Source organism: Phaseolus vulgaris, chromosome 4 (assembly GCF_051622355.1).
Source record: "Phaseolus vulgaris cultivar YP4 chromosome 4, ASM5162235v1, whole genome shotgun sequence".
NCBI classification, from domain to species: Eukaryota; Viridiplantae; Streptophyta; class Magnoliopsida; order Fabales; family Fabaceae; genus Phaseolus; species Phaseolus vulgaris.
Window position 1 is genome coordinate 31382330 of NC_143501.1, and position 72089 is coordinate 31454418.

Here is a 72089-nt window from a genome sequence, read left to right on the forward strand (position 1 = left end):
AAGTTTTTTTTTAGTTTTTAAAATGGTCTCTAATTTAGTTATTATAACAACTAAATATTTTTTGTTTCTAAAATTAGTTTTTATTTTATGATTATTTCTAGTGGAAATTGTACTGAAAATTTATTTGAATAAAGAGGAGAGTATTAATGTTATGGATAGGTTTTAAAATAAATTTAACATAAATTTACTGTGATTAACTAACTTGATCACTTTCCTTGAGATTGATGAATTAGGTAATTAATGTGAATCTTACAAATAATGTAAGTCCTTCGCATATCCTTTTCTCTCTTTCAAGCTTTTCCTCTAAGCTTTCATCCATACTTTATTCTTTTCATAGTTTCATTGTATCTTGCATTAGCTAAGAAATCAAATATCATTAATATTTAATTAAATTTTTAAATAGAATAAGTTTCTATTTGTTTTAAATATTTTTTTTTTATGATTTTATCATCAATCTTGGTAGGAACAATTGAGAAAATTCATAATCTCAACTTGATTAATCATATACTAAAATTTTGTTATGTTTGGATATCTTAGCTCTAAATATCTAGATTTTAACTAGTTTTATTGTTTGGATTTGAAAATTTGCTTTGAAGATAGACATTACATGTATGAGGAATTATTTATGTATATATCCTTAGGATAGATTACCTAGATGTGAAGGTAACTTGGTCACTAGATTTTGATTTCTATGTAAGAATTGTAGTTGGCTGAAAACTGTTTGAATATTTGAACTTGAATGTTGTTGAATTTTGTTTAATAAACTGACTTTTGAATATGGTTTAGATAAATAGAGTTAATTTCTATAACTTTCCTTATGTGTTAGTTTAAAAGTTTGATGTGAATATGAATATACATACTTTGAGTATGAAAGACCAAAGTTGAATTGAAATGGATGAAAGATGATATTTGAACAAATCATGGTTTGGATTGATAATTTTGAATTGTTTAAAAGTTGCATTATTAGAATGTTTTTGAGAAAAGATCTCTGAAATTGGTTTAATTATGATGTTGAGACTCTTTTTTATATATTTTCACTCAAACAATTTTCGCTCAAGCAAAAGTAGAACAAAAATTCAAGTCCAGTTTTTGTCCATATTTTTGGTCAAGCGAAAACAACACTACAACTCATCCTAGTTTTTACTCAAATTTCGCTCAAACGAAGAAGTTTTCACTCAATCGAGTGGATTTTTTCTCAGGTTAAAAATATCTTCTAATATCTTTAATTGTGTTTTGATAAATGAAAAATGAATATTGGTTTTTATATTTTGGTTTGTGGTTTTGTTTAAAGGAGTTATATTTATGGTGATGCTTAATGAGATTGATTGAATTTGTACGAATTTGGAGTTATACATCTAGGAAGATGTGTACATTATTGTTAATTTTATGTAGCAAGTATTGACACATATGTTGTTACACTCCCCTTGTTTCACTCGTGATTTAAGTCATATAGACTAAGATATCAATGAGTGAGAAGCTGAAGGAGAAATTCTTACACGTCATGATTGTTGGGTCTATTAGTATCTAAGTTCAAGAGGGGGTGAATTGAGCTTTTAAAAAAATTTCACAAACAAAAACTATTTTCCATTAATTATAATAAAAATAACAAATTGATTTTGAAAAGAACAAATTTATTTTCTGATTACTTCTTCAAATCCATAACCTTAATCTAATTAGCTTGAGATTAAAAGATAGTTTTTCCAGAACAGTGTAGGTTCTTTTACTGCAGCAAGATTTACACCCATAAAATTAAACCTTGAATCTTTAACAAGTGATCTTGAAGAAAATATGAATATTGAAAAGAGTTAGTTTAAAGATTTATTACTCTCTTTAAACAGCCAACACACAAATTCAGATATTTGCAAACAACTAAGAACTTATTATGGATCTTTGAAGAATAGTATGAAAAAACCCAGAAAGAACATATTTAATTTTGATTCAACAGATTTATTTTCTGGCAGATTATCAAATTATACAGAAAACGAGTGTAGAGATTGAGAAGAAAGATGGATACACAGTTTATATTGGTTCACTCATCAAGAGCTACATCTAGTCTCACCTCACACCAAGGTGGAATCCACTAATCAATACAAAACCAATTACAAGACCTTGTGGTTCTTGAACCCTTCAAGAACAAGGCATACACAATGCTAAAAAACTCTATTTCAGCAGCAAGAACACTCCAAGAAACCCTATCAAGAAGTGTCTATACAACCACCTTTACACAAGAATAAATAAGGAAAGAAAGCACCTAAAATAACAACACTTTCCTGCAGTTCAGCAATGACAAAACCTCAACCCTTGACCAAGGCACACAATGAACAAACACACTTGAATTTCTTTAAGAGAACCATTCAAAGCTTTTGTCTCTCAATGAAAACTCTTTGCTCTGTGTTCAAAAACACGATCACTCAGTTATTATTCATGTGAGATGTGTCTCTCTTTATATAGAAAACAATTTATAACAATTTTTCAAAAAGCAGTTGAAAGTTGTTATAAAAAAAGCAAGTTGAAGTTAAAATAAACGGTTTGTTTTTCTGAAAAACAAAGGATGACTTTAAAACCATTTCCAACGCATCTTGACGGTAATAATGGGCTGCAACAAATTGTTTGGTGCCCTAACATAATTTTGAAAAACATTAGCCAGTTCAGAAATAAATCTATTGTTTTACAAATCAACAGATTTATTTTTGTGCAATAACCTGATTTTGAGAAAACTTAAGGTAGTTGATAAAAGAGTTTTGAAAAACCTTTTGTGCTTGATCTTACCACCTTGGTTAAGGATATGAAGTAGGTCATGAAGCAAAAGGCCACCTTAAACTCACCCTAACCTACTATGACCACTAATAACATCACCACTAACTTCAAAGCAAATAATACAATTTTCTACATGACACACACTAAGACTTGTTGAGAAGAACCTTCATCCATCTTCAACAATGATATGCGTAGATGTACTACTTCGATTGTAATGAACTTACCATGATCCATTATTCTTGGATTTGTTTGTGAATCTAAGTCTTAATACAAGTCTTTCGGAAGGCGATAATCGATGTGTGGTTTATGTGATTTTTGTATCTTAGTGTGTGATTGAAATTGGATTATTTATTAATTAAAATATATTTTTTTCTTTTAAATAAATTTTATTATATTAGAAATTTGTTTTAATAACTTACACTTGTATGTGTTATCTATGTTTTGACCTATTTTTTATATATATATATACCAATTTAAAAAAAATAAAATAAAATATTTATTGTCTTCTACATGCTACTTTGCACCTAACATATATATATGAGAGATAGAGATAGATAGAGAGAGAGAGAGTATATTTAAGTTGTATTTTAAAATAATTATACTTTGTATAAAGTTTTGGATGAGTTTTATAGGGGATCATTTTTCTTTTTGTTACAAATAAGACGCGAGAAAGCACCTATTAATGTTTCGTTGAAATTGAAAATAAAAAAAATATTAAACAATTTTAATTGTGATTAGCTTGGTTTTTAAGTCAACATGGCCTAAAGGGTGGGCCAGGAGCTTGGCCCAAGCGCTAGTAAGACAACTCGAAAAAGATAGTTAAAATAGAAGGAATATTCTGTTTGTTTATAACACATATGTTAATTAAATGCAAATAAAAGTTGTTGAGAATAATGTTGTTAACACCCGAGAATAATGGTGCACATGTAGACAAAATATTTTCAAGTTGTTAGCACCCGAAGATAAGAGGTGCACGTGAACAAGTGGTTTTTCTGTTATGATTATATGCTTGTTATTGAGATTATGTTCTCATTAGTGGAAGTTGGTCAAAGGAAATCTATAAAAGGGGCTTGATACCCCTGGTAAAGGTATGTTGTTTCTGAATACTTGAGACTGAAACTGATTATTATTTTGTATGCTTTCACTGACTTGATCGTTGGAGCGTGATGAACAGGTAGAGGCCCCTTTGTCCCAGCAGAACGTTGTTCCAGTGCACCAAAAGGAGACAGACTAGAAGCAGAGCTCTCCATTCAGTCCAACCGAGGTCAACCGGTGAGAACATTTGGCGCCCACTGTGGGGCTCGATAAAACTTGATCCCATCCGCATTCGTGATTGAGCCTTTTAACGTGATGAGAAACACAAGGCAAGGCCCGTAGGGATTTAAAGGAAGCAATGCCCCCGTCTTACAGCAACTCATGGATGCCATGAAAGCCCCTCCAAGAGGCGAACGAGGAGCAGAGACGAGAGCAAGAGTGGATCCAAGAAGAATCCAAGGCCGAGCAGGAAAGGCTACTAGTGGAAGCACAAACTGAGCAAGAGCTTTTGCAAGATTGTCTGATGGCAGAAATTGAGGCCTCCCGGATAGCCATGGAGGAGCACGTGCAAACCAATGAGGAGTTACACAAAACCAATTAGGAATTATGCAAGAGTCTGAACCAACGTTCCCGACGTTCCACCAGGGAACGATCTCTAAACTTGCCAGCGAGAGATAATCCCAACCCATTCTTGCAGGAAATCATGGATGAGCCCGTGTCAGCTCATTACATCACACCTAAAATTGCCTTTTTCACATGAATAGAGGATCCTAAAAATCATCTTACAGCATTTATGTAGTATTGACAGTTCTCGATCAACAAGGTCAAAACCCCGAGGTTGTACGACCTTTTCAACATGAAGCAAAGGGAGGGAAAGTCGTTGAAAATTTATCAAAACAGGTTATGCACGATTGCGGTAAGAGTTCAAACCCATGATGAATATATGATGATCATTGCTTTTGAGTAGGAGATCGCGACGGGATTGTTTATTGATTTGTTAATTAGGAATCTAGCAGAGACCTTTTCTGAGGTACGTGAGCGAGTTTTCGCCCACATTGAAGCATAAGAGGTCGTGCTTAGGAAGAACGACAACTCACACACAAGGAAACCTAGGCCTAAGGAGAGGAACCGAGTTTGGCCCCTGCAGGTCAATGAAACCTCTTCCAAGAAGAGAACAGACTTGAGGTATGTACAATACGTAGTCAGGAATGATGAGCCCAAGATGAAGGCCAGGGAAGAGTCAATAGCTCGGCCCAAGTTCTGAGTATCCTATAAAGAACTCTTGAGTATGCCAAGGGTAGTAGACAAGCTAAACCATTCCCAAAAGACAGATCAGAACTTGAGATCGTGGAGAGATGCCTTGTGCAAGTTCCACAAAGCATTTGGGCACAATTTTAAACGATGCATAACCTTGGGTTACCATCTCACTAGCCTGGTGAAGGAAGGGTTCCTGAAGAAGTATCTTGAGGCAAACCAGGAAGAGCCAAAGGGAGAGATTGTTGTCAGGGACCATGCACATGAGACACTAGTCCATGGAGAGTTGAACACCATCTCGGAAGAATTTTCCGAAGCAGGAAGCTCTGCTTCCAAACGTAAATGATACGCACGAGCGATGATGTCCTTGGATATGAGGATACCTGATCACTCTCTGGAGCCCACTCTTTGCTTCATGAGTTCCGACCTGGAAGACATGGTTCCCCACGAGGATGATTCGATGGTGATATATGTCGTCACTGTTGGAAGGAAGGTGCACAGAGTCTTGATCGATCAAGTGAGCTCGGCTGACGTAATGTTTTGGGGAACGTTCACCAATTTGCAGTTGTCTCCCGACCAGTTGAGACCATACAATGGATGTTTGGTCGGCTTTGCGAGAGATTAGGTAGAAGTACGAGGGTACGTTAAGCTAAGGACGACCTTCTCTAACAACATCACGACCAGGACGATCACCATCAGGTACATCGTTGTTAACGTGTCCTCTTCTTACAATTTGCTTTTGGGGTGACCTTCCCTGAATAGGTTGGGTGCGATAGCCTCAACGACCCATATGAAGATGAAGTTGCCTTCTCCTGAGGGAGGAGTGATTACCAAAAAGTCCGATCAGAAGACGATACGAAAATGCTACAAGAGTAGCCTGAAGAATAGAAGAGGGACTTATGCAATCACTATTCAGGCAGGAGAGCCAGGATGGATTGCGGAGGTGGAAGCCATCAATGAAAGGCGACCTGGACTTGCTGGAGAGGTTCGGGAAAGGGAGGTAAAAGAGAAGAAGTTTAAGCTCGACACCTCGTTAGAAAAAGAGCTTAAAGATAAGATAACTGATGTGATATTGGAGAACAAGGGTGCTTTCACATGGTAATCCGCAGAGATGCTCGGAATAGACCCTGACTTTCTATGTCATCGACATACCATGGATGAAAGGGTCAAGCCCGTCGCCCAGAGAAGAAGAAAGTTCAATGAGGATAAATGCCTCATCATCCGAGAAGAGACTCGTAAGCTATTGGTTGTTGTCCACAAAAGGGAGATTAAATATCCTAAGTGTCTGGTGTACCTTGTGTTGGTGAAGAAGGCCAACGAGAAGTGGAGAATGTGTGTCGACTTCACTGATCTAAACAAGGCATGTCCTTTATGGTCGATTCGTATGCATCGGAAGGACAAAAGCAAGACAACCTTTATGGTTGATTCACCAGCTACTGCTACAAGGTCATTCCCTTTGGCCTTAAGAATGTTGGCGCCACCTATCAAAGGTTGATGGACTGGATCCTCGCCCCAATGCTCGGGCAAAACATACAGGCGTATGTAGACGACATGGTCGTCACGTCAGAAAAGAAGGAGCAGGGAAATTTGAAGAGCTATTGATAACAAAAGCAAAGTACAATTTGAAGGTTAATCCAGATAAGTGTGTGTTTGGGGAAGAAGCAGGGAAATTCCTTGGTTTCTTGCTAACTGAAAGGGGCATAGAGGTGAACCCCGACAAATGCGCTGCAATCATAGGAATGAGGAGCCTAGCCAATGTGAAAGAGGTCTAGAAGTTAACTGGGCGCATGGCCACCCTGTCTCGTTACCTGTCAGCCAGTGGCGATAAGGGGTATCCTTATTTCCAATGCCTAAGAAGAACAAGCATTTTGTATGGAGCAATAAATGCGAGGAAGCCTTCACCAAGTTGAAATAGTGTTTTTCCAGTTCCCTTGTTCTTGGTAAGCCAGTCCCAGGTACCCCTATTCATCTTTATTTTGTGATTACATATTAGAAGATCATCTTGTTCATTTTGCAAGATCAAGAAGCTAGTATACTTTGTAAGGTACTACAGGGACCGGAAACTCGGTACCAGTCTATCGAGAAAGCCAACTTAACCGTGGTGTTTACAGCTTGGCGACTTTGCCACTACTTTCAAAGATTCACTGTGATCGTGATGACCGATCTACCCATTTTTTTATGTCTTTCAAAAACTCGATATAGTAGGTCGGATGGTCCGTTGGGCTGTGGAGTTATCCTAGTTTGACATAGAGTATGAACCTCAAGGGCCGATTAAGGGTCAGGTGTATGCTGATTTCATGGTAGAACTTTCGTTTGAGAACCCTCAGTGATGTGAGATGATTTTAGGATTGTTCATTTGATCAGTGACACTTTACTTAGATTTATATTTTAGAACAATTATAGGTGAGAAGCCTAAAGAAAATTCCCACTGGACATTAACTTAACAAGTGTTAAGTAGATGTGAATGTTCATTTCCATAAGGCCAAAGGAAAAACACAATTAAAGGTGAATATGAATGACAAACTAGGTGCATAATTTAATCAAACACAAGGAGTGCAAGAACATGAACCGAATTGAAATTAAAAAGAGCAAAAACAAGAACAAGACATATTTTAGAATTGAAAATAGGAATGGAAAAAGATGAATGAAAGGAAACTTAGGAGATGGTGGAATTGTGAATGAGCATGCCACTTGGATGGTGAATTGAATCCAAGATAAGTGTAGATGCCGCCACTTGAAAGCTCACAACACTCACAAGATAAGACCAAGGTTTAGAGAGACAATGCTCACAAACTCTAACACAATTTGATTATTCATTCAACATATGAATACATGAGGTAGACCTCCCTATTTATAGATTTAGGAGACTTGGAAAAGAAGAAAAGAGGGTAGAATGGGAAAAGGGAAAAAAGTGGGCAGCCATAGGGTTTGACTAAGTCAATCCCGTATTCTAGGCTTATCCTTCTAGAAACTAGGTCAAAATGCCTCCAAATGGACCAGGAACAAGCTAGAATGCTACCCACACATCCTACTATGCTAAATACACTTTATTCTACCTTATTTCTACTATTTGGACCCCTCATTTGAGCCCAATTTATTTACAACATTTTCTAAATATTTAAGAAGACTAATAGGAAGAACTTCAAGTGTGTTGGACCTTGTCCATTCCTCGTATTGATGAGGTTTTCCTTTACTTATTGAGATGACCCTTCATAGTTGGAATTCTTGGTCATCTTCTTTTGGACTTGTTTTTTGGAGTCTTTGTGGGTTTACATCATGCTCCCCAGGTGCTTAAGAATTCGTCCACAAATTTAGTAACCCTGCATAGAACACAGTAAGTTTGTTCACATGAGTTGGATATGTTAGGGGTGAAGCAAACTTATGGTTATTAATTTTAGGGAGATGACATGTGGGAATTCTAGTTACAATACATGTTTAAAAAGAATTTTAGGGATGAAATGTTTTGTGAAAAAGCCTCTTAGAAGGTGAGAATCTTTAGGAGGGTTTGGAATAGCATCCCTAAACTTCTTAAGCAAAAATATTAAGTATTTAGAAATTTTAGGAAATGAAAAAGATAAGGAAGGAAAACACCTTGGAGGGGAAGGAATGAGACCCATGGTATCTTGTCCTTCTTTTTCTCTTTCATTTTTTATTTTGTTGTTTATGTTAAGTTGGTCTTGTTTAATCACTTGTAACATTATGGTTCTTTTATTTTGGAAATTGGCAGCTATATGCCCAAAACTTAAACATTTAAAACATTTTGTTTTTGAAGTTTTGGTGGGTGACTTAGGGGTAGAGGGTGAAAGGTTGTTTTTAGAAACTTTTGTTTTAGAAGTGGTTAGGTTTGAAAAATTGGAAAGAGAAGTTTTTGTAAAAGGTTTCTGTGTGTCCTTCCAAGAAGAGTTGGAGAAACCATCATCATGAGTATGTTTGAAAGTTGTTGTTTTCAAAAGGTGTGATTCCACCTTGATGGCTAGGTGAACCACTTTCTTTAAAGAAGAATACTCATGTAATTCTAAAAAATCTTTAATTTCTCTTCTCAAACCACTTACAAACTTAGCTATCTTGGATTCTTCATTATCATGCATATTAATTCTAGCCAAGATTGTTTCTAAATCTTTAAAGTATTCATCTACCGTCCTATGTCCTTGATGAAGCCTTTGGAACTTCAACACGTGTTCCTTCCTATAAGGAGGAGGAACAAACCTCGCGCGCATACATGCTTTTAAATCATACCAAGAGACCACAATCGGCTTCTTGTTTAACCCAATGTCCATTACAAGTTTGTGCCACCATTGGTTGGCATAGTCTAAGAAAACTAAGGAAGCTAACCTAACCTTTTAGTCCTCGGTGACCTTATACACATGAAAAAGATGTTGAACCTTAGCTTCCCAATCTAAATACAAAGAAGGGTCATTGGACCCATTAAAATTAGGTAAATTTACAAAATTAAAAGAATGTTGTTGGTGTTGATGGTGCCTTTTTGCGAAATTGTGCAAACTCCATTCGTTCTCATCTTGTTGATTTTGCCTTGCTTGAGCTTCTTCTAGTCTTTGCAATCTTTTGGAAAATTGGCTAAGTTTTTCCTCTTTGTGGACAAGTTGTTTCTTGACCTCCACAAGTTCTCCTAAAATGTGAGCTTTGTGAAAAGATTGCAATTTGGAAGATGCATCACTTGCAAAAGGAGCCATGAGAACAAGCAAACAAGCAAACAAGAAACACAAGTAACAAACAATTAAAGAAAAGAAGTTAGAAAACAAGATAAAGCTTGTGGCAAAAATGAAGTAAAAACACTCAACCACTCAAAGAAAAAGTTTCTTCCCTTAACCGAAGTCTTTCTTGTAGTATGAACAACTCTTAAGTGAAATAGGACAAAGCCTCCACATTTGGTCAAGATAATTCACCACAAAACTTGAGGAAAGAAGAAAAGACAAACAAGAAAAGCTTAAAACAGGAAAAAGGCTAAATCAAATTTGAAGGAAAAGAATGTGACAAAACTTTGAAAAGATGACAAACAAGAAAAGCACAAAAGAAGACTTTAAGAAACTCACTAGACTTTTAACTATGAAACTTGGTAAATAAAAAAGTGCTAAAGCAAAAGGATAAAAAATTTCACAATATTATTGAACACTTGAAATCATATGTTTGGAACTTTAAATCAACCTCTACTAAAACAAGTTTCTAATTAATTTTTAAACTTCACAATTAAAAGCAAGTAAGAAGAATCAAAATAAGGACACCTAGAACACTATTGAACATATGACTCAAAGTAACAAGTAAGATCAATAAAAGGCATCACAAAAATATATTCAAAAACGAAAAATGCTAAGAATATAAGAAAGGCTTAAAAAAAATTTTGTAAGAAATTAAGGTGCTGGAAAATTAATAGCAAGAAAATAATGACAAGAAAGTAAAGGTACTTGAATTTAAAAACAAGAAAGTAAAGGAACTTGAAATTAAAGACAAGAATTAAAGGTGTCAGAATGTAAATTGCTTGAATGTAAAGTGCCAAATCAACACAAAAAGACAAACACAACCATAGCTCTTGATACCACATGATGTGAGTTGATTTTAGGATTGTTCATTTGATTAATGAAACTTTATTTAGATTTAGATTTTAGAACAATTATAGGTGATAAGTCTAAGGTTCCCACTGAACATTAACTTAACAAGTGTTAAGTAGATGTGAAGGTTCATTTCCATAAGACCAAAGGAAAAACACAATTAAAGGTGAATATGAATGACAAACTAGGTGCATAATTTAATCAAACACAAGAAGTGCTAGAACATGAAAATTAAAAAGAGCAAAAACAATAAGAAGGCATTTTTGAAATTGAAAATAGGAATGGAAAAATATGAGTGAAAGGAAACTTAGGAGATGGGGGAATTGTGAATGAGCATGCCACTTGGATGGTGAATTGAATCCAAGATAAGTGTAGACGCCGCCACTTGAAAGCTCACAACACTCACAAGATAAAACCAAGGTATAGAGAGACAATGCTCACAAACTCTAACACAATTTGTGTATAGTAACTTTACTCTTCATTCTGTTGAAGATGGATGAAGCCTTTTCTCTACCTAGTTTTAGTGTGTGTTTGATGTAGAAAATAGCTAGTTTGTTTTGAAGTTTGTAATAGGTTTAGATGATCTTGTATGTAGGCTTGTAATTGTGTAAGGTTGCCTTTTGCTACATGATCTATCCTAGATGCCTAACCAAGCCTAGAACAAGCACATGATGTGGTCAAATGGTTTTTGAAAAGCTTTTAAAAGTGCTCTTAAAAGATTTAAATCAGTACAAAAATAAATCTGTTTTATGGAGAAAGAATCGATTTATTTCTTCTCTGTTAAAAGGCTTTTCTAAAATTCTGTTACATCACAGGTAAAGCTTAGTTTGTTATTTCAGTTAAGCTGAGTTGGCCTGTTTGTTATCTTTTAATCTGTTTCTCTGTGAAAGAACAGGTTTCTTCTTTGGTTAGCTGAAAGGTTTTTTGCAAGTTAGTTAGGGCACCAAAGGTACAACTCAGACAGTTATTTCAGTTAGCTGAGTTGGCAGTTTTCACAAAATAAATCTGTTAAGTTCAAAACTGAATCTGTTGTTTTCATAACAGCTTTTCAACTGTTTTTTGAAAAGAAGTTAGAAACTGTTTTCTATAAAAAGAAAAGCCTCTCTCACATGAAAGGGTGCTGAGCAATTATGTTTTTGACAGAGATCAAACACTTTCTATGTGAGAAGAAGGATTGAAAAGGATTTTTGAAAGGTTTTCCAAAGGGATCTTCAAGTGTGCTTGTTCTTGGAAACCTTTGATCTTGGTGAAGGTGCTGGTGCAGTTCTGCAGCAAATTGAACTACTGGTTTTGAGTTCTTGCATCTTCTTTTCAGGTGTAATCTTTCCTTTTATTCTGGTTTGGAAAGGTGTAAGTGTTAGTCACTCCTTGATAGGGTTTCTTGGAGTGCAATGTGTGCTGAAATAGGATTTTTCAGCATTGGTTGTATTGTTCTTGTAGTGTTCAAGAACTGTTGTGATTGTAAGTGATTGGTACTGTTTTTAGTGGATTCCACCTTGGGGTAAGGTGAAACTGGACGTAGCTCTGTATGAGTGAACCAGTATAAAAACTTGTGTGCTGTTTCTTCTCATCCCTGCACTCATTTATGGTTTTACTTAATTCTGTCAAGAACTAAATCTGTTCTTTTGAAATTGAATCTGTTAATTCTGGGTTTAAGTAAAAACTGTTCTTCCTGATTTGTTAAATCTCTCTAATCACAAACAAGGCAGTTGTATATGATTTTGTAAGTGATCTGTGAACAAACAGTCTATTCATTAAAATTTGAGAAAGAGTCAGTCTCCTTGAAACCTTGTGTTGAGTGAATTTGTTTGATTTCTAAACATAGCTGTATCCTTCATACTCATAATATCCAGCTAATTTGATTATGTTATAACCCTCTGTTGATCACAATTTTAATTTGAACAAATTCAAATTGTGCTAGACTGCTATGAAGAATCAATCTGTTTCATGTAAAAACAATATGTTCTTTTTGCCTCTGATATACTGGAAATTGTGTGTTCTTGCGAAAATTTTGTAAGCTCAATTCACCCCTCCCCTCTTGAACTTAGACACTAATAGACCCAACAATTGGTATCAAGAGCTAGGGCTTGTATTTTGCTCAAGTGTGTGCATGATGTCTGAGTTTAAAATGCCTTTTGCTGAAGGTGCGTCTATTAATAGACCTCCTATGTTTGGTGGTGTTTACTATGCTTTCTGGAAAATCAGGATGAAGATCTTTATGGAGTCTATTGACATGGGAATCTGGGATGCAGTGGTCAGTGGACCTTTTATACCTATGCAGGTTGTGAAAAATGAAACAATAAAGAAGCCTTGGTCTGAATGGTGAGAAACCGAGAAGAAGAAGGCCCAATATGACTCCTTAGCCAAGAATATCATCACCTATGCACTGAACATGGATGAGTTCTTTAGAGTCTCTCAATGTAACTCAGCTAAAGAGATGTGGGATGTACTAGAGGTGACTCATGAAGGGACTGATGATGTGAAACGGGCAAGGAAGCACTCACTAATTCAGGAGTACGAGCTGTTCAGAATGCAATCAGAAGAAAGTATTGCAGATGTGCAGAAACGATTTACACACATTGTAAATCACCTCACTGGCCTTGGTAAAGTCTTAGACAAGGAAGAGCTTAACATAAAGGTGCTAAAATGTCTTGATAGGAGCTGGCAGCCTAAGGTAACAGCAATCTCAGAATCCAGAGATTTATCCAAGATGTCCACTGCTGCACTTTTTGGAAAGCTGATAGAGCATGAAATAGAGCTGAAAAGATTGAAAGAACAAGAAACTGTGGAGAAGAAGGCCAAAGGAATTGCTCTGAAAACTACCATGGAACATGATACAAGTGAGGAAGAAGTTGATCCTGAACATGATGAGACCGTAAGTCTGCTCAACAGAAAATTCAGCAGGTTTCTTAGAAAGAAAAACCGTGACAGAACTCAGCAAAGAAAGAGGTACTCCAAACAACCTAATGATTCAAATTCTTCTAATTACACGTGCTTTGGATGTGGTAAACCGGGTCACATAAAAGCTGATTGTCCAAACAATCAAAATAAAGAAAAATCAGCAAGCAAGAAGAGTGACAAAGGCAAAGGTAGAAAAGCATACATCTCATGGGAAGAAAATGATGTATCCTCATATAGTAATTCCTCAACTGAAAGTGAAGAAGCAAATATGTGCTTCATGGTGAATGATGAAGGGTCCAACTCTGACTCAGTAAGTGATTTTTCCACTGATTCTGAAAACTATGATCAGCTGTTAATAGCTTTTAAGGAAACGCATGATGAAGCAAACAGGTTGGCTATAATGTGTAACAGATTGAATAGAGTAAATAGGGTACTTGAACCTATGGTCAAAGCTCTTGAAGAAGAACTGCACAAAGCTAAAACTGAGTTGGTTAGCCTTGAATTAACATGTTTGCATGCATCAATTAAAACTTGTGAAAATTGTAAGAAGCTGGAAAAACAGGTTGAATATTTGTTAAAAACACTTTCAAATTTCACTAAAGCAAGAGAAAATCTTGAAACCTTATTAGGTTCACAGAATGCTATTTTCAATAAAAAATGGTCTAGGATATAATCCTGAAATGAAAGGTAATGTGAAAAAGTTATCTAGTTTCTTTGTTCCTTCCAAAACAGGTTTTTCCTCTTTTAGTTATTCAAAAACAATGCATACTGCAACATGTTTTTATTGTATGAAGTCTGGTCATGTATCTAGAACATGTAAAGCTAGGAGGTACCTTGTTCCTAAAGGATTGGCCAAATGGCTTCCTAAGGAAAGATATTAATCATGCTGGACCCTAGACTAAAGGGGTACCATATGTGCTAAATCTGTTTTGTTGCAGAAAAACAACAGGAAAAACTAGTGGTACCTGGACAGTGGCTGCTCAAAGCACATGACTGGTGATGTGACTCAGTTCATAAATCTGAAACTCAAAGCTGAAGGGCATGTCACATATGGGGACAACAATAGAGGAAAAATTCTTGGAAGAGGAGATGTTGGTACCAAAGACTCAACCACTATTGAGAATGTATTGTATGTTGAAGGGCTAAAACATAGTCTTCTAAGCATTAGCCAGCTGTGTGACAAGGGATACAAGGTCAATTTCGAAGCCAACACTTGTACAATTTCAAATGAAATTTCTGGTAAGGTGTTGTTCACTGGAAAAAGGGTAAACAACATCTATCTCCTAGACATTATAAAGAGTTGTTCTGAAAATGAGTGTTTGTTATCAAAAAATGATGAGTCATGGCTGTGGCATAGGAGGCTAGCTCACATTCACACAAATCACTTGAATAAGCTAAAATCTAAGGAACTTGTTTCTGGTTTACCAAACATAAAATTTCAAAATAACAGATTGTGTGATGCCTGTGTAAAGGGAAAACAGATTAGAACTACCTTTAAATCAAAAGATATGGTTTCTACAAATAAAGCTTTGGATGTTTTGCATATGGACTTGTTTGGACCATCTAGGACTGCTAGCTTAGCTGGAAATTACTATGCTTTGGTGATTGTTGATGACTTTTCAAGATATACATGGACCTTGTTTCTTGCTTCTAAAAATGATGCATATAAAGCCTTTAAGAAACTAGCTAAGGTTCTGCATAATGAAAATGAAAATAGGATAAAACAAATTCGTAGTGATCATGGAGGAGAATTTCAAAATGCAAAGTTTGATAAATATTGTGAAAAACATGGGATCATACATAATTATTCTGCTCCTAGACACCCCAACAAAATGGTGTTGTTGAAAGAAAGAATAGATCACTAGAAGAGTTAGCTAGGACTATGCTAAATGAATATGGTTTACTTAAATACTTTTGGGCTGATGCTGTATACACTGCTTCTTATGTGCTTAACAGAACATTGATTAAACCAATTCTTAAGAAAACTCCCTATGAACTGTATAAAGGAAGGAAGCCTAGCATTAGTCATCTTAGGGTATTTGGCTGCAAATGCTTTGTTTTAAATAATGGTAAAGATAATCTGGGGAAATTTGATCCTAAATCAGATGAAGGAATACATATTGGTTATGCTATAAATGGTCATGCTTATAGAGTGTATAACAAAAGGTTGCTTGCAGTTGAAGAATCTATACATGTTGTGTTTGATTAAACAAATTTTTCTGTGCCCAAATCTGTTCTGGATGAATCTGGTATGGATGATTTAAGAACCATTCTGCAAAAGAATCAATCTAGTGAGCTTGATGCAACTAATTCAAATTCTATCAAAGAATCTACTGTGAATGTAGGATTGCCTAAAGAATGGAAGACTCCAAGGGATCTCACTCTTGACAATGTAATTGGTAAAATTGAGAAGGGAATCTCAACAAGGAATTCACTCAATAACTTCTGCAGAACAGTGGCTTTTGTGTCACAGATTGAGCCTAAAAGCATGGAAGAAGCACTGCAAAACAACAATTGGATAACAACAATGCAGGAAGAGCTGGACCAGTTTGAATACAATGAAGTGTGGACCTTGGTTCCAAGAAAGCTTGAGATGAATATCATAGGAACCAAGTGGGTGTACAGGAACAAGATGGATGAACATGGAGCTATCACTAGAAATAAAGCAAGGCTGGTTGCTAAAGGTTATAACCAAGAAGAAGGTATTGATTTTGGTGAAACTTATGCACCAGTAGCACGTCTTGAAGCTGTCAGATTACTTCTAGCATTTTCCAGCATACAAGGGTTCAAGCTGTTTCAAATGGATGTCAAGAGTGCATTTCTAAATGGTTACATTAATGAAGAGGTATTTGTATCTTAGCCTCCAGGGTTTGAAGATCACAAAAATCCAGAACATGTGTACATGCTTAAGAAGGCCTTATATGGATTGAAGCAAGCACCTAGGCAATGGTATGAGAGACTCAGTGAGTTTTTGCTCTCTCAAGGGTATAACCGTGGCAATTCTGATAAAACTCTATTCATAAAGAAGAAAAGAGAAGATATTATCCTTGTACAAGTGTATGTGGATGATATCATCTTTGGGGCCACAAATGAAGAAATGTGTGAAGCTTTTGTTGCTGCAATGAAGAGTGAATTTGAGATGTCAATGTTAGGGGAAATGAATTTCTTCCTTGGACTACAAGTAAAAAAACTCAAGGATGGAATCTTCATAAATCAAGCAAAGTATTGCAAGGAGTTGCTTAAGAGGTTTGATATGGATCAATGCAAAGCAATCAACACTCCTATTTCAACAAGCTGCCAGCTGGATCAAGATTCTGCAGGAAAATCAGTGGATCAAACTAAGTACAGGGGTTTGATTGGTTCCTTATTATACTTAACTGCCAGCAGGCCTGACATTATGTTTGTTGTGTGCTTATGTGCTAGATATCAATCTGCACCAAAGGAATCACACTACAATGCAACAAAGAGAATTCTGAAATACTTGCAAGGATCCAAGGATGTTGGATTATGGTATCCTAACAATGTATCTTTAAGCTTAACCGGTTTTTCAGACTCTGAATTTGCAGGTTGCAAGGTTGACAGGAAAAGCACAAGTGGTACTTGTCACATGCTTGGATCAAGTCTAATCTCTTGGCATTGCAAGAAGCAAGCTTGTGTTGCTCTCTCCACAGCAGAGGCAGAATACATAGCTGCTGGAAGTTGTTGTGCTCAAACCTTATGGCTAAGACAACATCTAAGTGATTTTGGAATTTTGTTAAACAAGATACCTATAAATTGTGATAATACTAGTGCCATAAATCTGTCTAAGAACCCTGTCATGCACTCAAGGACTAAACACATTGAAATTAGACATCACTTTTTAAGAGAACATATAGCTAATGGAACGTGTGATATAAAATTCATTGGCACTGAATTTCAATTGGCTGATCTATTCACTAAACCTCTTGCTAAAGACAGGTTTTATTTTCTTCTAAATGAATTGGGTATCATTAGCTTAAATTGTCCTCTGCAGTAAAAATTTCAATCTGTTTCTTTATTTTTTAACATGTTTTGTTTCCCTGTTTCAGAATCACAGCTGTGACTAAGAAAGAGAAAGATTTACTTTTCTCTCTCCCACTTTATCTTTGACTGCTTTTACGGTTATTGACCAGCAGGTCTATGCCAATTAATGTGTGGGTATCCTAACTGATTGGATTTTGTGTAGATGCAACAGATTTGATTTGCCAAAATCTGGTTCCAATATATTCTTACGTGAATCCACACCTGAACCTGCTGCACCATAGGAATAAAATCTGTAGCATATCTAATAGATTTGACTTTTCTTCAAAACCCATAATTCTTGAAATCTGATCAAATTGTCTTTCTTTAAAATTTGTGATTTTCAAAATTTGGTTTAAAAACTCCATATAAACCTAGCACAAATCAGCTTTTCTCTCACACCTTCTCATCTGTGTTATAAGCTGTCCAGATTCACATTTGCTTCACTTCAGGTTTCGTTTCTGTTTTGAGTGATAATCTGAACTGCAAATTTTTTTCTCTAGCTGAAATTGGATATTAATAAACTGGTGCAGGTAAAAAAAGAGTGAGCATGGAATCCTCATCACACAGGAAGAAGAAATCCAAAGAGCAATCCAGTAGCAACCAAGGCATTTTGGAGAAATGGTTTGCTGGAGATTCTGATGCAATGACAAGGTTCATCCATGAGACAAGCAGGAAGCAAGTCAATGCGCCCAAAGTGCTGGAATTCTCTTGGTTGAGAGAAGAAAATCTGAATGAAGCAAAAACCTTGCTCAAGCATCAAAAGCTGAAGAACTTCCTACAGATGACTGGAAATGTCTATCCAGATTTGGTGAAAGTATTCTACAACAACTTGGTTCAAGATGGCAAAAATTTGGTCTCCCATGTGAAAGGTGTGAAACTGAAGATTACAAGGGAAATATGGAGCAATGTGGGAGGAATCAAGTACTCAGGAATGAAGGTTAGCAAAGGGAACACTGTTGGAATTCAGGGATTCAACAAGGTGCAGTTTTACAGAAGTTGTGTGAGAAACCCTGCTGAACCAGTGGCTAGATTCCATGCTGGAAATCTCACAATCATTCCAAGACTCCTAGCTTACATCATTGCTTGGCAGCTTACTCCAAGAGGAAGCAATCATGCAACTCTCCATGAAGAGGACTTGATTCTGCTGTACTGTATCATGAACCAACTCAAGGTAAATTGGGTGAGTACAATGGTGGAGCATATGCTCAAATCCACAAGGTTACCAGACTATCGTTTTCCATATGCTATTTTTGTGTCAAAGCTAATTGATTACTTTGAAGTTGACACTACAAATGAGAGAAATGACACAATTAAGGCAGCAAGTGAAATAGACAACTCCACTCTCCTCAAGATGGGCTTTCAAAAGGAGGATGACAGCTGGGTATTTAGAAGGAATGTTGCAAACAGAGCTGAAAATGAGGTAGCTGATCCAGCAAATGAAGAAGAAGAAAATGCTGATGGAGTGCAACACATGGATGAATCACCAGTGCACTCTGCTGGGCATGAAGATGTTGCTGCTACAAGTCAAAATGCAATGGTTGCATATGAGGCACATGAGTACAGAGGTGAACCTCTGTCTATGTTTGAAAGACAAGTGCTAAGCAGGCTGGACACACTCACATATGAGCAGAAGGCACACTATGAAATGACTTACGCCAGGTATCAACACTTGGATGACCAACTTGAAGGAGTTCAAGGGCAGCTAGCTGAGCTTTACTACAACGACAATTTGAATTTAATTTGTTTGTCTTTATTCTGCATTGTTTTTTAGTTGATTTTATTGTGGTTTGTAATAGTACTTAATACTGGATTTATAGTTTGAACTGTGATGAATGGCTTGTATGTTTTTATCCCATGTTTATTTCTGTTTGATGAATCCAAAGGGGGAGAAGAACAGCTCACAGAGAATGCTACATGGTACATGGAGGTAGCACAAAAGTCACAACTACTCTATTATGGTTTTATGTCTAAAAATTCTGTGCAGGTTTTGGCAATTAGTCTAGTACAGATTGTGATCATCAAACTATGTTGTGCAAAGGGGATTTGTCTCCATCAAACAGGGGGAGATTGTTGAAAATGGATGAAGCCTCTTCTCTACCTAGTTTTAGTGTGTGTTTGATGTAGAAAATAGCTAGTTTGTTTTGAAGTTTGTAATAGGTTTAGATGATCTTGTATGTAGGCTTGTAATTGTGAAAGGTTGCCTTTTGCTACATGATCTATCCTAGATGCCTAACAAAGCCTAGATCAAGCACATGATGTGGTCAAATGGTTTTTGAAAAGCTTTTAAAAGTGCTCTTAAAAGATTTAAATCAGTACAAAAATAAATCTGTTTTATGGAGAAAGAATCGATTTATTTCTTCTCTGTTAAAAGGCTTTTCTGAAATTCTGTTACATCACAGGTAAAGCTTAGTTTGTTATTTCAGTTAAGCTGAGTTGGCCTGTTTGTTATCTTTTAATCTGTTTCTCTGTGAAAGAACAGGTTTATTCTTTGGTCAGCTGAAAGGTTTTTTGCAAGTTAGTTAGGGCACCAAAGGTACAACTCAGACAGTTATTTTAGTTAGCTGAGTTGGCAGTTTTCACAAAATAAATCTGTTAAGTTCAAAACTGAATCTGTTGTTTTCATAACAGCTTTTCAACTGTTTTTTTAAAAGAAGTTAGAAACTGTTTTCTATAAAAAGAAAAGCCTCTCTCACATGAAAGGGTGCTGAGCAATTACGTTTTTGACAGAGATCAAACACTTTCTATGTGAGAAGAAGGATTGAAAAGGATTTTTGAAAGGTTTTCCAAAGCGATCTTCAAGTGTGCTTTTTCTAGGAAACCTTTGATCTTGGTGAAGGTGCTGGTGCAGTTATGCAGGAAATTGAACTACTGGTTTTGAGTTCTTGCATCTTCTTTTCAGGTGTAATCTTTCCTTTATTCTGGTTTGGAAAGTTGTAAGTGTTAGTCACTCCTTGATAGGGTTTCTTGGAGTGCAAGGTGTGCTGAAATAGGGTTTTTCAGCATTGGTTGTATTGTTCTTGTAGTGTTCAAGAACTGCTGTGATTGTAAGTGATTGGTAATGTTTTTAGTGGATTCCACCTTGGGGTAAGGTGAAACTGGACGTAGCTCTGTATGAGTGAACCAGTATAAAAACTTGTATGCTTTTTCTTCTCATCCCTGCGCTCATTTTTGGTTTTACTTAATTATGTCAAGAACTAAATCTGTTCTTTTGAAATTGAATCTGTTAATTCTGGGTTTAAGTAAAAGCTGTTCTTCCTGATTTGTTAAATCTCTCTAATCACAAACAAGGCAGTTGTATATGATGTTGTAAGTGATCTGTGAACAAACAATCTATTCATTAAAATCCGAGAAAGAGTCAGTCTCCTTAAAACCTTGTGTTGAGTGAATTTGTTTGATTTCTAAACATAGTTGTATCCTTCATACTCATAATATCTAGCTAATTTGATTCTGTTATAACCCTCTGTTGATCACAATTTTAATTTGAACAAATTCAAATTGTGCTAGACTGCTCTGAAGAATCAATCTATTTCATGTAAAAACAATCTGTTCTTTTTGCCTCTGATATTCTGAAAATTGTGTGTTCTTGCGAAAATTTTGTAAGCTCAATTCACCCCTCCCCTCTTGAACTTAGACACTAATAGACCCAACACATTCAACATATGAATACATGAGTTAGGCCTCCCTATTTATAGATTTAGGAGACTTGGAAAAGAAGAAAAGAGGGTAAAATGGGATAAGGGAAAAAAGTGGGCAGCCATAGGGTTTGACTAAGTCAATCCTGTATTCTAGGCTTATCCTTCTAGAAACTAGGTCAAAATGCCTCCAAATGGAGTAGGAACAAGCCAATTTTTTTCTACCTTATTTCTACCATTTGGACCCCTCATTTGAGCCCAATTTATTTACAACATTTTCTAAATATTTAAGAAGGCTAATAGGAAGAACTTCAAGTGCTCTGGACCTTGTCCATTTCTCCTATTGATGAGGTCTTCCTTTACTTGTTGAGATGACCCTTCATAGTTGGCATTCTTGGTCATCTTCTTTTGGACTTGTTTTTGGAGTCTTTATGGGTTTACCTCACTCAGTTTGATCCCAATGACTTCATGTGGGTCCTTTCAGTTAATGGATCCTCCAACCAAGAGGGAAGTGGAACTGGGGTCATTTTAGAGGGACTAAACGGGCTGTTAATCGAGCAGACCTTGAGGATCACGTTTAAGGCGAGCAACAATAAAGTTGAGTTTGAGGCCTTGATAGCAGGAATGTTGCCAGCCAAGGAATTGAGAGCTCAGAGTTTGTTGGTGAAGATTGACTTGTAGCTTGTCACTGGGCAAGTCACGGGTGAGTATTAGGCCAATGATCCGAGCTAGCCTCATATCTCAGGTACGTAACGATCTTGAAAGCAGCCTTTTCTACATTCACGTTCCCAGAGAGCAAAACTCTTAAGCAGACCTGCTGTCTAAATTGGCTAGTTCTGGGAAGGGAGGTCAGTAATCTAGGAGACATCAAAGTCGCCCAGGAGAGTTGAAGGAGGACTAACCGAAGTCGGCAACGTGGAGATCTTAGGGACAACTTAGGAAATGGGATAAGGCATCGGTTGATGACTCGGGAAACCATGAAAGTCCCAAGAATAACAACTTACGGGTTATTGGGGGATGAATTTCTTGAGGTTTTGCAGGTCGACACCAGAGAGACTTGGATAACACCTTACAAGTGTTACCTTGCTGATGGGTTATTTCCTGTCGAGTCTATGGAGGCCAAGATGGTTAAGAGGAATGCAGGGTGGTACACCCTGATAGATGAAAATCTTTTCTGTTACGGTTATACCCACCCAATCCTCACATGTGTAAGTGGACATTAGTGATCCGCATAATGGTCGAGCTCCATGAGGGCATTTGCGGTAGTCACATAGGAGGACAAACTCTCTCGTTGAAGGCCATCCGAGCTGGGTATTATTGGCCGACCATGAAGGAGGATTGAGTGAAATATGCACAACGTTGCGAGCAATTTCAGAAGCACACTAATTCGCACCACGCGTTAGCCGAGGAGTTGCGGTCCATTTATAGCCCATGACCCTTCCATACATGGGGAATAGACATTTTAGGTCCTTTCCCTTTGGCGATACGTCAGATGAAATATCTTATTGTGGCCATTGAATACTTCACCAAGTGGGTTGAAGCTGAGCCAGTGACACATATAACTGCTCACAAGGTACAACACTTTGTGTGGAAGAACATTGTGTGTCTTTTTGGGATTCCGAGGCACCTAGTGTTCGACAATGGAACCCAATTTGCTAGTCAACAATTGGGTAAGCTATGCTCGGAGCTCGGGATAAAGCAGATATACGTCTCGGTAGAACACCCCCAGACGAATGGTCAGGTTGAATCAACTAACAGATTCCTACTGAGAGGGTTGAAAAGGAGGCTAGAAAAGGCAAAGGGAACTTGGTCATAAGAAGTTCCCAGAATTCTGTGGGCCTATCACACCACCCTTCAGTCAACAACTAAAGAAACACCCTTCAGTTTGGTATATGGATCAGATGCCATGATACCAGCAGAAATACAAGAGAACTCTCCTTGGTTCCAAAGCTTCATTGTTGAGGAATCTAACAAAGGAAGGAAGGTGAACCTAGACTTGTTAAACAAGGTGCATGAACATGCCCGTATTAACTCAGAGGCTTTAATGAGAAAGGTGGAGCTGAGGCAAAAGACCAAGACGAGACCTCGGCAATTCAAGGTTGCCGACTTGGTGATGGGAAAGGCTCATCCCTACTAGTTAGAAAACAAGTTATCTCCAAAGTGGATTGGTCTATTTCGCATAGTTGAGGTGGTCGGGAATGGAGCGTATAGGCTGGAAACCCTAGAGGGGGAGCCATTCCTCGAACGTGGATCGTGGCAAACTACAAGTTTTACTTCAGTTAAGATATTTTGTTTTAATGCTTTCTTTTTTAACAATGTGATGATTAAGGTGATGCTTTTTTTTCCCTTAAAGGGGTTTTCTAATGAGGTCATCCAGTGATAAATTTGTTCTTGAAAGATGGTGCATTAGTTCTGTTGATTTATTTGAGTTAGCACCTGATATGTCGCCCTAGCTCGGTGTCAGTACAACTATCTGAGCATAAGCGCCCTATGAGACTAGTTTGTCTAGTGATTCCCTTGATCTAAGTCTCAAGTAAGACAACCTAGCTCGGTGTTAGTACGACTACCTGAGTATAGGCGCCCTGCACGTAAATTGGTTATCTAGTGTCAAGTAAGACGACTTAGCTTGATGTCAGTACAACTACCTGAGTATAAGCGCCATGCGTGTAAATTGGTTATCTAGTGTCAGGTAAGATGACCTAGCTCAATGTCAGTACGACTACCTGAGTACGGGTGCCTGCACGTAAATTGGTTATCTAGTGTCAGGTAAGACAACTTAGCTCAGTGTTAGTACAAATACCCGAGTATCGACACCATGTGCGTAAAATTGATGTAAAGGAAGTATTTGGCAAGGTAAGAGACCCTAACTCGGTGTAAGAATGACTACCCGAGTACAAGCGCTCTGCAAACTAATTTGTTATGGCTAAATCGTTTGATTCGATGTAAGGTAAGGCGACCTAACTCGGCGTAAGAGCGACTACCCAAGTATAGGCGTTTTGTGATTTGGTTTGTTATGAGTAGAGTCATTCACACCTGGTAAGACGTCTTAGCTCGAAGTAAGTCAAGTCGTCTGCGTGCAGACGCCCTGTAGTGGTGAGTTTGTTAGATTTGGTACATGGTAAGTCGGGTTAACTCGGTGTGTGAACGATCACCTGAGTTTAGGCGCTCTGTGAAATGATTAAATGATACGTAGTTGAATCCTTCGATTATATATGTGAATAAGGCGGCTGAGCTTAGAGCAAGTATGATTATCCGAGCAGGCGCTCTGCGCAACAATGCTAATAAAAGTCATGATAGGCAGCCTCTGGCCCAGTTTGTGAAGCAAAGTTGTGCAAGTCCAGATTGAGTATATGCCCATTTTAGTTATGGGTTTGTGGTTCATCGAAAGATTAGTTCTCTGTTAAGTGGAAATTCTATGATTTTTCATACTTAGCCTCGCCTAAGTTAGATTTTCGTTATCTTATTACTTCATGTCCAGGATGTAGAGATGAATTAGTATGAGTAATGAGGTATTCATATGTGTAATTATAATAGTTGTGTAAAGGCATTTACAATAAGGCAAGAAAGTTATTATTTTGATACTCAAAGCTAGCAAAAGCTCACTATATGGTGTGGGTTAAGATAAGTTAAGGAGTAAGGCATGCATTAGCAAAGATCCCCAAAATCACTATGCATAAGAAAGTACGAAAGTGTTGATATATATAAAGTGTTCAAACTATTAAAGTGTTAAGAGAATTTAATATATTACAGATCATAAAATGTTTAAGTTAATCATCTGCCATCAACATTTCATTAAAATTAAGCTATGTTAAAAAAAATATTGAATAAAGTAAAAATAATTATAATTATTTATATTTGAAAATAAAAAAAGTATGATTTCTTATAAATATAAACGGGGGAAGTACTGATATTCTCCTCTACGTACGAATGATTGGATTTAATGCATTTAACGTAAAAGCGTTGTTGTGTAAAGTGGTTATTGAATGGCACGAAAAAGAAAGAGCGAGTAAAAAGAAAATAAAGCTATATATACTTTCTCCAAAATAGTGGCGAGAATATGATTGAAAGTGATATTAATAGCAAGATTGGAAAATAAAGTTATACTTTATCCGGATCTTTTGATGTAGATATAATTAACTATAACTAAATCTACAATCACCAAACTAAAAAAATAAAAGAAAGAGAAAAGAAAAGTTAACATATGCTAAAAAGAGGACATCAATAGCAAAATAATACAGAGGAAAAGGTAAAAGAAAAAAAAATAATCCTTCTTCAATCAGATTTACCATAAATTTTAAATATTATATTTCAATTAGAGATAATAATACATGAATAAATGGAAACTTTATTTTATAAACTAATTTTATAAAATTAAATTAAATTTAAAACTCATTTACTCTTTCATGCACATTTCTATACTTGAATATTTCATACATTATGAAAATTTTATATTTATAGTAACTTTGTTTTATTTTATACTTCTAATAACTTTGTTTTCAAATTTTATAGAACTTTAAAATATTAGCACATTTCTATACTTGAATATTTCATACATTATGAAAATTTTATATTTATAGTAACTTTGTTTTATTTTATACTTCTAATAACTTTGTTTTCAAATTTTATAGAACTTTAAAATATTAGCACATTTCTAGTAACCTTTTTTTATTATTTTATATTTCTAATAACCTTCTTTTCAAATTTTATTGAACTATAAAATATTAGCACGAGGAGGCATAACAAAACAATAAGAAAGGAGAGTAATTACCTACACATATATTATCCTGTCCTTTTCTTATGAATTTTTAGCAACACCGAGTTCATAAATAAAAGAATTTTTTAAGTTGACACTACAAAAAAACGTGTATAATGCGGCGGTTATTTTCGTAAAAATTGGCGTTTTTAACCGCCGCATTATACGTCTGTGGCGGTATTGCGTACCGCCAGAATTCTTGCCGCCACAAAGTTTAATGTGGCGGTCAAATGAGAACCGTTGTAGCAGACGCCATAGTATTCATTGTATAATGTGGCGGTTTTAAGCGTGCAATTGACGTCAGTTATAAATGTCGTAATTTTAAAATTGGGTAAACCAATTCTTACGTAAATAGTGGCAGTTTTAACCGCCACTTTATAACTGTAATAATTCGAATATTAAATATTTAATTTTATTTTTAATATTTATAATAATTTATTTAATTCTATTTTATAATTTGATTTCATAATATTATTTAATTTGATATTATAATTAAACTTTAATTTTATTTTTAATACTTATAATAATTTATTTAATTCTATTTTATAATTTGATTTTATAATATTAATTAATTTGATATTATGTTTCATAATATATATGATTAAGTTATAACATAAACTAATTTCATAATATATTTAAAATTGAGAAATATAATAATCAAAAGATGAGTTCATTCATTCATTGAAATAACAAAGTTGATAATGTCAAACTAATCCAAACAACAAGTAAATTAAATTGTCAAAATGTAAATTGTTTCATTTTCTAAACATATTACAAGTAAATTCTCAATCCTAGTTTGTCTTACTCCCTCCACTTGATCTTATATTCTGGTTTGGTGATGGAGCACCACTAGCAACATCCGGTGCCTGGAATAAGTTAAAATATGTTTAAAATTAATTGACAATTTTTAAAAAATAAATGAAAACAATATTATAATAAAATTTTAAGTATAGTAATTTATACCTCATTAATAGATGCTTGTACCAAATTTGCTGCCATTGCAGCAAAATGTTCCGGCACGTCTGGTCTAGAAGCAATGTAGGCTAGCATAGTATGCATTTGGCTCCTTACAACTGCAAGTTCAGTTGCCATCTTTTCTACCTTTTCTTCAACATTTGTTGAAGACCCACCACTAGAGGAACCATTATTCATATTGCTTACCCTTGTTGTGGATTTCTTGAAAGCAAGGGTAGGACAAGCTCCATATGAAAGTCCTCTGACCCTCCCTGGATGCTCCTTTCCAAAAATGACACCAACAGAATCATTTGGAGATATATGTGATGCAGTTTCTGGATTTTCCAGCATTAACTCATCAATTTTATCCTACATAAAAATGGAAGCAACCAACTTTAATGTTCGTCTTCCCAAAACAGTCCAAGACAGTATCCAAAATAGCCCAAAACAATCCAAAACAGTCCAAAACAATATATACCCATGGTAGAGACAATATGTTCCCAAAACAGTCCAAGGAAGTATCCAAAATAGGCCAAAACAATCCAAAATAGTCTAAAACAATATATATCCATGATAGAGACAATATGTTCCCAAAACAATCCAAAACAGTTCAAGACAATATATACTCATGGTAGAGACAAAGTGTTCCCAAAACAATCGAAAACAATTCAAGACAGTATCCAAAATAGCTCAAAACAGTCCAAAATAGTCCAAAACAATATATAGCCATAATAGAGACAATATGTTCCCAAAACAATCCAAAATAGTTCAAGACAGTATCCAAAATAGCCTAAAACAATTCAAAACAGTCCAAAACAATATATACTCATGGTAGAGACAAAGTGTTCCCAAAACAATCGAAAACAATTCAAGACAGTATCCAAAATAGCTCAAAACAGTCCAAAATAGTATATACTCATGGCAGACACAATATGTTCCCAAAACAGTTCAAGACAGTATCCAAAATAGCCCAAAACAATCCAAAACAGTCCAAAACAATATATACCCATGGTAGAGACAATATGTTCCTAAAACAGTCCAAGACAGTGTCAAAAATAACCCAAAACAGTCTAAGACAGTATCTAAAATAGTCCAAAATAGTCTAAAACAATATCCAAATCAGTATCCAAATCCAAAATAGTATGTCTAAAAAATAGTATATACAGAAAACAATTACTCTGTTCAACATAAAGAAGAAAATGAGAGGTTCAAAACTGATATAATTAGAAGTTACCCCAATCTCCATAGCTTCATCATTAACATACGTGTCATTCTTCCTCTTGTGTGTGATCTTCCACATCTCAGCTCGGCCAATGTTCCTACCAGTCTCAATTTTCTATACATTCCAAAAAGGATAATATAATTACAAAAATACATAATATATTATAAATCAAAATATATGCCAAATTCACAAAGCTACATATATGTAAATATACCAGATTATCCCTCCTTCTTGACAATGCCATAGCTCCACCAGTGTGAGGAATAGTTTGTTTCTTTCTTATCTCTCTATTCCTGTTACACAGTTTCTACACAATAAAATGAAATCAGTTTTTGCAAATTTAAAATCAAGTTGAGTGAGAAATATATGAAATGAAAAGTATGTACCACTGTGGAAGGCTTGAGACGATAATCCACAAATATAGCCCACTGCTCCATGTTAAGACCATCTGGAACATTCTTTATCAAGTCATTTCTGCTTAACACTGGGTCATAGAATTCATTCCAGAGCTTGCATCTATACTCCCTCCACAATTTGCCAATTTTGAACATAACATCTCTCTTAGCGAGATCTTCATTTACCATGAAGCAAAAACGACTCTTCAAATAATACAATTGTTAGTCCACATATATATTCAAAAACTGAAATAAGAATGTACATATTTAATGTTTTATTGAATGTAGGGTCAATTACCTTCAGTGCACTCTCCCATATAGTATCCTTGTAAGTATCAGGCACAGATGACCAACTTTCAAAACTTATAGGCAACAATATATGATTTGCTGCTAGCTGTCCACAAACTCCAGCAAGCAAACCACATGCTTCTCCAATGGGTTGAAAGTTATCATCATAGTTGACAACCACACGTGTTCCAATGGGCAAATTATGAGCATCCCTAACCTTGAGCTTCGTTTTCTGAGTAACTCCATGCTCATCTATAAAGTATAATACATTAAGGTATCTGCAATGAAAGTAATTAAATGAAAAAGAAAAACACAACAACAAAATTAACATATGTTTACCTATAGTATCAACAAACCAATAGTGGTTTGAATGTCTGCCTTTTTTTGGTGCCACCCTTTCTGCTTCAGATTCTAATGTATGCGGTTGTGCAGATTGAGGGGTATGTGGTTGTGTAGACTCGAATGTATGTGGCAGTGTAGACTCAGATGTATGTGGTAGTGCAGAGTCAGATGTGTGTGGTTGTGCATACTCAGATGTGCCTTCAGGTTGTGCAGATTGTGAGATTGGTGGTTGAGTAGACTCAGTTTGTGGTAGCGCTGCTGATTCAAAAGTAGGTTGTAAATCTCGTGGTTGTGCAGATTTTGAGATTTGTGGTGGTGTATGTCCAGATGCTTGTGGTAATGGAGATCCAATATGTGGTTGACCAGATTTAGTTATTTGTTGACGTGTAGTTTGAGGCGTGTCATTAAGTTGAACATAGTTCCTCACAGATGTGTCTGAACTATGTCCACCAATTGCCTTAAGCAAGTTCTTAATCCTCTTAGGTTTAGGCATATCTGCACATAAAAAGGAAAGAATAAAATACAAAAACAAGATATAACAATGCATATCAAAGTACATAATTAAATAGATGTGCAACTAACAATAACCATACATGTGCAGTTTTATTAACAGACCAAGCTTATTATTACTCTGACATTGAGTCATTTTCATGAAGTTCGTGATCATTGTTGTCCTCGTTTAATAATTCATCATCTTCATCATCCCTAAACAATGGCAAATGTTCAGACTCGCTGAAAAAATGGTTTAAATCTTGTTGTGGACATGGTTCCAGTTCACAAACTTCATTATCTCCTTCTCCCATATCATACAAGTCTCGTGGTTTCAAGTGGACGACAATTTTCCAATCCTTGTTAACTTCATCATTAACATAATATACCATTTCAGCTTGTGAAGCTTCAATATATGGATCATGCTCCTCACGATCTCCCATGTGAATTAATCTTGAAAAATTAATAGAAGTAAAACCCCACGGATCCTTTCTAAGCCCCCTATCTCTTGTGGTGTCAGCCCATTTACATTTGAACAATGTCACTTTAAAACGACCATAGTAATTAAGCTCAATTATATCTTCTAATTTTCCATAGTATGCCAAATCCGCTTCCCTAATGTTTTGATCAGCCATACTTGCAACACATGATGTTGATGAAGTTAAGTAAACTCCACTATTTTGGGTTTTTAACCCATGTTCTCGACTTTCGGTCCTAAACTTGAATCCATTTACATTGAAGGCAGAAAATCTTCTAGCATGTGGAGTCAAACCTTGAGATAGATACTTAAGATCATTTGACACTGTACTTGAAATGTCTGGGTTATTAATCTACAAAAATAAGGATTAAATGTGTGAACATATGTTACAAACTTTAATAAAAACAAATATAAAAACAGTTTCTACGTACCCTTTGAGGAAACCAATTCATGAAATCCTTATTAACAATCCTTTCTATCTCTATATTTGAAATTCTTCTCCCTCTAAACCTCCTTTGCAAATGACTTTTAAATTCCCTAAGAAAATAATCATAACCAATGTGTTACTAATGATTCCATTAAGAACACATTTTGAATATAATTAAATTTATAGTTGTGTTAACACTCACTGAATGAAAGGGGTAACTTCAGGGCAATTAAATAACACATATCGATGTGCTTGAGTTCTTTGCATGGTTGACAACTCAAAAGTTGAAGAGGCACTTACTACTCTACCAATTGGTGGGAAAATGGTACTCAATTGTGGCATATTTGTATTACAAGAATCATCCACACGTGAAGGCCTGTTACTTCTTGTCTCAACCCCTTCCATATATTCAGAGGTAAAGGTCAGAACCTCTTCAGCTAGGTATCCTTCGGCAATGGAACCTTCAGGTTGTGCCTTGTTTCGAACATATGATTTTAAATGTCCCAAATACCTATAAAATAATTTTTCAATTAGGATAATCAGATATGAAGCTTAAAAAAACTTCAAAATCTATGTGTGCCAAAAACATTTACCTTTCTATGGGATACATCCAACGATAATGAACCGGGCCTCCAAGTTTGGCCTCACCAACTAAGTGACAAGTTAAGTGCACCATAACTGTAAAAAAGGTAGGAGGGAACAACATTTCCATGTGGAAAAGAGTTTCAATGATGCGGGACTGAAGTTTATCAAGTTCGGTTTGGCTTAAACTTTTGCCACATAATTGTCGAAAAAATGAACATAGTTCTACTATCACTGTAGTCACATTGTTTGGTAAAACATTACGTATGGCAATGGGTAGTAAATGTTCCATAAGAATATGACAATCATGACTCTTAAGGCCAAAAATCTTTCCAGCTTTCAAATCAATACACCTTGAAATATTACTCGAGTATCCATCTGGCATTTTCACATCTTTCAGTGTTTGTAAAAACGTTTTTTTCTTTGGTTTTGACAATGAAAACACACTTGGCCGAAATCTTCCTCTTTCATCTGGCCAAAGTTCATTCCTTATACCCATTTCTTTAAGTACCTTTCGGGCTTTTAAATTATCTTTTGATTTCTTAGGGTCATTGAGTAATGTATACAAAACATTGTCACAAACATTTTTTTCAATATGCATGACATCTAGACAATGGTGTAACAAGTTCGTCTCCCAATAAGGAAGATCAAAAAATATACTTCTCTTTTTTCCATTGTTCTGCTCCAACAACTTCAAGAACATTCTTTCCCCGACCCCTTTTACTTGTATCAGTAGGTTCTAATGGTTTTCCAAATGTAACATTGATACCCTCAACTTGTTTAAATATGTCTGACCCTGACAAATGTTCTGGTGCTTCCCTTAGTTCAGTTCTTCCGTCAAAAAGAGAATGACTCAATCTGAATCTATGTTCTTTATGTAAAAATCGACGGTGTCCCATAAAGCTGTATTTGCCCCTATACAACAAAGAAGACTCAGTGTCAAAGTTACAAGTTGGGCAAGCAAGACCAGTGTGCGTGTTCCATCTAGATAAATTGCCTAGGCCAGGGAAGTCACTAATTGTCCACAACAAAGCCGCTCACAATGTAAACATTTCTTTTTTCGAATAATCAAAAGTTTGCACTCCATCGAACCAGAGCTCCTTTAATTCTTTTATGAGTGGTTGTAAGTATACATCAATGTCGTTTCCTGTCATTTGTTTTCCAGGAATTATCATGGATAGGATAAAAGAGGTTTGCTTCATACACTCTCAAGGAGGACGATTGTATGGGATGAGGACTACTGGCCATATACTATAGCTTGTACTCATGGTTCCGAAAGGGTTGAAGCCATCACTAGCTAAGCCCAGTCGTACATTTCGAGGATCATTTGCAAATTCTGGATGTAATACATCAAATGCTTTCCAAGCCTCGGAATCTCTAGGATGCCTCATCAACCCATCCTGGTTATCCTCTGATGCATGCCATGTCATAGATTCAGTTGTCTTAGAACTCATAAACAATCGTTGCAATCTTGACTTCAATGGAAAGTAACGCAAGATCTTTGCATATTGTTTCTTATCTTTATCTTTCCACTTAGACATTTTGCACCGTTTACATTCTTCTAAGCTTTCATTCTCTTCACCCCAATATAGCATGCAATCTTTTGGACAAGCTGGTATTTTGACATAATTAAGACCAAGTTTGTTAATCACATTCTTGGCCTCATAAAATGAGTTAGGAAACTTAGCATGTTCAAATGCGTCCTTTAGCAAGTTTAGAATCATGGTCATTGCTTTATCACTCATTCTACACATGCATTTTATATGATACAACTTCAACATGAATGATAACTTTGAATACTTGGTACAACCTTCATATAGTGGTTCATTATTGTCCTTCAACAACGCATCAAAGTTTGTATTTCCTTCACCATGCAACATATCATCTTGTACACCATCATCTTGAGTACCCTCATCAATGTGATCATCGTGGTGCCCCACAAACCCAAATGCATCGTTCAACATGTCTTCCATTGGATTATGAGATTCTATGACATCTTCAATGACATGCGCACTTGGAACAACCACAGACTCATTTCCACTTAGTCCTTCACCGTGCATATACCAAGTTTGGTAGTTTTGAGGAAAAGTGCTACATGTTAAGTGTTCTTGAACTACATCCCTTATTTGCCACTTATTGAAACCACACTTTGAACACGGACACTTTATGACAAGACCATTAGCATGTCCAAATGCAAATTCCAAAAATTCATTCAAACCATTTGCATATTCAATGGTGTTTCGTGGTTTAGAAATCCAACTTTTATCAATTGGCATGACTACAAAACAAAACACCATAACAAAAAATTACTTACATAAATGTGTTAACTACATAAAATAGTTAATCAGAACCTACATTTACCAAACTAGCTTTTGGTAAATTTTATGGGTCACACAAACAAAATTTTAATTATACAACCAATCTATACGCTTCAAAACCAATTTGCAAGTTGGTTTGGATCAATTGTTGTCTCTATGAATTTCTTAATCATTCTATAAATAATCATTATCAAATAACCATTATCATTCTATAAGCTAACACAATGCAATCAAAATTTAAGTACGTGCAGGTCATCTTCAAATTAATGAAACTAAGTCTGTAAAGGCTAATATATAATAAAAGTTGAAGTAAGACATGAACCCTTGCTTTTTGTAGTTAACCATTCATATAAAAACCGACTCATGCTTAAGTAGAATAAAAATAAATGGCTAAACCTGTAATAAATTCCTGGGGTTGAACCTGAATTTGCAATATTATCCGGGAACAGTATGGTGTAAGAAATAAAATAGACCTGCAAGAAAACAAAAAAAAATAACACATTACTCATTGGAAAATACATAAAAATAACCTTTAAGATATAATTTTTAAACAATGCAGACATACAAGAACAAGTTGAGATAATTCATTTTATAGAGTTCAATGGTGTCAATTGATCCAAATAAAATACTATGAATAATTTCTATTCTGCCTCTACAATTTCTGCTATGAATAATTTGAAACAGCTGGGGTTGAGGTTTCGCTTTCTTGGTGGTACGGTAGTAGTTTTTTTGATGATGTTTCTTTGCTTCCTTAAAGCTACAACAGGCAGCAAAGGGTGTGGTTTTTAAGTAGTGAATGGCAAAGAGGATCTGCAGGTAGGGGTTTTTTCTCTGGGCCCTGGTAAGTTTTTTTCCGGTCTTATGCATGGCAGACAACAAATGCTATAATGGTTTCTGTTGTGGGAGGGCCTGGAGGTGTGCATATGGTTATGAGGGGCATTGGATAAATGGGAGGTGTTCTCTTACGGCTCAGGCTCAAACAATAGGAAGCAAGTGTAATAACTAGTACTTAATGGGGTGGTTTTTTGTTTTCAGCTGCTTTTTTAAGCATTGGACTTCTCTGTTGGCAGATTTCTCCCCTTGGTGGATGATTAATCCTTATGTGGAAATGTTGAGTAAGTTTGGTAAGGGTTGGTGGCAGGAGTAGTATCACTAGTGGTTATATCTAGCTACACTTATGGGAAGTTTATTCTCTTTTTTGTGGTCATAATCTTTTGAGCATGCTGGTTTTTACAGGAAAAGCCTTGATCAGGGAAATAAAAGTGCTAGCACACAATCACCCTGTGCCTGCTGTCAAAAACGTTGTGTGCAGGTTTTTTCTGCATAATTTTAGCAGCAACCTTGGTATTTTCTCACTTTCTTAGCTTTTCTTCACCCAAATTCTATCTTAAAGGATCCAATCAATAATCCATAACTCACATTCATGTTCCCTTCATGTTCCTATACTGCTTTGGGACCAAACCCAACACAAAAAAACCAATGGATCACTGTCACTGTTTAAGCAAATTCTCGTGAAGCAACTTATCACATGCACAGAAAAAAAGTCATTGCTTCCAAGTTGTTTACATCTAGTTTATTCATAAATTTATTTGATGGAGCATTTGATGGGCATATACTTTTATCAAAGCATAAAACTGATTGATTCTTCCACAGGAATATTACGGGCCTCTTCCTTTTACCCCGATCATTACCAACCCAATAACCTACACATATGGTGTAAAGAAACTATTGTTTAAGGTCCCCTCAATACCACAATTCAGCACTCATTATGTTACTTGTGCAGTAAAACCAAGTATAATAAAAATGATGGTGGCAACGTCTAAGAATTTGAATCCAAAGCTGAACCTCCCTTCCACACTCTAGTTTACTGATATGTAGTGACTTCACATTCTTCATCTTCCATGACCCTGCATGAACCAGCAACGGTTGTTGACATCCAATATACCTTACATGGCCACCTGCAGGGTTCATTAACAATGTTCCATTCCTTATTTCATCTGCATACCCAACACAAACGCTCTACACCCTTGCTACCATTCTTTCAACCATACTTCCATTCTGTTTCCATTCTTCTATATTCTACATTCCAGCAGCAGACCACAATTTGATTTGTGTACTTCTACATTCCAACGTATACACACCAACAAATTGAATGATTAAAACAAAATTTCTGCAACCAAATTCAAGATCCTTTCTCCATGTAGCTCCCAAGGTGATCGTGCATACCACTTGCTCTGCTCCACACACAAAACCTCATAATTAAAGCTTCTTGCAAATGCTGCTACCGCCACTCTACCTTGACCTGCACAAACCTCACCAACATTCTTTGTCTAACATCAACCAACTTCAAACCTCCCTTTTACACCTCCAATCGGCTTCTACCTCCAAGTCTGGCATCAGAGTTACCTGGAAGCCACCTAGCAAACCCGATCACCCTTGGAGCAGCACCTTCAGCCAGCACCTGCTCTGTTTAACTCTCAAATGAGTGATATGGAAACTCTCAAAGTGAATTAAGAGATCCTTGTGCTGAACAGAACCACAAAATCCAAACCAACGAAGTTATTGGTTTCTAAAGAAGAAAAATATCTCATTGAGAGATAATGAGCATTCCTTCCACCAACGAATCCCAAATCTGCTAACGATTTTAACCTATAACAATTTCAAAAAATACACTCCCAAGACAGAGGTTTAGGGTTTCGTGAGCACAGACCTGAAAAACCTGGCGTGAAGGCGACAATGGCGGACTCAGGGTTTCTTGAAGGTCAGAGGAACAACCTTGAGCGGAGCGGCAATGGCGGACAGAGGGTTTCGTGAAGCTCGCCTGAGGGTTTCGTGGGTCGTGAAGGTTGCGTTAGCAGAGAAGGAGAACAGAAGGTGAAGGTTTCATGAAGATACTACAAGACGGTTTCCAAAGTGGGAGACAATGTTGGTTTCCAAAGAAGAGGAAGACAGAATGCTGCTGGTTTCTTGAAGACACGAGGGAGAAGAAGTTGGTTTCCAAAGTGGGAGACAAGGTTGGTCCAAAGAGTGGGAGACAAGGCTGGTCAAAGGCTGGTCAAAAACAAAATTAATTTTTAACAAATTTTTAATTTTTTTTTTAAATGAAAATAAAGAGGAATGGTATAGGAGGGAAAGCAAAAGCGGGAATTTTATTTTGGAGGATAATTATGGCGGTTAAAAATGCCATATTCTAAAGGATCATTGTGGCGGTTACTAAAATGTCGTATTATACGGCAGATTGTGGCGGTTATTAATAACCGCCATATTAAAACCGCCGCATTATACAAGTTTTTTTGTAGTGTGAAGTATTGAATCCCAAAGATTAGAATTATACTTAAATTATTTATTTATTAATTATAGTTTGTTTTTTTACATTAAACCACTACAAGAAATTATTCATTTACATACTAATTATTACATACGAATTCATATCCATGTGTAAATTGAGTGTTATATATAAATATTTACATACAGATTTAATTCAGTATGTAAATACATATTACAAATGGATTTTTTTCGTATGTAAACCAAAACTAATTACATACAAACATAATCTGTATGTAATTTTGGCACCATGAATCGGGAATAATTACATACAGATCATATATGTATCTACAACATTACATTTTTAATTATAAAAAGTAGAAATCATTACATACGGATTTTATCAGTATATCAAGTATTACATAATTAATTAAAAAAAGATAAATAATTACATACAAATTTTATCCGTTTATAAGGTTTTACATATTTAATTTAAAAAATTGAAATATTTACATACAGATTATGCCCGTATATAATTTGTTACATACGGATTATATCTGTATATACAATTGTTCCTGCCGGTTGACTCAATCACCTTCGTGCGTAACTACGAGCTGCATTTCAAGGACTCCTTTGTTTTCGTTCCAATCTTCACCCTTCGCCGCCGTGAATACCTGAAACAGAGAGACAAATGGGCGCCCTCGCAGCCGTTTGCACTCCGACGATCAAGTCAGTTGTGGTAGAAAACACTGTTGCACCTACGTCACAAAACACCACTAAAACTGTGTAAAGTGTGAAAAACGTACCTTAGTCTGTTAGTAACAAGACCTTATATACCTTTCATGTGCTTCTGCCATGTGTCTTCCTCTAACATTGAGCCTATCTGTGGGTGCAGCCTTACGACACTGTGGCCCAAACTTAGGGGAATACCAGCGTGTAAGGTTCCCCTCTTGGAATGCATCTTGCGCGGGGGGTGACTGCTTGGGTGCCAATTCATACGCCCAAGCTCTTAGTCACTCGCCCTGTGAGTGTTTTCACCTTCCTCACGTACCATGCATGCAGATCACCCTCTGGGACGTGGCCCTCCCATGGGTCGTATCTGTCCCAGTGGGTCTCTAACGGTGGCGTGTTTTGTCGCGTCCCCACGCCTCATGCACAAATCCCTCATGAGTTGGGTCTCTCCCTGCTGGAACTGGGGGTGTGGCTTGGAAACCACCTTTCTCGTCTATTATCACTGTTTGGGGTACCGAGGCCCGAGGCCTCCACGCCCCTACCGTGCCGCCTCCTACTGTGTCGCCTCCTACCGTGCCGCCCCCTCCACGGTCGTTCCTACCCGTGGGTATCGGGGGTGACACTGCTCAGGCACAGGCACATTCTTGGTCCAAACCCAGCCAACGCCCAAGACTGGTCAACTCCCTTGTTCACCTTATTGCGCCCTTGACAGGTCCCACCATGTGTTGACTTTAGTCAACGCCCGAGGACGGGTCGGTACAACAACATTACATTTTTAATTAAAAAAAAGCAGAAATTGTTACATACGGATTTTATCCGTATATAAAGTATTACATATTTAATTAAAAAAAGAGAAATAGTTATATATGGATTTTATCCTTATATAAGGTTTTACATATTTAATTAAAAAATAATTACATATGGATTTAAAAAAGGCGAAAATAATTACATAAGGGTTATATTTGCATGTAAAGTTTTACATACAAAATTAAAAGAAATAAAGTTTTTTTTTTTTAAAGTATGTCATGTTTTGTTAAACATGAACTCTGCTCTCTGAAATTCACAAACCCCTACTCTCTCAAATTCACCAAATCCACTATGAAATTGAAAGGCAAATTGAAAGCCAGAAATTGAAACTCCATTCACAAAGCTAGTTCTGTGGGGCATAATTATTCAAATTAGTTACTCACACACTAGAGAACTCCACAACTCGTGCTCGTGCTCCTGCTCTCCAAGTCGTGCTCCTCTCTCAAAATCCCTAACCTTGTTCCCCAAAATCCCCTTTTAAATCCCTTATCGTTGTTGTGAGGTTGGGAACTTGATAAGTAATTTGTTAAATGACAGTTTTGAGTTAGTGAACACTATAAGAATAATATTGATTAGCTACCATAAATATGAGTGAGCCATAATATGGACACTAATAGTGTAGGCTAAGTGGATACTAATATTACAAAAAAAAAAATATGTAAAAAATTTAATGTTGGCTAAAGAGACATTAAACCCACACTAAAACTGAGTATATCCCGATTTTTCTATGGAGGCACGCAATATGTGATTAGGTTTATGCTCTCATGGTTTTAATCCATATGTGCAAGCATCAAATGCACCCTATTCATGTTGGCCAATAATTGTGACACGTATAATCTTCCTCCCAAAATCTGCATATCTAAACCTTATATGTTTTTGAGTTGTCTCAGACCAGGCCCATTCAATCCAAAGGCTGGTATTGATGTATTTTTACAGTCCTTGATAGACAACTTGAAGAAATTGTGGAGTGGTGTCCCAACATACGATATTTCAATGAAAGAAAACTTCAAGATGAGGGCAGTGTTAATGTGGATTAGTAATGATTTTCTTGCTTACGATATGTTGTATGCCTGGGGAACTCATGGTAAATTAGCATGCCCACATTACATGGAGCATTCAAAGGAATTTAGATTACATCATGGGGGGGGGAGGGGAATTCTTTGTTTGACTTGCATTGTAGATTTTTACCGAATGATCATACATTTAGGAGGAACATGAATGAGTTCAAGAAGGGGGAAGTTGACATGGATCCTCCACCACCTAAGTTCACACCTAGACAAGTTTGGAATAGAGTCAAGACTTATCCTAAAGTAACTAAAGGTGGTGTGAAAAGAATACATGGTTATGGGGAGTGGCATAACTGGAGAAAATGAAGCATCTTTTAGGATCTTCCATACTGGAAAGACAATATATTAAGACATAATCTTGATGTTATGTATATTGGAAAAAAAAATCTTCGATAACATCTTTAACATTTTCATGAATGTAAATGGTTAGACAAAGGACAATGAGAAAGCACGAATGGACTTAAGTTTGTATTGTAGGCAAGGAGACTTGGAACTAAAGTCCCATCCTAATGGAAAGATGTTCAGGCCAAAAGAAAATTACACACTTGTAGAGGAAATTAAACATGTGTGTCAATGGTTAAAAGATCTTAGGATGCTTGATGGATATTCTTCGAACTTGGCTAGATGTGCTGATGTGAACAAGGGAAGGGTGCTTAACATGAAAGCCATGATTGTCATGTATTCAGGGAATGCCTACTTCTCATAGCATTTAGTTCGTTACCAACTCATGTTCTAAATCCCATGATCGAGGTAAGTCATGTTTTCAAAGATTTGTGTTCTTCGACACTAAAAGAGGATGAGCTTACTAGGATGGAACAAAACATTCCAATAATTCTTTGTAAGTTGGAAAGAATATTTCCCCGACATTTTTTTATTCTATGGAACATCTCCCTGTCCATCTAGCATATGAAGCCAGACTTGGTGGACCTGTTCATTATAGGTAGATGTACCCAATTGAAAGATAATAATAAGAGTTATTAGTCTTTATTTAATGTGAAGTATAATTATCAATCATAACATAGTTCTTTGATTTTAGATTCATGGGATATGTTAAACGATCAGTGAAGAATAAGGCTAGGGTAGAAGGATCTATTTGCACATCTTATTTGCATCGTGAGACAACTCATTTTTGTTCACACTATTCCAACAACTTCATGTTAAGACCACAACATAGTAGAAATGAAGTGGACATTGAAAGTGAAAGGATTCCATCAATCTTATCTGTCTTTGACCAACCTGGATGTCATTGTGGGAGGGAAATCACTCGTTGGTTAACTGATGAAGAATTGAACTCAACTCATGTTAATGTTTTGATCAACTGTAATGAATTTAAACCATACCTTGAGTATAATAGGCTAATTTAGGATTTATTCATAGAGAATCATTTCATTGGTATAATCGGCTTCAATATAGTTTGTTCTTAGAATTCCTTATGAATAGGTATAGTTTACCTATGTATTGTTTTTGTTAACATATGAGTTTTGGTCTAGTCCCCCCATGTTCTTTTTTTTTTCTTTCTTTTTTTCTTTATTAAATAATACTTTTTTCATGTGATGGTAAATGATTGTTGTTACTTGAGGTGTCAGCCTAGCTGAGATGTCAAGTTGTGTAATGATGCCTAACATGAAAACTTTTATATATAAAAAACATAGCTTTAGTAAGCCTCGTGCAAGATATTCTTATAAAACATTGTTGTTCATTCATTAAGTTATCGCTAACCTAATGCATTGACACCTATATATTGTCCACTCTTACATTCTAATGAAATTTATAAATAACATGTTTAGGCTTGTATACATGCAAATTTCCCTTTGTGGTTTAGGGCACAAGTATGTATATACAAATTCTATAATTTACTTTTTATTGACTTTTTGAACCATTTCATAAAAAATTAATGAGATTGATATATTTATAGGTTTATAAAGACATTTTAAGTGTGAAAAACCAACACCTAAGAGATTTATCACTTGGTCCTTTAAGGTGTGTAAAAGAATGACACACATTCTTTGTGAATGAGTACAAATTCCACGCTCATGTATGGACCGAGGGAAAGAAAAAAATAAATAGTGGGGTCCATGTAAAGGGCCTTACAGAAGGAGGTAAGGATGATTTCAATGGTGTGATTGAATACATGTATGAGATGGAGTACAATTCTTTGACCTTGGATAAGAAAGTTGTATTATTTTACTGTGATTGGTTTGATCCATCAACAAGAGGTACACAAGTGGATTCCAAATATGATATTGTGGATATTTGAATGGATAGAAGATATGTTCCATTTGATCCTTTTATCATTGCACATAATGTTCAACAAGTATATTATGTACCATATCCAACATCACACAGAGACAAACGTGGCTAGTGTGTTGGAATCAAAACGAAGCCTAGAGGTCGTATAGATTCTGATGATGTAGAAGTTGAAGTGCCATATCAAGTTTATGAAATGTCACATGTTAATGAAGTGATTGAAGTTGAACAAGTTTTAGGATTACAAGATTTAGTGGCTGAGCTTGAAGAAGTGGACGTAAACAATGTATCATCGTTTGAAGATCAAATAGATGAAGAAACAAATGAATGAGAATACAATGAAGAGGGAGAAAATGAAGATGAATATGGAGATGACTCTGACATCTCTAGCTCTAAATAGACTTAGGCAACTATGGTAGGAATTAGTGTTGTATTGTTGTTGCTAACACACTTTTTATTACATTAGTTAATCTGATGTCATATTCTTGGTTTATGTTTGGTGTTGAAATTTTTGAATGTTTATCTTAAATTTTCTATAAACTATATGCTGTATATTTTTCTCCCCTGATAAACTTATATTACCTTTATTATCATTTCATGCCATATATATAGATGTCATCAGGAGGTTATGATCAACCATCACCGAGTGCCAACAGAAAAAAAGGGAAAGAAACATTATGTGATAAAATTGTTATCACGATTAAACAACCTAAATCCATCATCCAGTCAACTCACTACACCTATTCTATCTTCAACTTATTGATCTACCCCATCAGTAGCAGATGCTACTACATCCACCCCACCAGTAGCAAATGCTACTGCATCAACACCATCTCCACGTGTTGGTTCTAATGCATCAATCCAAAACCTAAATATTACACCATCTCCATATACAAATCTTGGAGAGACGCATTCAGCTTCTGCAACCAAAAACATAAAGGAGGAGGTTCTCTCAACTGGTGATCGCCCTCTGATTCAGCCTATTGGGGGAGGGTAAGAATATAATAAAATTCAATTTATATAATTTACTATTATTGTCTTATAATTTTGACTAACTTTGTTTTGGTATTTAGGTTTCATCCATAAAAAATTGCATCAAAGGCCATCACTGCCACCATTAAGCAACAATTTAGTGAGTCATGGCTAACATGGGGGACAATCCCAAAGGTTGATCGAGATCTACTTTTTCAACGTTTTAAGGTACTTATTTTTTATTCCCTTAAAAAATGCTTATATTTTACAATTTGGATTGATGATTCTTGTTGTTTTGCAGAGGAAGGTCAGATGAAGGGTTGAGGGTGAGGAAAAAGTTAAGAAAAATTTCCATTTGAAGGCTTCTCACACCCTTTCACAAATGTTTAAAATGGCTCGTCAAGAAGGTAAACAACCAGAATGGATTGAAAATAGTGTTTGGAACAACCTCCTGGAATAGTGAAACATGCCTGTGTATAGATCCAAATGAGATACAACTAAAAAGAATCGTTTTTTCGAAAAAGGTGGATGTTTGCACGCCAAAGGATCCATTAGCGTGCATGAACACACGATTCGTTTTGTATGACTTCCCTATAAAATTTTGTATTAATCTATGATTAATTATTACCTCCTTAATTTATAAAATGTTTTGTTTATAGAAAGAGGATCTTGGCCACTCGGTCCATCTTGATGAAGTGTTTCAATAAACACATATACAGAAGAGCACTGTGGATTTTGTAGATGATAGATTGAGGCAGACACATGTTAGTTTTTTTTTTCAACTCTTTTACAACTTTTATGTTCATGTACATTAATTACTATGATAAAAAATATTTTTCATTTTAATAGGAAGATTTTGAAAGTAGATTCTCTCGAGCATAATCTCAATCACAATCTGTGTCTACCTTGATATCTACTCCATTAGATCCTGATGAGGAGGAAAGATTAAGAAACAGTTGTTGGTTATAAGTTGTAGGTGAAAGGTACAAGGGACAAATGTATGGGGTTGGACGTGTCGATCGTCAGGATGATTTTGTTGATCGCTACCTACAAGAAACACAAACATCTTCTTGTAAGAAAGTTGATTTAGAAGAAATTGTTGAACTTAGGCAGGGACTATCAACAAGTGAGGAGCAGATTCGACACATGAATTCTTGGTTTCAATCCTTTCAAGATTTTATGATTCAATATCTACCACTTGAAGCAGTAGCGGCAACACAACATATTTTTCAGCAGCTAGATACCCCGCAACCAAATACTCAACAGAATCAAATGCAAGATAATGATGAAGTGCAACATGATAGTAATCATGATGAAGAAACAAACTTAATAGCTTCTTAAAAACTTTGTAATAACTTGAATTTCCTTTTATTAGATGTTTTTTTTTTGTTTGAATGAAATACATTTGAATATTTGGAAATACTATTGTATTCTATCACGCTTTTTCAATATATGGGCAGGTTTGAATGTTCATGAATATTTGTCTTTGAATGAATTGTATTGAAAACTGGAATGACTTTTAGTATATGCAGGTGTGGAACTGAATTCCAGTGCTTTCAAATATAAAAAAACAAATTATACTTGCATACGAATATATCCATATGTAAATCTGAACACAGTTACATACGGATAAATCTGTATGTGATCCTGCTCATACTTACATACGGATAAATTTGTATGTAATCCTGCACACGGTTACTATTCTTGCTGGTTGACTCGATTGCCCTCGTGCCTCTAACGATGATCACACGCCCAATTCTCTCTGCCTTAGTTCGTGCCTTCCTTGGATCAAAACACTCTGTACCTGCGAAGACAAAGGGGCGCCCTAGGGGCCGTTTGCACTCCGTCGCTCAAGTCAATACTGGGGCAAAGAAACAGTAAAGTGTGTAATCGTTCTAGTCTCAAGAATTGCGTACCTTGTAGGTTTTCTTACTACTCTTTATATAGTCTAGGGTTTCTGCAGTTTCCCTTACCCGCATTTAGGGTTTTTAAGGCTATGCCTTAGCGCCGCTATCACCCAATATTAGGGCAATCTAGAGCGTAAATCTCCCTTACTGGAGTGCAACCTCTAACGGAATGGCCACCTGGGTTGTGCACCTAATCTTCGAGGCCATCCGTCTTGAGGGTGCCCTAGTTGTTCACGTGCCATGCATGCAGCCTGCCCCTGGAAAACGCAACCCTAATGGGCCTTAACGCCTCCAGTGGTTCTTTACTTGTGTTGCGCCTGAATCCGCTATTCACACCACACGCATGGACTCTCTGTGACCTAGGACTTCCCCTTAACTCTAGATGGTATTACTAATAACTTAGGTGTTTTCTGGGACCCACCTTTGTGGTCCAATTCAATTGGTGGAATCGCCGATGCCCGATGTCACATCGACCTCACTCTATTGTCGAGGACACATCGGCCTCACTCTGGTGATCGACACCCGACCACTAGTCGGTACCCTGGCTCGTGCCGCTTGTGAGACACTGGCTCATGCTTCTTGTGGGACCCAACTTAGGTGGCCCACCTTTACTAGCAGTCAACGATGTCCGAGGACTGGTCGGTATAGTTACATATGGATATATCCGTATGTAATTACATACAAATCCAAAATCGGTGTGGAACAGTTACCTACGAAAATTTTACATACGAATTCTTGTCCGTATGTAACTATATTTTGCATACAGATTTATTGTCTTACATACAAATTTGTGTTTTATGTAATACCAAATTTTATTGTAGTGAATATTTCTTTTAAAAGACCAGCGAACGCAAGGTAACGAGGGATTCCGCTTTCAAAGAAAAATTTGAAATGGCAGATGAGGTTAGCTTATCATTACTTTAGTAATTCTATTTCAGATTATGATATTATCAATTCTAATAGATTATTTTTTTCTTATAAATTACTCGCTCAAAAGTTTAAAAATAAAATTTTATGTTTAGATTAATTGAGAAAATATAGTTTTTCGGTTTTATCTTAGTGGTTATAAAAAAAATGTCTTTGATTCTTTCTTAAAAAAATATTGATGCAATTAAAGAGATTAAAATAAAATAATTTGTATAGAAATCAATGAGTGTTGAACCAAGTGGTGTTCAAGCTTTGAAGAATCCAAACCCTTTGAAGGATGTTGAAGCCGTGGTTGTGCTTGTTGTTGCTGTGCTGGTTTAGTATAGTTCTGGGGTAGTTTGAGTGTTGTAATCCACCCCTAGATCGAATCTAAATCATAGTCATTCTCAATCTTTGTGAAAGTAAAATGTTTTCAAACTAAGTTAAAACAACCGATTGTTTTGTCGAAACAACCGATTGTTTATACTTAGATGTTTTAAGAAAAGATTGAAAACTGTTTTCCAAATGGTTGAACTGTTAGCAACTCCAACATCAAGTATCTTGTCGTTAACGCTCCTTCAGCTTATAACATTCTTTTAGGCATACCTGCTTTGAACAGGATTGGAGCAGTAGCCTCGTCGAGGCATATGAAGATGAAGTTGCCTTCCCTTGAAGGAGCTGTGATCACCATGAAGTCTGATCAAAAGGAGGCCAAGAGGTGCTGTGAGAACAACCTCAAGACAAAGAGAGGAGTGTGCTCAGTCACCACCCAACCTCCAAGGGAAGAAGGGGTCACCTGTCTCGAGATCGCCCGGAAGTGACAACCTGAGCCTGCAGAGGAAGTGCTAGAGAGGGATACCGGGGGTAAGAAGTTCAAGCTTGGCAGATCTTTGGGCCAAGAAGAACAGGACCAGATCGCTGAGGTCATAGCGCGACACATGGATGCTTTCGCATGGTCAGCCTCAGACATGCCTGGCATTGACCCCGATTTCTCGTGCCACCGCCTCACCATGTACCCAAAGGTCCGACCTGTCCACCAGAAACGAAGAAAGTTCAATGACGATAGGCGACAGGTCATCAAAGAAGAGACCCAAAAACTGCTAATCGTTGGCCACATCAGGGAGATACAATACCCAGAGTGGTTGGCGAATGTAGTATTGGTCAAGAAGGTCAGCGGGAAGTGGAGGATGTGTGTAGACTTCACAGATCTTAATAAAGCTTGTCCCAAGGACTCCTACCCGCTGCCCAGCATCGACGCCCTGGTAGACAGCGCCTCAGGATGTAGACTCCTTAGCTTCCTAGATGCTTTCCCGGGGTACAACCGGATCTGTATGCATCCCAAGGACGAATGCAAAACGACGTTCATGACGGAGCTCTCCTGTTACTATTACAAAGTGATGCTTTTTAGGCTCAAGAATGCAGGAGCGACCTGCCAGCGACTAATGGACAGAGTGCTTGCGCCTATGATAGGGCGAAATGTCAAGGCATACGTGGACGATATGGTGGTCACCTCCCAGGTGAAGGACCAACACGTCGTTGATTTGGAAGAGCTATTTACTACGATAGCTAAATATAGGCTGAAGTTGAACCTTGAAAAGTGTGTGTTTGGGGTAGCTGCAGACAAGTTCTTAGGTTTCCTACTCACTAAGTGTGGGATAGAGGCCAACCCTGAGAAGTGCACTGCAATCATAGCTATGCGTAGCCCGATCTTGGTGAAGGAAGTGCAACAGTTGATAGGGCGAAAGGCCGCTCTGTCTAGATTCATGTCAGCAGGGGGAGACAATGGGAATCCCTATTTCCAATGCCTCAAGAGAAGTAACAGGTTCATTTGGACCAAGGAGTGTGAGGGTCGTTCCTCAAATTGAAGGAGTACTTAGACACCCCCCAGTACTGTGCAAGCCACAGCCCGACACCCCACTTCGACTGTATTTCGCAGTCACAGATCGGGCGATCAGTTCAGTTCTGGTCCAGGAGCAGGATCAGGTCCAAAGGTCAATATACTTTGTAAGAAAGGTGTTGCAAAGGCCTGAGGTCAAGACAGCTTTGGCAGTAGTGTTTGATAGAAAAGATGACTTTAAACTAGAGGGGGGTGAATTGTTTAAAGGGATTTTCGCAAACTTTTCAAAAAACTAGAATGAACTTATTTCAGAAACCAATTGATTCAGCAATTCAGTTAACCAAAACAACAAGCAAAAGTTGTAGTACCAGAAAAAAAACAATCGGTTGTTTCGTAGAAACAATCGGTTGTTTATACCAGCAAACAACAAATAAACTGAATTTAAAGAGTTAGAGATAGAGAGATTGTACACAGTTGTTTATACTGGTTCACTCCAAACTAGAGCTACATCCAGTCTTCTCAGAAACCCTGAGGATATCCACTAAGAAATCACCACTTGATCACTTACACCACAACCAAGAGAATGACCTTGAAACACCTCAAGAAACACACTCTCCTTGGCCAACACTAAGATTGCTGATCTTGAACACCTTAAGAACACACAGCCAATCTCAGCAAACACAGAAACGAATTGTTCAACAGATTACAAAGATTACTCTTGTTACAGATGAATATCTGAAATCAATACAGGTAGAATCCTATTCTAGCACCTTGATTAATCACAAAACTCTTAAGCAATCTCAGCACTTTGAAAACTCTCTTAGAAAAAACTTTGTTAAAAGATTCTTTTCTTTTCTTAATACTATTTTTCTGAATATATTCAAAGATATAGTTTGTTATCAAATCTTAACAAACTCTTAAATTGCATTAAAAGATTGGTCAAAGCATTTAATGAGTGGAGCGTATACAGTTAGAGCATTTAAAGCTCAGTCAAAGAAAAACAGTTTTTCTGTTATGGTTCCAAAACAAACAATCGGTTGTTTCCTCGAATCAATCGATTGTTTTGGTACTTAACAGTTTCAACCGTTCAAAAACAGTTTTCAATATTTCTCAAAACACCTAAGTATAAACAATCGGTTGTTTCGACAAAACAATCGGTTGTTTCAACTTAGTTTGAAAAACATTTTACTTTTATAAAGATTGAGATGCTAATTGCTTGAGATTTAATACAAGGGTGGATTACAACATATAAACTACCCCAGAACAAAGCTTAAACAAGCACAACAACATCAAGCAAAGCAGAGGCTTCAACATCCTTCAAAGGATTTGGATTCTTCAAAACATTGAACATCACAAGGTTCAACAATCTCCCCCTATTTGATGAAGACAAATCTCTGATGCTTGTGTTGTACCTGATTAAATCTAAAGCAATTCCTGCAATGGAACTTTGAGCAATACATTGAACTTCTTATATTCTGTTAGCATACAGATAAACAGTTTAAAGCTTAAAACATATCTAATATCATAAACATATTACATATTCCAAACAGTTTTATCAACTTTAAAACAGAAACTTAAAATAAACTCGAAACACAACATATATCTCCCCCTATTTGTCTTCACAAATAGACAAAGATAAGAGATAAATCAAAATATTGTTTTTAGTACATCAGAATAAAACAACAACAGCAGAAGGAAAGAAATTTTAAAACTAGAAAAGAACAGCCAAAAACAATCGATTGTTTCGATGACCAATTGGTTGTTTTATCCTTTATTCTTCTTCATCAGCAAACTGAAGATCAAAGATTTGATTCTGGACAGCTTCAATCTGTTCATCCAGAGTCATAAACCTTGCATCCATGTTGTCAAACCTGGTGTCAATCCTTTGGAAATTACTCACACAGAGATCATGGAGGCTCCTTTGATTTTCAGCAAAGCTATCAAACCTATCCATCATTTGTCTTTCAAAAGATGACATGGTTGGCTTTCTTTCTCTTTGATATCCATCAGCAGCACTAAGCCTTGCATCTTGAAAATCTTCAGTTGGATCTTCATGTTGAACATCCATATCAGTAGGTTCATCTTGTTCAAGATGAGCAACACCACTTGATGAGGCACCATGATCACGCTCCTTACTTATCCATTTTCCACCTACTTTTGTAAAGCCCATTTTGCTGAGTGATCCATTGTTCAACTCTTGAGTTGACTTGAACAGCTTAGAAGTTTCATCTTCAAGATTAACTTCAAAATAGAGTAGAAACTTAGATATTAAAACAGCATAGGGATAATGATAATCACCTAACCTCATGGGTTTTTGCATGTGTTCTTTGATTATATGAATCCAATTGATCTTGACTTTCTTGGTGATGCAGAAGATGTAAACCAGATCTTCTTCAGTTAGCACAGAGTGGTTACTCCCCCTTGGAGTTAGAATCCAAGTAACAATGAGAGCAAGCAACCTCTCATCAAGCTTCAAACCTCCAACCGAGCATGTACTAACTTTAACATGTTGATTTTTCAAGCAACTTTTGTAGAACTGGATTTTATTAAAATCTTCCACCACACCAAGGTTTCCCTTGTTGATTCTCAGACCTGAGAACTTAAGCCCAGCAAAAACAGCCCAAACTTCATGGGTTATCTCCATTTCCACACCTTTCACATGAGAAACAAGATTGTTTCCCTCAAACTTCAAGTTGGTGTAGAATACCCTCACCAAATCTGGATAGATGTTACCCTTCATCTCTAGGAACCTTCTGAGAGATTGATCCTTGAGCAGCCTTCTCTCATTATCAAGCTTGTGACTTTTCAGCCAATCAAAACATACAACCTTGGGGTTGTTTATCTTCTTGATACTTGTTTCATATCTATACTTCTCAATGAGATCATTATCTCCAGAAAACCAGCCTTCCAACCTTCCTCCAGACCTTACAGCTCTGGTTTTAACTCTCTTGGAGGTGGGAGGGGTTGATTCCATGACAGCAGAGACAAAAACAGAGGTTCACAGATTTTTGCAAGAGTTGGTGCAACAGATATTGCAAGAGATGTTGCAATTGGTTGTTCTTTGTGGAAGAAATCTGCACTGGATTTTATAGCAGTAAGAGAATCAATTTGAATTTAATTTCATTCAAAAGAGTACCTGATTTTCAAAGAGAGAGCTTGACTCTGTTCTGCACAGAAAATGTCAGAAAAAGCTGAAAATCACATGGTCTTCACATGTGATCTTTGACTAGTCATTAAGGCTCTTGAATTTCCAAGATTTTGGAATATATTCCTTTATGACAGTTATGACTTCTTTCTGAGCATTATCAGCTTTCAACACAGATCATTTGACCAAGATTCTCTCTTTTAGATTGATCTGCAACGGATAGAAATTCAAAAAAGCAATTAAATCAATTTCATCACAGTGCTGTCAGACCCAAAACAATCGGTTGTTTTTCTGCAGCAGTTAAAACTTGATTTTTGAAATTTTAACATTGATTAAAAGAAGATTAGTCACAAGAAAGAAATTTGAAACAGAAATTGAGAACAAATAAAGGAAAGTCTTATCCTTGTGTTGATTCTTCAATGAGCCAATTGCTTGTTGATCAAGAAAACTCCTTTTCACTGTTTTGATCTTTTGCAAAGCATTGATTCAGCTTCAATGACTGCCTTTTTCTTCAACAGCTTGATTAGATGGCTCAGTTCTTCTTTTTCTCTTTATTTTTCCTGCATAAACGATTTCAAGTAGCAAGATTTGGTCCCCTAACAAATTTGGGTCCATTTGACTTTACTTTGCTGTTACAAACATCACATCCCTTAGGAATCCATTTCATAAAACCTTTAGGAACATAATATTTTCTAATTTTACAGAATCTAACAGAGTGGCCTTTCTTCATGCAGTAAAAGCATGTAACAACCGGTTGTTTCGTCTTAACAATTGGTTGTTTTTCTGATTTTCTTAAAAAACTTTTTGAAAACCTATCTTGCTTGTTCTGTGGATTGAAGCCTAAACCAGCTTTTCCAAAAACACAGCTTTGAGATGCCAAGACATTCTCAAAGTTTGATTTCCCCTTTGAAAGCTTGTCCATAGTTTCAACAAGATAGTGAACCTTTTTCTCAAGATTTTCACAATTTGTGCAAGTGAGAGTATCACACTTGCAAGAGGCATTTTTGAAATGATTTTCCAATTTTTCAAAATCATTTTTTGCTTTTCTCAGATCCTCTTCAAGTGATTTAACTTTCTTTTCAAGCCCATTGTTAAGATCTTTCAATCGGTTGTTTGAAAGAACCAATCTATTAGCTTCATCATGTGTTTCTTGAAAAGCTTCAAGCAATTCACTATAATTTTGTTCATTTAAGGAAGCACATGATATTACCTCACTTGAACTGCAAGAATCATTATCATCCTCAGCTATCAAACATATGTTTGCTTTTTCATCTTCATTTGATGAAGAGCTTGATGATGACACCTCATTTTCATCCCAAGCTATGTAGGCTCTTTTTGTCTTGCCTTTCTTCTCTTTGTAGCTTGTCTTTTTCTCTTTGCTCTTGTTAGGACAATCTGCCTTTATGTGACCTTGCTCACCACAACCAAAACAAGTATAGTTATTTGAATTGAATTCATTAGGTTTCTTGTTTCCATACCTATCCTTGTTGTTGTCTTTGTTGCGGTTTCTCTTTAGGAATTTGCTGAATTTTCTTGACAGCCAACTAAGATTTCCCTCATCACTATCATCACTTGAATCTTGCTTTCCCTTATGCTTGGATGCTTTCAAGGCTATGCTTCTTGTGTGCTTATCTTCACTCTCTTGAACATTGAGTCTATTCATCTCTAGCTCATGCTCCCTAAGCTTTCCAAACAAAGAAGCAACACTAAATGATGTTAGATCTTTAGATTCGAAAATAGTAGTTACCTTTGGTTGCCATGCTCTATCAAGACATTTCAAGATCTTGATGTTCAGCTCTTCTTTGTCAAACGTTTTCTCTAGGCTCATAAGGTGATTGATGATGTGTGTAAACCTTTTCTGCACCTCAACTATTATTTCACCTTTAAGCATTCTAAACATCTCATACTTTTGGATGAGAGCATGCTTTCTAGCTCTTTTCACCTCATTTGTTCCTTCATGAGTGACTTCCAAAGTGTCCCACATTTCTTTTGATGATTTGAATTGTGAGACCCTGAAAAACTCATCAGAATTTAAAGCAGAGGTTATAATATTTTTGGCAATGCAATCGAATTTGGCCTTTTTGCTTTCTGCATCATTCCATTGAGACCATGGCTTCTCAATGACAGAACCATCTTTTTCAAACTTTGGGATAAAAGGACCATTTCCAATTGCACCCCAAATCCCTTTATCAAGAGATTCCATAAATATTTTCATTCTAACTTTCCAAAACTCGTAATTCAAACCACAAAACAAGGGTTGATGTGATTCCACTAGCAAAGAAGAGATGATTCTTTGACATTCTATGGAATCAACTTGAGTTGGACAATTGTTAGGCACTTTCTCTTAGAATTGGATCAATGTTCTAAGTCAAGAACTCACCAAAACTAGCACCAATTCCAAACTCATATGGAAGCTCCAATTATAGTCAAATTGAACCGAACAAAAAGGCACAAAAACTAAGCGAACTGAATTTGAATGCTGGAAATTAAATTGAACCGAACAAAAAGCTGGAAAATGAAGAAGAAAGATGAAGAACAGCAAAGCATGATGAAAGGACCGAAGCAACACAAAAATAAGCTGAAATTGCCGAACCAAAAACAACAAAGAACAAGCTAAGACATGGAATTAACAAAGAAGAAAGGAAGGAGAAGAGAATTGCTCATGAAGATGGATGAGTGATGGATGATCTCGCCACTAGAAGTGTGGTTGCTCCTAGATGAGAGTGTTGCCGCCACTTGAGGACACCATGGATCCTTCAAGATGAGACTAGAGAAGAAGGCTCAAAAGCTCTTCAAATGCTCACTCCAAATTTGAGTATAGTTTCTTTAGATAAATTCCAATCTGAATTTTACAAAGGAAGCACCTCTATTTATAGCCTAAGGTGCTGAAAAGCAAGCAATACAAATTCAAAAATTCCCTCCTAAAGCAAGCTAAAACCGGCGCCTATTTCAAGTCATGAGGAAGGTGTGATTCCTTCCTTCACTTTGGCACCTCCTATTCTACTTCTACACCTATCTACTAACACACCCCCCCTAAAACTCCTAACTAAAGCCTAAAAGATGCTATAACAATAGAGGTTTCTAAAGTTTCCCTCTAAGCACCTTCAACTAAAGAAATTACAAAAAGAGAAAATAAATGTCCTCTAGCTCCTAAAGCTTTAAACATGCTTCTTGTAAGCCTTTGAGGTGGACTTTGACCTCCATGGGTGTCTTCTATTTGTCTTCCATCAAGGGTGGTCTGTTTATTAAGGCACCTTCCCCAAACGGTAGTCTATCAGCCATTTTAAAAAGATTTTTAGGATCAACTTGAATGACTTTCAAGAACCAAGCTCTTGATGCCAATTGTAAGAAAAGATGGCTTTAAACTAGAGGGGGGTGAATTTTTTAAAGGGGTTTTCGCAAACTTTTCAAAAAACTAGAATGAACTTATTTCAAAAACCAATTGATTTAGCAATTCAGTTAGCCAAACAGCAAGCAAAAGCTGTAGTACCAGAAAAAAACAATTTTTATACCAGCAAACAACAAATAAACTGAATTTAAAGAGTTAGAGATAGAGAGATTGTACACAGTTGTTTATACTGGTTCACTCCAAACTAGAGCTACATCCAGTCTTCTCAGAAACCCTGAGGATATCCACTAAGAAATCACCACTTGATCACTTACACCACAACCAAGAGAATAACCTTGAAACACCTCAAGAAACACACTCTCCTTGGCCAACACTAAGATTGCTGATCTTGAACACCTCAAGAACACACAGCCAATCTCAACAAACACAGAAACGAATTGTTCAACAGATTACAAAGATTACTCTTGTTACAGATGAGTATCTGAAATCAATACAGGTAGAATCTTATTCCAGCACCTTGATTAATCACAAAACTCTTAAGCAATCTCATCACTTTGAAAACTCTCTTAGAAAAAACTTTGTTAAAAGATTCTTTTCTTTTCTTAATACTGTTTTTCTGAATATATTCAAAGATATAGTTTGTTATCAAATCTTAACAAACTCTTAAATTGCATTAAAAGATTGGTCAAAGCATTTAATGAATGGAGCGTATACAGTTAAAGCATTTAAAGCTCAGTCAAAGAAAAACAGTTTTTCTGTTATGGTTCCAAAACAAACAATCGGTTGTTTCCTCGAATCAATCGATTGTTTTGGTACTTAACAGTTTCAACCGTTCAAAAACAGTTTTCAATATTTCTCAAAACACCTAAGTATAAACAATCGGTTGTTTCGACTTAGTTTGAAAAACATTTTACTTTTATAAACATTGAGATGCTAATTGCTTGAGATTTAATACAAGGGTGGATTACAACATATAAACTGCCCCAGAACAAAGCTTAAACAAGCACAACAACATCAAGCAAAGTAGAGACTTCAACATCCTTCAAAGGATTTGGATTCTTCAAAACATTGAACATCACAAGGTTCAACAGTGTTTTCAGCGCCAAGACTTCCCGACTACTTCTAGAGCTTCATAGTGATCGTGATGACAGACCTGCCCATTCGCAAGGTCTTACAGAAGCCCGATGTGGCAAGACGGATGGTGCGCTAGGCGGTGGAGCTATCAGAGTTCGATGTACAGTACGAACCCAGAGGCCCCATCAAAGTCCAGGTTTATGCTGACTTCGTGGTAGAGCTCTCCTCAACATCCACGCACCAAGAAGGAGAAGGTTTCAGGCGGGTCCTCTCCGTAGATGGGTCCTTAACCAACAGGGGAGTGAGGTTGGTGTCATCTTGGAAGGACCAAATGGGTTGCTGATCTAGCAGGCCTTGCAGTTTGCTTTCAAGGCCAACAATAACCAGGCGGTGTATGAGGCCCTGATAGCTGGAATGCTGCTAGCCAAGGAGATGGGGGCGAAGAGTTTGATAGCGAAGAGTGACTCCCTGTTGGTAACGGGGCAAGTTACAAGAGAGTACCAGGCCAAGGACCCCCAGATGGCTGCATACCTACAGTATGTTCAAATTTTGAAGGAGACTTTCACGATGTCCGAGTTAGTACATGTCCCTCAAGAACAGAATGCTCGAGCTGACTTGCTAGCAAAGCTCATCAGTTCAGACAAGGGGGCAGACAGAGGACAGTTATACAAGAGACCTTGAGGACACCTCGAACCACCACAGACGACGCAGTGGAAGTCTAGCAAATAAGCACCTCAGAAGGTGTTAAGAGAAGTCACCGGTCATTGGCTCAGGAAACCCTGAAAGCGCCCATAATAAGCACATATGCGTTACCAAGGTAAGAGTCAATGCAAGTTTTCCTAGTGGAAGGAGGCGAAACCTGGATGACGCCCTACCAGCGCTAGTTAAGAAGAATTCGAGCAGATACACCTTGATCGACGGGAATTTGTTCAGCCATGGGTTCACTCACCCCACCCTGATATGTGTACATGGTGAGCAGTTCACGCGCATTATGGCAGAACTTCACGAAGGGATATATGGGAGTCACATTGGTGGCCGAGCTCTCTCGTTGAAGCTGTTCACACAGGATATTACTGGCCAACCATGAGGGAAGACTGCACGAGGTATGCACAGTAGTGCAAGCAGTGCCAGCAACATGCTGACTGGCACAAGGCGCCCACAAAATACTTAAGATCAATCAATAGCCCATAGCCGTTTCATTCCTGGGGAATCGACATTTTATGTTTGTTTCCTTTAGCAGTGAGGCAGATGAAGTACCTTGTGGTTGTCATTGAGTACTTCACAAAGTGGATAGAGGCTGAGCTAGTAGCGCCGATCACAGCCCACAAGGTCCAACACTTTGTGTGGAAGAACATAGTATGCCGCTTCAGGGTCGCAAAGCGGTTGGTGTCCGTTAATGGCACCCAGTTTGCAAGCCAACAATTGGGCAAGTTGTGCACAGAGCTTGGGATAAAGCATGTGTTTGCATCAGTCGAACATCCACAGAAAAACGGGCAGGTCGAGTCTTCCAATAGAGTTCTGCTCAAAGGTTTGAAGAGAAGGCTGGAGAAAGTCAATGGGACCATGGCAGAAGAGGTTCCAAGAATTGTGTGGGCTTACCACACCACTCTCCAGTCAACTACCAAAGAGACACTCTTTAGCTTGGTGTATGGTTCGAACGCGATAATTCCTGTAGAAATCCAGGAGAGCTCACCATGTTTTCAGAACTTTGTGGTTGAAGAATCCAACGAAGAGAGAAAGGTGAACCTGGATCTTCTGGATGAAGTTAGGGAAGAAGCAAAGATCAAGGCAGAAACCTTGAAGAGAAAGGTGGAGTACAGGTACAAATTCAAGTTGAGACCTCAGCAGTTCCAGGTCATCGACCTGGTGATGCGGAAAGCCCACCCATACCAGTTAGAAAACAAGTTGTCTCCCAAGTGGACCGGTCCCTTCCGCGTGATAGAGGCCCTTGGGAATGGAGCATACAGACTTGAGACTTTAGAAGGTGGATCAATCCCTCGTACATGGAATGCAACCAACCTTAATTTTTATTTCAGTTAAGATTATTGCATTGTACACAGTTTTAGGGGACACTCTTTTTCCCTTATAAGGGTTTTTTAATGAAGTCACCCAATAAAATTTCAATTATTCAGTTAAAGAGAAATATTTTGTACAGCATAGTAAATGAACCTCTCCCTGAGGTTAGAAACCTCAAGATTGGGAATAGTATGGTTCTTCGTGAGCCTCCCTCTTAAGTAAGAACACCAAGGTCGCGAACAGTATGGTTCACTAGAAAAATCCTCCTCTACCTTTATACAGTTAGGGCGAGGTCAGTTAACGAACCTCTCCTTTGGTTTGATATGCTAAGATTGGGAATAACATGGTTCTTAGTGAGCCTCCCTCTTGTGTGAGTTCACCAAGGCTGAGAACAGTATGGTTCACCATAAAAATCCTCCCCTACCTTAGTACAGTTAGAGCGAGGTTAGTAAAGTGAACCTCTCCTTTGGTTTGATATGCCAAGATTGGGAATAACATGGTTCTTAGTGAGCCTCCCTCTTGTGTGAGTTCACCAAGGATGAGAACAATATGGTTCACCAGAAAAACCCTCCCTTGCCTCTATGCGGCAAGGACGAGGGCAGTAAAACAAGCATCTTTCTTGGGTTAAAAACACCAAGACAGGGAATAACATGGTTCTTAGTCAGCCTCCCTCTTGTGTGGGAACGCCAAGGTCGAGAACAAAAATAGTTGTCAGTTACCCGCCTCTATACGGCTAGGGTGCGGACAAAAAGAAGGACCTCTTCCTTGTATTCTAAGAAAAGGTTAGTATGAGTTCCAGTTATACGTCTCACTTATCCCTGTGTGGGAAGGTTGAGTCCAGCTAAGCAAACCTCTCCCTCGTCTTGTAAGGCAAGGCCGAGAGCAGTATGGTTCCCAGCCAGAGGTCTCCTTTGTTTTGTAAGAAAGGGTTGAGGGTGGCGCAGTACCTAGTTAAGGATCCCCCTTGACCTTATCAGTAAAGGTTGTGATATGAATCCACTAGCAAAGAAGAGATGATTCTTTGACATTTTATGGAATCAACTTGAGTTGGAGATAGCTTAGACACTTATAATAGAATTGGATCAAGGTTCTATGTTTCAAGAACTCACCAAAACTTGCACCAAACACCAAACTCACATGGAAGACCCATTTCTTGCCAATTGAACCGATTAAAAGATGTAAAAATGCAAATGAACCGATTAAATTGCATAACAAATGAAATGAACCGATTAAAATGCTTCAAAACTGAAATGCACCGAACAAATCCAAGGAGAAAGAAGATGAACCGTTTGAAACATGAAAATAAGCAAGAACACCGAATAGAAAGCAAGAAAGGAACCTAAGACATGTTTAGGAATTCAAATAGGCACGGAAATGGAATGAGAAGATAGAGAAGAAAGAGGACTTATGTGGTTGTAGTTCTTGGTTGATGAACACGCCACTTGAAGTGTGAATGCTCCAAGATAAGTGTGCAATGCCGCCACTTGAGAGAACCAAGGCACTCAAGATGAGACTAGGAAGAGGAGAAGACAAGTTCTCACTACACTCAATCACCAATTTGGGAGAGTTTTGATACTACAAATTCCAAATCTGCATTATGAAGGACCTAAGCCCTCCTTTTATAGGAGCAAGGGCTGGTCATGAAGCTTACAAAGCTTGTACCACAAGCTACCCAAAAGTCTCCTAAGCTAACACCTATAGTGACTTATGAAGAGTCACCTTCTAGAAAATTCTAAACTAAAGCCTAAAGATGCTTTACAAAAGAGATATCTATGGTTTTCCTCTAAGCACCTTCCTAAACACTATTCTATATTATACCGATCAGGTAATCGGAAGTGATGACGTGGCAGCAAGCGATAATATAGGCGTGTTGAACGGGACACCTGGCTGACAGAAGGGAAGTACGTCGGGAAGTCTGTGTAGTCGCCAATTGTTGGCTTGGCGTTCTCCGATCTCTAGTGTGTATGACCGGCGGTCACCAGGCTTGCGTCATAGTCACCGTATATGAGTTCTAGGCGATCAAGTGGTTAGAGACCGTCTAAAGGGGCACATCGCCGAAAGGTTAGGAAAGCTTGCCTAAGGCTTTCAAGGGGTACGAGTGTGAAGAAGGCGCCAATGATATGCTTATCACGCAGCAGTGGAGGATGAGGTTATCAGATGATCATTCCCTAGCCAGAGGACAGGGCAAGGGAACAGTTTCCCAGAGCATGCATGATGTGCAAGTGAAGCAGATCGTGATAGCGGCAGGCGAGACCACAGAGAAGGTGTGCATGGTGACACCCCGTACTCGCCACTTAAGGGGTTGTGCTCCAAGGAAGCTGTGCACCAAGTTACTCCTTGCATGGGTAACTTAGTCGAATAGCTTGAAGAATAGAAGTGACGCTCAAGTGGAGAGGGATCCAGATGGTGACATGTGTATAGTTGGATGTGAGCCACGTGTCCAGAGGTGTAACCGTCAGGAGAGAGAAACGCTCAGGTATATAAGGAACTCTTAACAGACTTTTGAGGTACACTTTTCAGTACACTGAGATTCACTGCGCACGGTTCCTTGAGTTTAGATATTCTCTCTGAGTTTTTGGTGATTCTTCCACTGACTTGAGCGTCGGAGCACGATCGGCCGCAGCGGCGCCACTTTGTTTTCTTCAGGTTCTTGCGAGGAATTAGGGCGTGAGGAGCAAAGGCTAACGTGGTGCGAAGCTGATCGAAAGGAGCATCCTTGACGTGGCAAGACTCTTGCACTCAGGTCAACCGGCAGGATCATATATTATTTACAATTTTATACAAAAGAAACTTGTACCGTCCCATACCCGGGCGTTGACGAAGTCAAGGTCAAAGTCAGCATCAAGGTCAAAGTCAGCGTCGAGGTCAAAGTCAACGTAAGGCGTCGCCGAGGTGGGGTGACGCCAAGCGCAGGCGTCGCCAAGAGGAAGTGTCGCCAAGAGGAGGCGTCGCCTAGCAGGGCGTCGCCAAGATAAGGTGTCGCCTAGCAGGGCGTCGCCAAGGTGGAATGACACAAAAGCAAGGTGACCACAGCGCCACTCCCCGACACCCATGGGTAGGAAAGACCATGGAGGGGGCGACGCCGTGGGAAGGCCTCAGACCCCTGATAACCAGGGGATAGTGATAAAGAGATGGAAAAGGTGGCTTCAAAGCCATAGTAATAGCACCAATGTAGGGCAGCCTGACTCGTCAAGTACCCCTGCCGCTCCAGAGACGCCTTTGGGACAGATACGACGTAAGAAGAAGGTCACGGCGCTGTGAGGCCCTCCACGTGTACGACAGCCAGGCCAGAATAGAAACACCATCTAGTCAGGTACCAGGTAATTAAAGTCATTTAATACAGTTTTCCGTTTTGAGCGTTTAAGGTACTATAAATGCTCCCGAACGTTTCGAACGTCTTAAATGCGCTGTTAAATGCGCTTTAAGGCGCTTTGAATGCGTGAGGAGCTGAAATAGCGCTTTGAATGTTGGGAACGGGGTTCGAACTTTTGGCAAATTTCCCAGAAACTCTCTAGTTGCTTGCTCGAGCCTTGAGGTTACGCACAAGGGACTAGGGAAAGATTTTTGCTAGAAGGAGAAATATACACTAGACACAGTTTCCTTTTTACCACCTTCAGAGTGTCATACGCGGTGCTCCGATACGGAGGTGCATAGTTTTGGTGTTTCTTGCTGGCTGACTTGAGCGTCGGAGTGTAAACGGCCGCTAGGGCGCCCTTTTGTCCTTCTTCTTTGCAGGAATCCACAGGTAACCAGTGGGAAGGAGTCCCTAGCTGACGGTTGAGGTCGCGCACGAAGACGTCCCAGGTCAACCGGACGGAACAAAACTATAAAGAGAGATATTTAAATGAAGCCTATTCTTGAAAGCTTGTAGACTTCTTTGGCTTTAGGCTTGATCCTCTCTTTATTTTATGTCTTCTTTTAATTTTGAGAAGACTAGAAGGAAGAACTTCAAATGTGTAGGTGAATGACCTCTTCCTTCAATAATAAAAGCCTCATTTATTTGATTCTCATCAAACTCCTCGAGTTGGAGAGAATTCGTCCACGAATTCTGAATCCCTGCATAGAACAAAGTCAGTTTATTTTTACAATTAAAAGTGGAAGAAAAAGGCAAACATGACTTAGCATTTGTAAACAATGGGATTTCAGAAAAGGAGGTTCTATAAATCGACCAAGTTGGAAAAATTTGTTTAGGAATGATGATATGTTTTGTAAGAGGAGGTATGAAAAAATCATTCCTAACATTTTTTAACCAAGATGGTGGTGAAATAGGAACCTTGGATAAGGAAAAAGATAAGGAAGGAAAACACCTTGGAGGTGAAAGGATAAGACCCATGTCAACTTGACCTTCTTTGTCTTTTTCATTTTTACTTGTGGTAGGTGGGTGAGTTAGGACTTGTTTTACCTTGTTTATCATTAAGGTTTGCTTTTGTGGACAATGAAGAGTTATGTGCCCAAAACCTAAACATTTAAAACTTTTGATTTTTGAAGGTTTGGTAGGTGACTTAGGAGTATAAGGATTTGTAGTAGAAACTTTTTTTGGAGAAGTGGTTTTCAAAAGATATAATTCCATCTTGATGGCTACGCGAAGCACTTGCTTTAAAGAAAAGTACTCATTTAATTCTATAAATTCTCTAATATCGCTTCTCAAACCACGTATAAACCATTTTATCTTTGACTCTTCATTAGCATGCATATTCATTTTAGTCAAAGTTGTTTCAAAATCTTTAAAGTATTCATCTACCATCCTATGTCCTTGAGGAAGCCTTTGGAACTTCAACAAGTGTTCCTTCCTAGAAGGAGGAACAAACCTCGCGCGCATACACTCTTTCAAAGCATTCCAAGAAACCACGGGAGGTTTCTTGCGATATATAATGTCCATTACAATTTTATGCCACCATTCTTTGGCATAGCCCAAAAAGGATGAAGAAACTATCCTAAGTTTATCGTCATCTTGGACCTTATACACATGAAAATAATGGTCAACCTTAGTCTCCCAATCTAGATACATATTAGGATCACTATCACCATTAAAACTAGGGACTTTTTTACAAGCAATGTTGAACACTTGGTGATATCTTTGGTCATGGTTATAGCTCTCTTCATGAGAATGATGGTGATGCCTCCCACTTCTATGTTCCTCTTCATGGTCATGATCATGGGAAGAACCTCTAGTTGAAAGTGTGTGAGAATGACGTTCTCCATTGATTGATTTAGAGGACCTAGTTTGCTTCATTTCAACTCTTTGTATTCTTTCCTCCAACTTTCTTATAGCTTCATCTTGGAGATTAATGGTTCGTTTTGCCTTTTTTAATTCATCAAGAGCAGAAGCTTTGCTAGAATAATGCTGTTTGGAAGAACCATTGCTGGAATATGAAGCCATTGGTAAAAGAAAACAGCAAACAACAAAACAGCAAACAAAGTTAAGACAACAAAGTTAGCAAAATAAATTGGAACCAAACTGTCGAAGTGAAGTGTCACTTAAAATCACTCTCAAAGAAAGAATACTCTCTGAACCAAGCTGATCTTGAGGCATTGAGTAATCTCAAATGAAATATTGCAAAGTAAGAGCACACAATCTTCAAAGCACTTCACCACAAAACCAATGAATAATGAAAGACAAGCAAGAAAAGGTATAAGCAATAAAAGGCTATAACAAAAGGAATACTAGATGTATGACAAACTCAAAGAGTAATGAATAAAAGACAAGCAAGAAAATAAGGTACTCAATGAAAAAGAAGGCACACAAAAGAGACCTAAAGAAAAGCACTACATTAGATGAAGAAAACAAAAACAAGCTACTGGAAAATATTTTTTTATGCAAACTGTGCTCGATGTTCACTGATTTAACTGGAATGATATAGAGCGAACTGGATTATTAAATTTAAACCACAGAAACTTCAAGATGTTAACTCAATAATGGCACTGGAATTACTTAAAAACAGTAAGCCAATTAATTGAGATAAATTTTTCAAAATCGCTGCCAGATTACCATATTTTTTTCGGCAGAATTGTACACTTTTTGTATTTTATTTATCATTTTTTGTGTACTTTGAATTTTTTAGTACTTCTTTTTCTATGCTTTTATAACACTTTGAAGAACACAAATCCAGAATTTCAGAATTTTCCAGAGAGTAAATCAATTGCAATAAGGAAAAACAGTAAGCACGTTTTCAGAAAACAGAGGAATCCTAACAGAAATGAAAAACAGAATTAAGAACTAGCAAAGACATAATGGAAAATGATGTATAGGAACTTGTATAGGTCTAAAATACAAGTATGAACTCAATTTTAAAACAGAAAATGCACAAAGGATCAAGATACAAATGCAGAAAACTGTATTACACCAAAGCAAGAAACAAAAAATGCAATAAAAGTACTACAAGAAGTGATGACATTCTTGGAAAAACATGATTATGACAAAACATGTATGGATTCAAAAAGGAAAAAACACAAACACTTGATAGGCACAATTAAGAAAACAACAATAAAACTCAAAATAAGCCTAAAAAACAGAAAGATAAACACAAGAATATAGAGCTCTTGAATTAAAGTGCAACACAACTCAAAATTAAACAAGAACACACCTAAACTCTAGATACCACATGATATGATTCCAATAGCAAGATATAGATGATTCTTTGACATTTTATGGAATCAACTTGAGTTGGAGATAGCTTAGGCACTTATAATAGAATTGGATCAAGGTTCTATGTTTCAAGAACTCACCAAAACTTGCATCAAACACCAAACTCACATGGAAGACCCATTTCTTGCCAATTGAACCGATTAAAAGATGTAAAAATGCAAATGAACCGATTAAATTGCATAACAAATGAAATAAACCGATTAAAATGCTTCAAAACTGAAATGCACCGAACAAATCCAAGGAGAAAGAAGATGAACCGTTTGAAACATGAAAATAAGCCAGAACACCGAATAGAAAGCAAGAAAAGAACCTAAGACATGTTTAGGAATTCAAATAGGCACGGAAATGGAATGAGAAGATGGAGAAGAAAGAGGACTTATGTGGTTGTAGTTCTTGGTTGATGAACACGCCACTTGAAGTGTGAATGCTCCAAGATAAGTGTGCAATGCCGCCACTTGAGAGAACCAAGGCACTCAAGATGAGACTAGGAAGAGGAGAAGACAAGTTCTCACTACACTCAATCACCAATTTGGGAGAGTTTTGATACTACAAATTCCAAATTTGCATTATGAAGGACCTAAGCCCTCCTTTTATAGGAGCAAGGGCTGGTCATGAAGCTTACAAAGCTTGTACCACAAGCTACCCAAAAGTCTCCTAAGTTAACGCCTATAGTGACTTATGAAGAGTCACCTTCTAGAAAATTCTAAACTAAAGCCTAAAGATGCTTTACAAAAGAGATATCTATGGTTTTCCTCTAAGCACCTTCCTAAACACTATTCTATATTATTTACAATTTTATACAAAAGAAACTATAAAGAGAGATATTTAAATGAAGCCTATTCTTGAAAGCTTGTAGACTTCTTTGGCTTTAAGCTTGATCCTCTCTTTATTTTATGTCTTCTTTTAATTTTGAGAAGACTAGAAGGAAGAACTTCAAATGTGTAGGTGAATGACCTCTTCCTTCAATAATAAAAGCCTCCTTTATTTGATTCTCATCAGGTTGGGGGCAGCATCTCCCTTACCTTTGTTTGGAAAAGGATAGGGCAAAATGAGAGCTTGGGCAAGCATTGCCTCTACCCTGAGACGACGAAGAAAGACTAAGGTCAACAAGCGATAGAGAAAGCGTGCTACCTAAGGCACAAAGACCCTAAAGGCGTTGTTAGTCTAAGCAAGCCAGGCGAAGCAGTTAACAACGTCAAAGGAAGAAAGATCAGACAAAAGGGCATATTTCATAAATAAAATGGTATATATACAAGTTACTGAAATTGTTCATTAATTAGTTAAGTTACAACAAGGAGGGAGTTACTCCTGGGTGTTGACCAGCTACCCATCAACGACTCTCTTTGTCAATCCCGTTTGAGATAGGTCCACCCCAGGATGCACGCAGGCAATCTGGGCCATGGCATCCTCAAACCCAGCACCATAAGCCCCAACAGCGTCGCTGGTAAGCTCCTCCTTGATCTGACTGAAGAGTTCGTCCTTGCAGACTAGCTCTCCCTCCAGCTGGCCAAGTCGCACCTCTTGTTGGGTCGCCCTTTCCTCTAGCCTGACCATCTTGGCCTGCGTCTCCTCAGCCTTCTCCTACAAGTCGATGACCTCATTTTGGAGAGACAAGACCTTCGCATGAGCGCTCAAGGTCTCCTAGGACTTATCAAACAAAAGCCTTTTGGTTTCCTTGTCGGTTTGACGAAGGTCTGACACCTCCAGATACAGTGCGGTTTCGCGTTGTGTGAGCTTCTTAATCTGGAGGGCATCTCGACTTGTTGCCTTCCTTAGCTCTTGCATCTCAGTCAGCAATTCTTGCACCTTGGTAAGGGCAAGACTGGACGCAACAAGGAACTCTCCAAGGCCCTTGGCTGCACGCCCTGGTAGGGGGTCTTCGCCCAGACTCTCCATCATCTCCTGGTCTTAGAAGGACTGAAGGGCCGGTTGGAGGAAGGCAGGTAGTTCCCCAGTAGGAGGCGCGTCAGAGTCACCTCTGGTGGCACTCTCCCCCCCGCCTTCATGTACCACCATGTCACGAGGAGAATAGGTGCTTGGAAGGTTTTCTCTGAAGGAGGGGGCGCGGTCATCTGAGGCTGAGTGCCCTGGGACCACTACATCAGCATCCTTTTTCCTCTTGAAGACAAGGCCAGAGCAAGTGTCCTCGTCCTCAGAGGCAGTGGCCTCAACTACCCCATTCTGCCTAAGATCCACAGGGGCTAGAGCAGAAGGGCTTGGGGTAGAAGTAGTTGTAGGAGGACCATCAATAGGAGTCGAGGCATCGGCGTCAGATGGGCCAGCACCAGCTTTGCGTTTGGAGGCTACCTCGGTTAGCATCCTCCTCTTTTCCTCATTGAGCACCATGTCTGCATGAGAAAACAACAAGGCATAAGAAAGTGAACTAACATAGTGTGCAAGTAAGTAAAAACATAAACAGGAAAGGATACCAATATAGTCCTTGAAAGCCTTGTGGCTGTACTCTAGCTTGACCAGTTCAGCAATGTTAAACACCATTCCCAAGCTTGAAAGGAGCTGGCACATCTCGCGATCGGGTGGGGCCAAGTCCTCGAGCTCCTAGGCTTCTTGAGCCCTATTTTCTCCACCCAGTAGAGTGGGAACCCATCCAACAAAGTACGATCGTGCTTGTTACAACATATCTTAAAAAACTTCCCTTTGAAGCCATTGTAAGACTGTTGGAAGAGGGTTAGAAGGACTCTCCCTGCCACTCCGTGGACTGATAGCAACGGTGGGCCACGTAAGTTGGGCCCCACAAATAGTAAGAGTTAACACTCAGATACGAGAAAGACCTAAGTCACGATAGGATCATGCATGGGGTGTGTATTGTACATTCACAACACAAGCAAGTGTTCCCTAGAGGCGCTAAAACCTGTTAGGGTTAGGGTTTCTAGGGAAAGACTGCATGCATGGAAAATGAATACTTACGGCACCAAAGGAACAAATGATGTCACAAGTACTGGTACATGAGTAGGTACTTTGGCGGCTACGCTGTTAGGTCAAAGCACTCTAGAAAAGGGAAGTTCTATGCACCAAATTACGCTAAGATTGTGTAATAGCGGCGCAAGGACATTCTCCCAGGAAGTTCAGCTGAAGGAGGAGACAGATGGGGCCTGAGGCTGTCGTTCGAGTCAACCAACGAGAACAAAAACCTTGATGTGCAACCTTAACCAGGCCTCAACTAGCATCCTCATCTTCTCCGTGTTCAACACCATGTCTGCACAAGAGAACAACCGGGCATAAGAAAATAAACCAACACAATATGGAAGTAAACAAGAAAGAGCATAGTCAAACAAGATACCAATATATCCCTTGAGATGCTTGGGGTTGTATTCAAGCTTGATCAGTTCAACAGTGTTAAACACCTCTCCCAAGCTTGAAAGAAGCTGGCACACCTCACGATCGGGCTAGGCCAAGTCCTCGAGACTCCTAGGTTTCTTTAGCCTCGTTTTCTCCACCCAGTAGAGTGGGAACCCATCCAGCAAGGTCGGATCATGCTTGTTGCAGCATATCTTAAAGAACTTCCCATTGAAGCCCTTCTAAGACTGCTGGAATAGGGTTAGAAGGACTTTTCTTGCGACGCCATTGAAGCTCATCCATAGCTTCTTACAAGGGCTCTTCACCTCAAAGAAATAGAGGAACACATCTACAGAAGGCGTATGACCAAAGTGGTTAAAGAGTATCGCAAAGGCCCGCACGAAGGCCCAACTATTGGGATGCAGCTGGGCAAGGGTCACATTGACCTCAGTCAGGAGAGCACGCTCGAACCCCGTGAAAGGAAGGCGAAGCTTGGGTCCCCTGAAGACAGTTGCGTACATAAAAAAGAAGGGTCCTTGAGGGCTTGCGCGGTCGTCAACGCACATTGGCTCACCCTCTTTGCAAGGCAGAACCTTCACGTATATGTCGAGCTCCCTACCGAATACGCAGAACTTCTCATCAGCCTCGCCCTCCTTGTACGCATCGATGTCCTTAAATGTGTTTATTTGAGAAGTTTTGGCCAGAAGGCTATTGGGGGCCAACGATATAGCGATTTGTAATTGATGGAGGGTGGAGGGTTCGAGGTGGTTTTTGTTCAAGCCATCTTAAGAAAGGAATCTAGAGAAGAGAAAGAGAAAAACAAAAAGAAGAAAAATGAAGCTTTAGAGGAAGAAGATGGCGCGACTCAGAAACCCAGAAAATAAAGAGTGCGCGAATGAAGAATAGAAAACATAAAGTGCAGAAAGCATAAACAGTCCCAAAACAGTTATAGCATGCTATGAACATCGAAATCATAAAGCAGGGGAAATCGGGGAGTAAAAATTACACCTTTGAATAAGTTAGGGTTCGAAGGTTGAAAGGTTCGAGGAGGAAGAGAGAGCGTTCGAGAGCAGAAAATGTTTGAGAAATGCTTAAGTGAAGTAATGAAACAGTGGAAGAGGCAAGGGTTTGAAAGGGTTTAACGTATATGAAGAAGCGCAAGCGGCAATGAGCCCTAGTCGTTGATCTTTCCACGTGTACGCTATTTAAAAAAGTATGGTGAGACGTCACTTCAGTGCACTATTCACACCCAGTCACCCCAGTGCCACGTAGGTCGCCTCGGGCCATCACTTAAAGCCTCTTCGCTGAAACAAGTTACAGCTCGAGACTTAGGGGCTTGTGTACAGGCCAAACCTCGGTCATTGGCCTAAGAGAAAGACATCGGACATCGAACATCGGTGGACTGATAGAAACGGTGGGCCACGTAAGTTGGGCCCCACAAATAGTTTGAGTTAACATGAGTTAACACCTAGATACCACAAAGACATAAGTCACGAGAGGATCATGCATGGGGTGTGATATGATTCCACTAGCAAAGTAGAGATGATTCTTTGACATTTTATGGAATCAACTTGAGTTCGAGAATGAATAGGCACTTTTAATATAAATGGATCAATGTTCTATGTTTCAAGAACTCACCAAAACTTGCACCAAACACCAAACTCACATGGAAGACCCATTTCTTGCCAATTGAACCAATTAAATTGAATAAGAAAGCAAATGCACCGTTTAAAAAGCTTAAGAAATGAAATGCACCGAACAAATTAAGAAGAAATGAAGAAGAAACAATTGAATCCAGCAAAAGAGCATAAGAACTGAACACTACATGAATTTAAGCTCAAAACACCGAATAGAAAGAACCTAGACATGTTTTTGAATTTGAATGAACATGGAGATGAAATGAAAAGATGGAGAAGAGAGGAATTTATGAGAATGGAGAGCTTGGTTGATGGTCACGCCACTTGAAGTGTGAAGGCTCCAAGATAAGTGAGCAAATGACGCCACTTGAGAGAACCAAGGCACTCAAGATAAGACAAGGTAGAGGAGAAGACAAAGTTCTCACACAATTCTCTCTCAATTTGAGTAGAGTTTCTCTATAGCCAATTTCCAATCTGAATTTTACAAGAGCTCACACCTCTATTTATAATGTGAGGGTGCTGAAAAATAGGTGGGAAAATTCAAATGAAACTCATTTGAAATTCCCACCAAAAACAAGTCACATGGGAGGTGTGACCTTTTTCTACTATGACACCTCCTAAAAACTACACCTACACCTACTCTCCTAAGTCACATGGATAATGTGACTTTATTTTACATTTTCACACTTCTTTATTTAATATCCACACCTCCTACAACTATACAAGAGTAATTCAAATGATGCTCTTTTATTTAATGCTTGGCCTTGCCCCTCATGGGATGGACTTGGGCTTTTTGGGCTTTGGCCTTCTTGGGCATGGGCTTGGGCTTTAGGCTTGGGCCTCATCTTTATTTTATGTCTTCTTTTAATTTTGAGAAGACTAGAAGGAAGAACTTCAAATGTGAGGGTGAATGTCCTCTTCCTTCATTAATAAAAGCCTCCTTTTTTTTATTCTCATCAGGGTGTGTATTGTACATTTGCGTACGGCACAAGCAAGTGTTCCCTAGAGGTGCTAAGGCCCGTTAGGGTTAGGGTTTCCAGGGAAAGACTGCATGCATGGCACGTGAATACATAGGGCACCAAAGGAACAGATGATGTCGCAAGCGTTGGTACATGAGTAGGTACCTTGGCGGCTACGTTGTTAGGTTAATACACTCTAGAAAAGGGAAGTACTATGCACCAAATTAGGCTAAGATTGTGCAATAGCGGTGCAAGGACATTCTCCCAGGAACCCTAAGCCCACTAAGAGTCGTGAGAGCATCACAGAAGTAACCCTAGATAAAACCTATAAATAGGGTGGTAAGAACCCTAGCAAGGTACGCCGTTTCTAAGACTGAAACTGCTTTACACACATTACTGTTTCTCTAGCCCTTACTGACTTGAGCGTCGGAGTGCAAACGGCCTCTAGGACGCCCTTTTGTCTTTGCATGGAAGCGTTCTTCAACCCTAGGAAGTTCAGCTGAAGGAGAAGACAGGCGGGGCCTGAGGTTGTCGTTCGAGTCAACCGGCGAGAACAAAAACCTTGATGTGCAACCTTAACTAGGCCATAAGCATAATTGATTAAACTATAGGCTAAGAAATAATAAAATAGGGTAGGTCTCTCAAGTACCTACGACACTAAAGGAGAAAAAATTGTATAGCATAACCTTTGAGTTGTCCTTAAATCCTAAATTATCTCAAAGACTCTAAACAATTCATTCGTCCAAGTATGATATATTAACCTTAGAATTTTTTCGACTCATCAAGGACCATGCTTGTAATTGTGCCAGATGAAAGATCTCTTCAACAACTACCCTCATTTCCTTGAAAACTATCATATTTTTATGGCCCAGATACTTCAAACTACAGCTAACCAAACTAGCTTCCACACTCGGATCTTCTTTGAATTAAACTCGATTAAGGAGAATTGTTGAAGGTGGTGATTAAGATTGTTATGATAAGTGACTTTATACTCCAGAAAAATATGTTGGACAATTTCCTATGCCTCACTGCATAGAGAGCAAGCTATGGAACGGAGAACAATACCTCTTTGTATCAAATTCACCATTGTTGGAACTCTACTGTGCAATATTCTCCAAGTTAAAGTAAGTGCATTAGGTAGTGCATTGATAGCCCATAGAGTATCCATAGTTAATCATTAGTGTTGGCTTGTTGTAAAACAACATAAGTTGACTTGATAGTGTATGTTCCTCCTTGATCAGCTAGTCAGAACCACAAGTCTTGTGAATCCCTTTGCAGGTGAACATTATTAATGTCGTTCAGAAGTTGTGAATGTTGTACCTTTTCCCACTCAAAGGTGTGTCTTCTCCATTCAAGGTTCCACTCCCATACCTTTTAAGTCCACAAACCTACCTGTTGTACAATTTTCATTTTGCTATTAGATATTGATAATACCCTAAGGTACTTCTTTTTTAGTGTATCATTAACTGTAGACAAGAAAAATACAATTAAAATAAAAATTTGATAAATTAAAAATCAAATATTTTCATGAGTTTGGACCATGACATCCATTCCTGATAAAGATAGAAATGAGTCACTTACACTCTTACTAGAAAACAAATTATTATGCATGAAAGTTAATGCATAATGAATACTTGAATATATCATTTTCTAGTCATCCTTATATGAATTTTGAAGAGTTAAATAAGTTTTTTGTTCTCAAACTATTATAAAGATTTGTATTTTGTCCTTTAATGAACGGGGAGATGGATACATGGTTATGTGTACAAGAATGGATTTGTATTGGACTCGTTTTCCTTGAATGCCCTTGTTGATATATATGGGAAGTGTGGAAGCCTTGGAAAAGCAAGGAAGGTTTCTAAACATTACAAGTTTCAGTTGTCGGGTTTGTTGAAAATGAAGCTTTGATGCCTCCAAATCCACGAAAACTGCTTGAAAACCTTGTTGTTGTGTTTAGGGTTTAGTTCTAGGTAGTTTAGAATTTGCTAGATCCACTCCTAATCAATTCACAACTGTATCAATTTGGTTTTGAAAAGGAAAAATGTTTTTCAAAAGCTAAGTGAAAAAAAACCTGTTGATTTCTCGTTTTAATCGATTATTTTTCCTCAGCCTATGTGAAGGGTTTTTGAACTGATTCGGTTTTGGTTGACTTAACTATCAAAACCAATTCAATCGGTTAAATCGACATTTCAATCGATTGATTTTTGAATTTCTTAACAGCTTTTCATAAAACTATTAAATTTGTTTTCAGTTATTTACAAATTGTTTTTGCTCATGTTTAACTGATTAAAATGGTTAGTTTGATGAGCTCTAAAGTTGTGATTACCCTTCCTATTTCTAAGAAGAGAAAAGAGATTCATAAAAGATTTTAAGTGGAAATTTGGATTCAAGAAAGCAAGATTGCCTTGGGTTGTGCTTTGGTTAAAGAGTGGATTAAGAGCAACTGTGATTTCCTGTAATCAGGTGTAATATGTTCCATACTCTTGTGTAATTGTTCTTTAGTTTGAATTTTTGTAAACTGTGCATAGGTAAAGTTAGATGGTTGTTCTGACTGTGTGTGTAAAGTCAAAGAGGGTGTGTGTTCTTGAGTGGTCAAGATCACCTCTTTGAGGTTGTGGTGTGTTGTAATCTATTGTTGGTTACCTAGTGAATACCATGGTTTTCTATGGACTGGATGTAGCTTGGGTAAGGAGTGAACCACTATAATTGTTTGTGTGTTTTTCTCTCTCTCTCACTCATTTAAAATCTATTTGACTTGTGATTTTATCTATGCTGCCATAAACAATTGGTTAAAACGT

General features: G+C 37.7%; 3 protein-coding genes and 2 pseudogenes across 3 annotated transcripts; 2 read left to right on the forward strand and 3 right to left on the reverse strand.

Moving 5' to 3' along the window:
- Positions 1-26728: 26728 nt before the first annotated feature.
- LOC137836442 (uncharacterized) lies at positions 26729-28664 on the reverse strand. The gene is made up of 4 exons (XM_068645157.2): positions 28500-28664; positions 28328-28420; positions 26901-27260; positions 26729-26803 (listed from the first exon to the last, which is right to left on the reverse strand). Exons 1-4 carry the CDS (start codon positions 28662-28664, stop codon positions 26729-26731), a joined length of 693 nt encoding a protein of 230 aa, XP_068501258.2.
- Positions 28665-29764: 1100 nt separating this feature from the next.
- Positions 29765-31730, reverse strand: LOC137838356 (uncharacterized). The gene is made up of 4 exons (XM_068647600.2): positions 31126-31730; positions 30735-31043; positions 30537-30642; positions 29765-30457 (listed from the first exon to the last, which is right to left on the reverse strand). Exons 1-4 carry the CDS (start codon positions 31713-31715, stop codon positions 29765-29767), a joined length of 1698 nt encoding a protein of 565 aa, XP_068503701.2. The 5' UTR covers positions 31716-31730.
- Positions 31731-31761: 31 nt separating this feature from the next.
- Positions 31762-33390, reverse strand: LOC137838357 (uncharacterized). Its single transcript, XM_068647601.1, has 3 exons — positions 32367-33390; positions 32207-32261; positions 31762-32029 (listed from the first exon to the last, which is right to left on the reverse strand). Exons 1-3 carry the CDS (start codon positions 33388-33390, stop codon positions 31762-31764), a joined length of 1347 nt encoding a protein of 448 aa, XP_068503702.1.
- Positions 33391-40342: 6952 nt separating this feature from the next.
- On the forward strand, positions 40343-41949 carry LOC150028001 (uncharacterized; annotated as a pseudogene).
- A 212-nt stretch (positions 41950-42161) lies between these two features.
- LOC150028002 (uncharacterized) lies at positions 42162-43862 on the forward strand (annotated as a pseudogene).
- The last annotated feature ends 28227 nt before the right edge of the window (positions 43863-72089 follow it).

Bases quoted from the DNA above. Each gene is read 5' to 3' on its own strand.
- LOC137836442 (XM_068645157.2), bottom strand. From the start codon at position 28,664: ATGTTCAAAATTGGCAAATTGTGGAGGGAGTATAGATGCAAGCTCTGG. The intron at 27,261-28,327 runs GTATATTTACAT...ATTTTTATGTAG, and splicing joins CAAGAAGGAGGGATAATCTG to GATAAAATTGATGAGTTAAT. The intron at 26,804-26,900 runs GTATAAATTACT...AACTTATTCCAG, and splicing joins TACAAGCATCTATTAATGAG to GCACCGGATGTTGCTAGTGG.
- LOC137838357 (XM_068647601.1), bottom strand. From the start codon at position 33,390: ATGCCAATTGATAAAAGTTGGATTTCTAAACCACGAAACACCATTGAA. The intron at 32,262-32,366 runs GTATATGGCCAG...AACAAATGACAG, and splicing joins AACCATGAGTACAAGCTATA to GAAACGACATTGATGTATAC. The intron at 32,030-32,206 runs GTTCGATGGAGT...TTTGTTGTATAG, and splicing joins AAAGAATTAAAGGAGCTCTG to GGGCAAATACAGCTTTATGG.
- LOC137838356 (XM_068647600.2), bottom strand. From the start codon at position 31,715: ATGCATATTGAAAAAAATGTTTGTGACAATGTTTTGTATACATTACTC. The intron at 31,044-31,125 runs GTAAATGTTTTT...ATTATTTTATAG, and splicing joins TGGATGTATCCCATAGAAAG to GTATTTGGGACATTTAAAAT. The intron at 30,643-30,734 runs GTGAGTGTTAAC...TTATTTTCTTAG, and splicing joins GAAGTTACCCCTTTCATTCA to GGAATTTAAAAGTCATTTGC.